This window comes from Muscardinus avellanarius, assembly GCF_963383645.1.
Source record: "Muscardinus avellanarius genome assembly, chromosome: 2".
Classification (NCBI taxonomy): Eukaryota; Metazoa; Chordata; class Mammalia; order Rodentia; family Gliridae; genus Muscardinus; species Muscardinus avellanarius.
The window spans coordinates 193,621,937-193,694,025 of NC_137787.1; the positions used below are offsets into that span (position 1 = coordinate 193,621,937).

Below are 72,089 nucleotides of genomic sequence, written 5' to 3' on the forward strand. Positions count from 1 at the left end.
CTGAGCCGACTCCATATAAAGGAGGTGACACAGAACACCTGACATTAACACCTGAAACCCATAAATGTCACCATTGCAGTGGGCAGAAGAAACCCCAGAGTAACTGCAACCCAGTTTTGATGATCTACAGGTAGAAGAATAGTAGGGTGATAGTAGACATAGTTTTCAAAGTTAGTATCAAAGGGTAATAAATACACAAGAGAGAACAGAATAACCATATAGAAGAGGCTATTCAATTTTGATGCATACCTGGTAAAATTGTGATGCATACCTAGTAAATATTTACCTCCATAATAAGATACTACTAAGAAAGAGAAAATAGACATAAGAAACATACAGGCTGAAAAAAAACTATTATAAGCAACAAAGATATAAAATAAAGTAGCTGGGTGTGGTGGCGCACGCTTGTAATCCCCGCGCTTGTAATCCCCGCGCTTGGGAGGCCGAGACAGGAGAGAAAGAGAGAGAGAGTGAGCGAGCGCACACCTGAAAGAAATGAAGGAACAAGTAAACAAAGAATCTGACACTTTGAACGGGACTCAGGAAGAAGCCTGAAAGGAAGTAAAAGATGCAATCATTGAAGTGAAGTTATCAATAAAACAAACAGTAGGCTAGACCAAATAGAAAATTGAAACTCACTCTTAGAAGAGGATTACTCCAAAAATGAAGGCATAAAATATAACTTAGAAAAAACAATTTGAAAGCATAAATTGGACGTTGAAGTGCTATGGGCCAATCTTAAAAGAGCTAACTTAAAAACAATAGGCATAGAAGAGAGATAGAAGCTGAAATTAAATGAATCAACAATCTTTTAAAGAAGTAATGTCAGAAAAGTTTTCAAACAGAAAGAGGTCAAAACACAGGAAACATAGTATGCTCTCTAGACAAGATCAGAGAAAAGGTTCACCACACCACATAATATTCAAACTGACTAATGTAGAGACCAAGGAGAGAATCTTTTAAAAAAATTTTTGTACTAGGAATGGAATCCAGGGGCATATTACATCTGAGCTATACCCCCAGCCCTATTTTTTATTCTTTATTTTGAAACAGGGTCTCACTAAGGCCAGCCTCAGCTGGCCTCAAACTGCAGTTCTCCCATCTAAGCCCCTTATGTACTGAGATTACAAGTGTGCACCCCATGCCCGGCTTCAAGGAGAGAATCTTAGTGGTGATGGAAGGAAAAAAAAACCCAAGTGATACTCAGAGGCAAAACAATTAGAATTACTCCAGACATCCCAAACCAAGTCATCAAAACCAGGAGGGCCTGTAGCAACATATTCCAAACTGACAGAAAACAACTTGTAGCCAAAAGTTTCTTACCCAGCAAAATATCTCTCATTTGATGAGGAAATAAAAATCTTCTATGATAAACAGAAGCTGAAAGAATTTATGTCATACAAACCAGCACTAGAGAAATGGTATCAATTACAAAGAAGGAATAATAAATGACAGAACCAAAGACAAAATAAGCTTCATCAAACAAACAACAAAGCAAAGAAGAACACTATCTCAAACAGAAGTTAACACTCAATGTTAGGAATTAAAAATCATCTCTCAATAACCACGCTGAATATAAATGGCCTCAACTCTTCAGTAAAAAGACATAAGGTGGAAAAATAGATTAAAACCAGAATTCATCTATATGCTGCCTACAAGAAACACACCTTACAAGTAAAGATACTCACAAACTAATGGTGAAGTGCTGGAGAAAGGTAATCCATGTCAATGGAACTCGAAGACAAGCAGGATATCAGACAAATTAGACTTCAAGGCCAAGCTTCTCAAAAAAGACAAAGCAGGTCATATTTTACTGGTAAAAGGAACAATACAGCAAGAGGAAATAACAATAGTTAATATTTATGCCCCAAACCTGGGTGCAGCCACTTTTATAAAACTTTTTGTGACATTAAGTCAGACACAGATCCCAATACAATAATAGTGGGAGATTTCAATACCCCTCTCATGTAGCTAGACTAATCTCGACAAAAGGTCAGTAAAAATGCCTTAGACCTAAAGAACACCATAAACCAAATGGACCTATTAGACACATACAGAATATTCCACCCAATTACAGCCGAGTTTATATTTTTCTCAGCTGCTCACAGAATCTTCTCCAAAATAGACCACAACCTACACTAGCAAATTCAAATAAAAAATGTGACATAATCCCTGGCATCTTTTCAGTCCACAATGAAATGAAACTATAAATCAACTCTAAGACTCAGAGTAACCACATAAACACAGGAAGACAGAAAACCACATTGCTGAATGAGGAATATGTCATAGAAGAAATAAGGAGAGAAATTAAGAAATTCCTAGAAACAAAAATAGAGACACAATATATAAAAACCTCTGAGGCACTTGAAAACAGTATTAAGATAAAAATTCATAGCACTGAGTATTCACATAAGAACAGAAAATCACCAAATAAATAGCCTAATGACACACTTTAAAGCCCTTGAAAAATGGGAACAGTCTAACCCCAAAGCCAGTAGAAGATGGGAAATTATTAAAATCAGAGCAGAAATCAATGAAGTCGAAAAAAAATATGGAAAATCAACAAAACCAAAAGCTGGTTTCTCGAAAAAAAGAAAAAAAAAAGATAAATCACTAGCTAACTTAACCAAAAGAAAGAGAGAATGCAAATCACTAAAATAAGAGATGAAAAAGGAGATAGTACCACTGATAGTATGGAAATACAGAGGATTATCAGAAAGTACTTTGAAAAATTATATACTCCAACGAAATGGAAAATTTAGAAGAAATTGACAAATTTCATTTCCAAAAGAGACTTGAAAAAAATTGTTGGAAATTTTGCTTATAAAAATAAATTTCAAAAAAAAAAGAGATTAATCCAGCCAAGTGTAGTGGTGCATGCTAATAATCCCAGCATTTGGGAGGCTAAGACAGGAAGATCCAGGTTTACGGCCAGCCTCAGCTACTTAGTGAGGCCCTCTGCAACTCAGTGAAACCCTGTTTCAAAATAAAGAATTAAAAAAATGGGCTGGAGGTGTAGCTCAGAGCTAGAATGCCCCTGGGTTCCATCCCCAGTACTGCAAAAAAAAAAAAAAAAGTAATCCATCAATAGACTAATTCACTGATGAGGTTAGAGTCCTGATTCAGTTATTTTACCTCTGAACATTTTTGCATTGCCAACACATGATCTTTTCTGGGATAGTTCAATCCAAGTCATAATTTATGTGATCACTTAATAACTTGGCTCACAAATTTGCCAGTTATTCAGAACACAGTGAGGTTTAGGTTCAGTGGAACTTTTCCAGAAACTCGAGGTTAAGAGTTACTGCATGCTTCTCTTTGAAAAGCAGTAACATTCCTATTGTTTTTGATTTGTTGTTAAACCCTGCTTAGTAATCTCCATTGATGCGATAAAGGTTTAAATATTGGCTTTGCACTTACTAGCTCTGCCACCTTGATGCAAGTTAAAATTGATTTTTCTGTGCTATTGCCTCACTGGGAAAATGATTTGAGAGAATAAATAAGCTCATATATGTGGTGGTTATAGCCTCCTTATAGACTATTTAAATGCTTGCTATTATAATTTCACAAGATGTGTCCTACTGTTCACATTCCTTATAGAGAACCCTTTCAACAGTATCTAAAGGAACTAATTCTTTGTAAATCAAATATATACCCCTCATGTGCTGTTTCTTCAAAAGCACTTCATAAAGTGTTGCTTTTGTTTTCAAAGCACGGCATTAAAATGCCCGCACTGGGCTATTTGTTTTTATTCAGCTATGAGGTATAAACAACAAAAAAGTTTATTTAGATCAGATCTTGAAACCACTCCTTTTCCCCAACCCTGGCCCATCATTAGACCACACCAGTTTCTTTTCTTTTCTTTTTGCAGGTTTTTTATTCTTTATTTTGAAAGGTCTCACTAAGTTGTGGAGGGCCTCAGTAAGTAGCTGAGGATGTCCGGGAACTGTGATCCTCTGATCTCAGCCTCTCGAATGCTGGGATTACAAGCGTGCGCCACCACGCCTGGCTAGACCACACTGGTTTCTAATGAGAGCAGCAGCTACCATTCTTCCCAGCTTGCCTTCTCCCAGACACTGGAGGACCCAGCAGCTGCTCTAGGATCCATTGCATTTTTCAATCAATTTCACTTGTAGTACTTCCACTCACCAGTCATTCATTTAAAAGGAACCACGCTACCTTTTAAGTGTGTCAAGTTAGAACTCTGATCTCAGAACAGCCCTATGAAGTTGGTGAAACTCCCATTCTTTTGGCAGGAACTGAGGCTGTTATGGATGAAGCAGCTTACCTGGGATCACAAAGTGTCTTGGTGTGCTAGAATGGCCATATTAAAATACCTCAGACTGGGTAGATTAAAAAACCAGATATTTATTTCCCTCACACTTCTGGATGTTAGAAGTCCAGGACGTGGTGTTGACATGCTTGGCTTCTTCCTGGGCCTCTTTGACTTGCAGATGACCGTTTTCTTTTCTTCTGTACCTTCATGTGGCTTCTCCTGTGTGTGGGGCATCCCTGGAGTCTCTGTGTCCAAACATCTTCTTATAAAGACTCTGCTTAGGTTGGATTAGGGACTACCCTAAAGGCCTCATTTTCTTTGCTTTTATTCCTTATGGACCCAGGGCCTCATGCATGCTAGCAAATATGCTGCCATTGACCTACACTCCCAGGCTCTTAGTGACTTAATTTTAACCTCTTTTACTTCTTACAGGCCAATCTTCAAGGACAGCCACATTTTGAAATACTAGGAGTTCGGACTTCAGCATATTTCGATTTTGGAGGAGATATCTTAGCCCAAGACACAGTTTTATATAGCTCAGATGAGATCTGAACTAACATCAGCCTGACCTTTAAGGAAATTCTTTCCACAGATGCAAGGTGCACTGGAGGGCTATAGAGTGGAGACTTGGGAGGCCATTTAGGCAATGTTTATGAAGTTATATCTTATGAAGTGAGGGATATAACAGTCAACAGAATGGCTCTTGGTTTAAGGAAGTTCATTCCCTATTATGCCAAGAACACAAAAATTATATAGGCAAGTATATTGCCTTAATTAAAATACAACTACGAACAATTTGTGACTAACTCAACAAAACATGGCTCCCACATGAACCTTTTTTTTTTTTCAGTAATGGTGATGAAACCCAGGTGTACTGTACCTCCAAGCTACACCCCCAGCCCTATTTTTTGAAACAGGGTCTCACTGAGTTGCGAAGTGCCTCACTAGGTAGCTGAGGCTGTCTGCAAACCACGATCCTCCTGTCTCAGCCTCCCAAATGCTGGGATTACAGGCGTGCGCCACCATGCCTGGCAATATGAACCCAGTTTTGACACAAAATGATTTGCTAAAACTGATAACTGACAATTTGTTATATCGGATTCCTTTAAGAAATTATCTGCTCTCCTAAATCAATCTTTTCACTTGGCTTCACCAATACTGTAGCTCAAGTTTGAGCAACTGTGTATGCTAACATTAGCATGTATTGAGTAGTTACTAGTGCTAAGTGCTTTGCACACATTACCTTTTAATGCTCACTAAAAAAGTCTGCAAGGTTGGCTTTGTGCCCCGTTTATAGAGGAAGACACAAAAACTCTGACAAATGTGATTTCAGCAATGATAATCACTTTACTCAGGAGGATCGAAGCCAGCCTCAGCTATTTAGTGAGGATCTCAGCAACTTGGAGACCCTGTTTCCAAAAAAAAAAAAAAAAAAAAAAAAAAAAAATATATATATATATATATATATATATATATATATATATATATATATATATATGTCTGGGAGTATAGCCCGGTGACAGAAAGCCTCTGGGATCCACCTCCACTACCACCTAAAAAAATAAAAAAATCCCTAGTACCAAAATAAAATATGAAAACAAAAACACCAACAAAGCATCTACCTTGCTGTTGTCGTCTCACGTATACAACAGAACTAAGTATCAAATCTTCAGAAATGAAGGCGCCATTTGAGAAACACACTAAAAAAGCACACCAGAATCGTCACCCTGGCAAGAAGGCCCCCTGCACACAACTGGAACATTCAATGGTGACAGGAAGCGGCCGAGGGGACAGGAGACGACAGGCACGCTGGGGCGGAAGCCGGCCTCACTCCCGGAGCGCTTCCGGCGCCGCGAGTTACGTCACGCCGTAGGCGGGACTTCCGCCCGCGCTTCTCGTGGGAAGGCCGCCGAGAGACCCCATTTCTCGTGTCAGGGACCCGCTCCCCTCGGTTTACACCTTCTGCCCGCCTGTCTACCCCGCGCCCTCTCTCGGTCTTCCATCGCGAGTACAAACGTCCGGGTAAAGCGCCGGAGGAGACGAGGCCCTGCTGGGGCCGCTTCCTTCCGGCGGAAGGCGCGGGCTCCTCTTCCGCCCGGAAGGCCGCGGCTCGGCTGCTTTCGGGCCGGGAGCGCGCGGAGCCCGGGCCATGGGCGTGCAGGGGCTGTGGAAGCTGCTGGAGTGCGCGGGCCGGCAGGTCAGCCCCGAGGCGCTGGAGGGCAAGGTGCTCGCCGTCGGTATCCTGGCGTCGGCCCCGGCCCAGCGTTTCCCGGGGGTCCTTCCCGTCTCCCATCCCTTGGTGTTTCTTTAAAAAGGGGGGTAGTGTGGCCAGGTGTGTGGCGCCTCCTCCTCCTCTCTCTTGCTTTTTAATAGGTTAACTTAGTTTTTTGCGGTACTGGGAGTGGAACCCAGGCGCATTCTACCTCCGAGCTACACCCCAGTCCTATTTTTCATTCTTTATTTTGAAACAGGGTCTCACTGAGTCACAAAGCCCCGCACTAAGTAGCTGAGGCTGGCCGCGAACCCAGATCCTTGTGTCTCAGCCTCCCAAATGCTGGGATCTCACGCGTGCGCCACCACGCCCGGCTTAACTTTTATTTTGTAATTACTGTTTTTGGAATAAATTTACATGGTGCAGAATCGGGAAGCTTTCAAGAAGGAAACAGTGGATTACTTTCCTCCCAGCCCCCGTGGCGGACTCGGCAAGAACGGCAGTGTGTGAATGTTTGGTTTTGTTACTAGAATCAGTTTCATATGCTCTTTTTGAGATTTTGGTATTTTTATTCGTTACGAGTTTTTAAAATATATTTTTTTAAGGAGGCGGTGTTCTGTCTCAAGCTGATAATATCGTACATCGGTTTCTTAAATAGGTTCCAGAGTAATGTAAATGCCCTGGGCATGTGTGGGGAACGCAGAGCCCGAGTTCAGCCAAGAAGCCATTGACTTTTGATTTGATTGAGGAACCGCTATGATCTTAACAATATAACAAGATTATTATTACTTTTTGCCAACTGCATCATCCCCAGATATATCTGTACTGAAGCCCTTCTACCTCCGGGCTACACTCCCAGACCTATTTTATACTTTTTATTTGGAAACAGGGTCTCTGGAGCCAGCTGGCTCCGGAGCCAGCAAGGCTCAGAACCAGCGTGATCCTCCTGTCTCCGCCTCCCAAGCGCGGGGATTACAAGTGTGCGCCCCCACCTCCGGCTTGTGCAGGTTTTTTAAAGCATGAGCCCTGTGGCGCCCTCCAGTGGTATCCCCGTCATTGTATTGTAAAGATTACCTTATAACTCATAGTGAAGGACAGCACAGAGTTTAGTGACAGGAACCATTAGGACCTCACTGCAGCGAAGAACTACTTAAGTTTATGTTGTAGCCCTTCTAAATAATGTGTAAAACTGTTGAGATGAAAACGAAGTTCAGCATTCTAATATTTTAGGATGTCAGTAAGGAAACTGAAATTTACATTATAAATTTGTAGGCAGCTCAAAGAGGCTCATTTTGGGATGTGAAGTCATTTTTATGATGTTATTAGGCTCCCCCCCCCTCCCCCGGTACTGGGAATGGAACCCAATGGCATTCTACCTCCGAGCTACACCTCCAGCCTACTTTTTATTTTGAAACAGCGTCTCACTGAGTTGCAGAGGGCCTCACTAAGTAGCTGAGGCTGTCCGCGAACCGCAATCCTCCGGTCTCAGCTTTCTGAATGCTGGGATTACAAGCGTGCGCCACCACCCCGGCTTTATTCTTTATTTTTTGAAACAGGGTTTCACAGAGTTGCAAAGGGCCTCACTACATAGCTGAGGCTGTCCGTGAACTGCTATCCTCCTGTCTCAGCCTCCTAAATGCTGGGATTATAAGCTTGTGCCACCACGCCTGGTTTAGGCTTTTTTTAGGCTTTTTTTTTTTTTTATTACTAACAATCATGTAACTAGGGAGGTCTGTCAAAGATATGTTAGTTACAATGATTACCTGATATATATCACATAATACTTGATTACTTGCTGTATAAATGATTTTTATTTTTCATCTATGAGAATTCTAATATCTGAAATTTAGATTTTATTGTTTTATTTCTTTATTAATAAAGAGCTTATTCATAATTTTACCCGGTTCACGATTTGTTCTTGGATCTCTAAAATAAAATGTTTGGTCTTTGAACCATCTGGATAGTTAAGTGTCTTGTTTATTTACACAATTTAAATGTTTTGTGTCAAATAATATAAAATTAGTAATTTAAATTTTGTCTCTAATAGACCTGACATTTTAAAAATGCATTTAGTTATATTAGAAAACTCTTACACTCCGCTATGCATACTAGTGGAGATTAATTAAATACTAAGTCACCTAACTCTAGGATGTTGGTTCTTTCGGTCTTAACTCAGATGATATTTGGCTTTGCTGCATATTTTAAGTTTTTAGCACTTCTGGAAATTTACTTTTGCTTTAAAATAAGACAAGTCAAATTATGCAAATATTTTTAGCTTCTCATTTTTTCCCCTAAGATTTTAAAACTGGAATTCTCAACACTAGCTGAGAATTGGCACTACATAAAATAAAAAATAAGAAAAAGGTTCTGGGCATGGGGGCACACCCCTGTAATTCCAGCAATTTAGGAGGCTAAGGCAGGAGAATGGCAAGTTTGTGACCAACCAGACTCTTTTCTCAAAATATAAAGGGTTGATGTAGCTCAGTGGTAAATCACCCCCGGGACAATCCTCAATATTGTACCCCTCAAAAGAAAAGACCCGCCTATTCCTGTAGTTTAGAATTTTAGCCACATGGAGCTCAGTAATCTGTAAGCTTCAAAAGCTTCATATTACGAGATAGCAGGGTTGAGAGGTACTCAACTGTACCTCTCTGAAATTAGGTTTTCTCAATGAAAAGATGAAAGTGATGGCCACACAGAAACTTAATTAATTTGCATGTTAGTGTAGCAAGCAGATACAAGCCAAGCTGAAACATTCACCCAGTGCAGTGCAGAACAGGTTCCCCCTCTCTATGATGGAACTTGGACACCTGACCACTTCTTATGGTCTCTCTTATACCATTTGCCTTCATGGTGAGCTGTAGTAACTAGTTTAAAACTGGCTTCTTTAGAGTTTTTTCTTCACACATTCCCTGGGGTGAGCCTCGAGACACATTCTGGAAACCTCGTGGCTGTGTGCGGTGCTCTGCACACCTCAGCTCCCGCCAGCCCTGTCCTGCCACAGGGCCTTCAACAGAAGGGCTGCTGTCTCTGGGTGTTCTCATGCTCTCATTGGCCCCAGGCCATTCAGGCCTCTGCTGCTTCTTCAGATAGGCCTTCGTAACTGCCAGTCACACCTTTGTTATTTCATGATGCTCTGTTTATTTTTCTTGGCACTTAACCTACAGCCTAACATTATGTATCTAGCATTTTTTTTTTTTTATTGCTTTCCCCATTAGAATGTAAGTTCCTCGGGTAGGGGCCATACCTATTTGGTTCAGGTCTGTATTATTTGGTGCATTCCCCTTGGGTCTTAGGCCTGTACATGGTGGCGACCAAACACAGGAATAAAATAATAGTGCCATTTCTATCAGTTTTTTTACATAGTGTTTGTCTAGTCAGTTGTTGATGGGCCCACATTTTTTTTATGGTAGTAAAAGGCAGTGTACATTCACTTAAATATATAACTGTTCAACTCATTTAATAGCACATATTTATTGTCTGCTCTGTACTAGGCCCTGTGGAAGTGAGTGAGCACAGAAGTGTGGTTTGGACATGCTGTGAGCTCCTGTAGGATCAGACATCCTTTTACTCAGTGCTAAGGTCCCCAGTGCATAAAAAGCTTTCTGTCACATAATGTATTTTTGAATAGGGAAGTATAACTGGAGTTAGACATCAGTGTAGGAGAAAACCAGGCTAAGAGAAGGGAGAAAGCTTACAGGCAGAGGAAGGATGTGTGAGAAGATCCTGGAGGCAGGAAGGAGCCTAGTGGCTTAAAATGTGATAGAAACGACAAAGGCTAGATCATTCAGGTCTTGAGGGCAGAGGAGAGCTTAGGGTATTACTCTAAAGGCAAAGGGAAACTTCTAAGGGCATTTGCCATTATTGGTGGAATCACAAGTACTTTCTAGGTACATTAGAAGGTAGCATTGGTCGTAGCTGGTAATGATTGGGTGAGGAAAGACTTGCGATGCCGCTCAGTTCTGGCTTCGGGGGCCGGAGTGACAGCCCTTGAGGTGGAGCATGGGAGCTGGTGGAGAAGACACTGCGCCCAGCTTTGATCATGTGACGTTAGATGTTTATGTGAAGCCTCAGAGCGGCCCAGTTGGCTGCCAGATCTGAGGTTAGGAGAGGATTCTGGCCAGGCACGTGGACTGGGCCTGGTGTGGAGGCTAGGTAGTGCAGACCGCACGGAACAGGCCCAAGAGATCGTTGAAGAAGGCCCCCTAGTGGTGAGTTAGAGGGCTGGCAGAGACTGAAAGCAGGAAATGCAGTCAGGATGCTTGGGTCCCTCTTGTGGACAAATATAAAATGAGTTTTTTCTTTTTGTACTGGGATTGAACCCAGGGTTGTTCTCTTTCTGAGTTATACCCCCATCCTTTTATTTTATTTTATTTTTCAAACAGGATCTCGCTAAATTGCTAAGACTGTCTTCAGACCTGTAAGCCTCCTGTCTCCCAAATTCTGGAATTACAGGTATAGGCCACCACAACTGGCTTAAAATGTATTTTTAAAGATATATTTGTTAGAAAAGTTTAAATGGAAACCCCGAGAAGAAAACATAAATCACCTTGGGTTTTAGCAGAGAAGACTACTCAATATTATGATGTCTAGTTTTTTTTTTTACATTTAACATACTACATATAAGTGAAATTATACTTTATGTATTTTCATTACCTGTTACACTCCCTTTTGTAATCTTTTGGACCATCTTCCTTGACAAAAAGTGTGTATTGAGGCGTGGTGGCGCACGCTTGTAATCCCCCTTGGGAGGCGGAGACAGGAGGATCGCGCAGGTTCGAAGCCAGCTGTGCTGGCTTAAGTGACCCTGTTTCCAAAAATAAAATAGGTCTGAGAGTGTAGCCCGGAGGGAGAAGGGCTTCCAGGAACCCCAGTACCACCAAAAAAAAAAAAAAAAAAAAAAAAAAGTGTATTGAAACCTCTATTTTTTTTTTTTTTACTTTTTATTTTGAGGTACTGGAGATTGAACCCAGGGGTATTCTACTTCTGAGCCACATCCTCAGCCCTATTTTATTTTTTATTTTGGAACAGTCTCCCAAAGTTGTTGAGAGTCTTGCAAAATTGGAAAGTCTGGCCTCGAATCTGTAATCCTCCTGTCTTAGTCTCACAAGAACAAGGATTTCAGGTGTGTACTGTCATGACCAGCTGCAGCTTTTGTTTTTAGAGGCCCCTTTGATAGTCTAGCAAATCAATATATCATTATTTAGTTTTTTTTAAACCTGTTGCAAATCTTTTAGATTACTATTCATATTTTCATTATTATATACAAACATTCTTGTAAATCTTATTGTAAACCTGTGATGATGCTTGAGGAGAAGTGTCTGGAAATAGAATTCTTTTTTTTTTTTTTTTTTTTGGTGGTACTGGGGTTCCTGGAAGCCCTTCTACCTCCAGGCTACACTCCCAGACCCATTTTTATACTTTTTTATTTGGAAACAGGGTCTCTTAAACCAGCACAGCTGGCTTCGAACTTGTACGATCCTCCTGTCTCCGCCTCCCAAGTGCAGGGATTACAAGCGTGCGCCACCACGCCTGGCTGGAAATGGAATTCTTAGGTAGAGGAGGATGCAAGACTTTAAGGGCTTTGCTATGAATTGCCAAACTGTCCTTCAGAAAATTTGTGCTAGTTTACTAAAATTAGCGATCACTAGTTTCAGTTTTTAAAGAAGCAATTCTTTGCCATTAGAATAAAGAACATGTCTGTCTTTCTATGATTTAAAACTCCAGTATGCAAAGAATAGTAATAGGCTGAAATTAGGTTAGTTGACTTTAGGTAGAGTCTGTCAGAGCCAAGCATTTTAAAATTTCAGAAGAACGGTGATGTATTCTTCGTGTTCAGTGTTTGGTGATATTAGTTATTTTGAAATTAAAAGTTGTGATGGTAGGGGACAAAATTCCAAAAGTTTTTCCTTTAACGGTTCTCTCAGACATTAGCATTTGGTTAAACCAAGCGCTTAAAGGAGTCCGGGATCGCCATGGCAACTCCATAGAAAATGCTCACCTTCTCACGCTGTTTCACCGGCTCTGCAAACTCTTATTTTTCCGAATCCGTCCTATTTTTGTATTTGATGGTGATGCTCCACTGCTGAAGAAACAGACTTTGGTAAGTACTTCTTAATTTGATTTCCTTTTTAGAAATGTTATATACCACCATATATTTTGACACATAATTGATTTTTTAAGTTCAACTACTTTTTAAAATTTACCTTAGCTGGACGTGGTAGCGCACACTTATAATCCCAGTACACCAGAGGCTGAGACAGGAGGATTGCAGGTGTGTGGACAGCCTCAGCATCTTAGTGAGGTCCTCCACAACTTAGACCCTGTTTCAAAATAAAAGAGTAACATCAGGCTCGGGTATAGCTTGGAGGTAGAATGCCCCTGGGTTCCATCCCCAGTGCCATACACACGCGTGCACACACACACACACACACACACACACACACACACAATTATCTTGAACAAATAAGCATTTTTCTTAAAAAAAAGGTTATTTATGAGAGTACATCCTGGGTACAATGACAAATTCAACTTTCAGCTGAAATTACTAGAAGTCTCACAACTGAGAGATTTCCCTTTAGAGCGTCTGCGCAGGTGTCTTATATTTGTTCCCAGTGCTCAGAACATTCTGGAAAACCTACTTAGGACTTGCCTCCCTGACTGTGAGATTGGATTCCTTAGTGTTGGCAAAGGTGAGATTGCAATCCTTAGCGGTAGCTGCCTTCTTCTAAAGGTAGATTGGGTCTTAGGAGTAAGCAGTGGTATGTGGTGCCACCTGGGGACTAACGTGGGCTTTCCAAGAAGGCGACTGGGCAGGGAATGAAACTCTGGGAATGAGTTTCCTTGTTTTTCTGAAAGTGGTTAAAAAATGTTTGTTCCTCCGGGTGTGGTGGCGCATGCTTGTAATCCCTGTGTTTGGGAGGCGGAGACAGGAGGATTGTGAAGGTTTGAAGCTAGCCGCACTGGCTTAAGAGACCCTGTTTCAAAATAAAATATAAAATAGGTCTGGGAGTGTAGCCTGGAGGTAGAAGGCCCCTGGGTTCCATCCCCAGTACCACCAAAAAAAAAAAAAAAAAAAAAAAAAAAAAAGAAAGAAAATGTTTAAATGTTTGTTCAATCCATAAGAGACTGTTCCATATATCCCTAGTTGGACATTTCCTTTAAGATAATTCTGCACATTTACGATTTCTTCTTGGATTTTGATTATTGAGGGGCAGTTAAATACAAGCAGTCCATTTTTTAAGAAAGCAATATCAGAAATTGTTTTTGGCATAGCAGTTCATTTTTGTGTGTGTGTGGTATTGAGGCTTGAACTTGGGCCTTACACTGCCAAGCTAGACTCCCAGCCCTATTTTTATGTTTTATTTTGAAACAAGGTCTCACTTCGTTGCAGAAGGCCTCATGAGGTTCCTGAAGCTGGCCAGGAACCTGTGATTCTCCTGTCTCAGCCTGCCAGTGTGGGATTATAAGCCTGTGCTAACACACCCGGCTAGCAGCTAACTTTTTAGAGTTAACTTTAATGTAATGATTGATTTAGAGAAACATTTACTTAATATAATAAATTTTAGGCTCCTTGGGGGGTATTACAGGACATTTGAAAGAAACAAAGTAAATTAATAGGTTTTCAAATATATTGTACAAGTAATAGATAAAAGCTTTGAATGTCCTTTATATAGAAGAATATGAAGATATTCTTTGATACAACTATTGGGAGGGAACCAGCCATAGTCCAAAAACTCAGACAAAGTGAATTGTATGGGAAAAAAACCCCCACAGAAATGTTTTTAATAGCCAGATACCTTGAATTCAAATCTTATGTCCTGTCTTTTCATAGGCAAAAAGAAGACAGAGGAAGGATTTGGCTTCTGGGGATTCCAGAAAAACTACAGAGAAGCTTCTGAAAACATTTTTGAAAAGACAGGCTATCAAGACTGCCTTCAAAAGCAAAAGGCAAGAGGAAAATCGCAGCAGCTTTAGGGATTATTTGAAAACGATTTTATTTTCGTATCGAATTCCTGTGGTCCTCTTTTCGTAGCTAATATTAGCTCTCAGCAGAGAGAGAGCAAATGAGAGGAGTAAGTAAGATCACGTTGCATACACTTCCATCCGTTCACTCTCCTAATGATGCTGGGATTGAACCTGAGGTATTACAAATGCTTGGCAAACACTCTGCCCCACGCTACACAGCCAGCCTGACTCTTTGCTTTATTTCTTGCCACTGTGGATTGAATCCAGGGCTACTTTTCAGCCCTATTTTTTTTTATTTTTTTAAATTTTCAATTGGTGCCTTGTAGTCAAACATCTTAATGGAGTACAAGATGGTAGAGGCATACATGCACACATCACTCAGCCCGCCCCCAATCCCCACCAATTTCCTTCCCCCTTCCTTCTCTTTTTTTTAGATTTTGAAACAGGGTCTTACAAAGTTGCTGAGGCTGGCCTCGAACCTGTGATCCTCCTGTGTCAGCCTCCCAAGTACTGGGATTAACAGGTGTGCGCCACCATGCCTGGCTTTGACTCTTTCATAAAGCTTTTTATGGAGCCTGTAGTCATGATTCTGAGGAGCCCAGTGCGTTCCCTCCCTTTTTCTAGGCTGTACTTGGCTTCCATAGCAATGGCCCAGGAGGGCCGGGCCAGGCGGGGGAAGCTGTGCCCTCGAGCGGGGTTTGTGCGGCCAATGGGGGAGGATGATTGACTTAAAGTACCTCTTCATTAAAGTTGTATGTGCTTTTTAGAAATGAAGCCCTACCCAGTCTTACACAAGTTCAGAGAGAAGATGACATCTACGTTTTGCCACCTTTACAAGAGGAAGAAAAGCATAGGTAAATATTTAAGTCTTTAAGAATATTAACTTTAATCTTTGCAGTATTCAGTCAGATTTAAAACTTTGTATTATCAACATGATAAAGCATGTGGGAATTTATTAGTGCATTGAAATACACATTCTCTTTATCCTTTGTAATGTTTTTCAAAGACTCAGTTTTTTTCCCTAATCTTTGTGTTTTGGTGACTTGGGGTTCATTGTTCTCCTGTCCTGAAGCACTTCTGCTAACACTGTGCATTTAAAAATTTAGGAAGCCATGAACTTTGCTTTTTCTCCTGCTTGATGTCTTCCACCTGCTTCTCCGCTCAGCATTTTCTCTCTCACCGCCTTGCTAAAGCAGCACGTACGGCGGCATCCTTGCTAAATCCAGCAGATGCTGAGCGGCTCTCAGGGTTTCTGACCCTCAGCCCCACCTGGCTCCCTTCCCTGGCCTGCGGACCTGCTTTCTTGGCACCTCTCTGCCTGTTCCTTCGAAACAGCTGCTCCGTGAACTCCTCTCTCTCTGGTTGGCCACTCGTGCTCAGCAGCTTGGACCAGTAGGTGGAGGACCAGTGTCCTGGATCTGTCTTCATCCTCAGCCCCCATTCCTTTCCCACTGGCTCTCAAGATGGAGTAGCTCTTACGTCTGCCCAGTTCTCCCTCTCCACTGCCAGCACAGTCATCCTTTCCCAGGTTACTGGTGTACTTTCTGAACTTTTTTTTTTTTAACTGGTGATACTGGGGGTAGAACCCAGGGGCTTTCTACCTCTGGGCTATACTCCCAGACCTATTTATTTTATATTTTATTTGAAAACAGGGTCTAAGTTGCTGAGAGCCTCACTAAGTAGCCGAGGCTGGCTTCGAACCTGTGTGATCCTCCTGATTCAGCCTCCCAAGTGCGCGCCACCACTCCCGGCTGAAGTTTCTGCCATTGTACATGATCTCACCCCTTTGACAGTAACCCCACCCCACCGAGCCTGAATTGCTTTGTAATATTGAGTTCATTTTAAACCCAAGTCTGATATTGTGGTTATTTTACTTAAAACGCTTCCTAGATTCTCATATCTTGATAACACTTCACACCCATAATCACACTTTTCTAGTTTCATCCCTTGGTTTCTTCACACTGTCCACACACAAGCTTCCTTTTTCTTGTTTCCAGATAGTTATAGAACTTAGTTATTCTGCCTAGAAAACTTTCTTCCATGAACCTGTCTGTACCTTACAACGGGACACTGCATTTATTCATGGCCAACTCCAACCACTGAGATTGTAGGAAACTGCAGAAAGTCTTCATGGCTCCAAGTCGGAGTGGTGACTGCCTGTCATACCGTCAGCAACCTGCTTCCCTTGTGGTGGAAGTTATGGGGTCCTACCGTAACTGCTTACTTATGTGTGTTCCTATCAGACGGTGAGACCCCAGGAGCCCAGGTCTTGCTGTCTTATTGTTGTGCCTATGACCAGTAGTACCTTGAACTCGTAAAGAAATATTTTTGTAGCTAACTAGTCATTAAAAGTTATAGTGAATATATGCTTGACTTTCAGCTCAGAAGAGGAAGATGAAAAAGAATGGCAAGATAGAATGGTTCAAAAGCAGGCATTACAGGTATTTAAAGTCTTGGAATTTAGAATGTATTTTGTTGTTTGAAAAGGCTGACCTGAAAATGATTACTATTAATTAGGCAGTATAAACTTATTAAGGTCTCTTTTCATTGTGTGTATATTTCTGTGTGCATATATGTGTACATGTGCATATAGATATACAAATATATATTCATATACATACACATGGAATTTTCCATATATTATTTACATCCAGAATAAACCATTTTCTCTAGTCACTGAGAAACTTTCCAATAAATAGTAATATAGACTGTGTAGAATCTAGAAAATATACCACCTATAAATAACTTGTAACATTATATCACATTAGAGATCATTTCTATCCCCCTCCCCAGCCTCATACAGTTGAATACTTGAGGGTATATATTTAGGTATGTTTATATACTGAATGTACATATGTACATATGCTTGTGCTTATGTATGTGAGTGTATTCTAGCTATCCATGGCTATGTAACTTAGTGGTGTGGAAATGGGCATTTTTTAATCTAATTCTGCATGGTCCTGGGGTGGTGAGCTCAGTTAGCCACTTCTTTCTTGGAGTCCCCCCTGCAGTGGCCCTTAGGGGCCAGGACTGCTTTCTAAGCCTCCTCCCTTGCAAGTGTGGTGGTTGACGTTGGCTGTCTTAGACTTCACTGAGGCTGGCCACCACGTAGCATCCATTGGTCCTGGGCCTTTCCCCAGCATACTGTGTTCTGAGGCAGGCATTCCAAAAGAAAGTTCCAGGCAGGAGCTACTTTCCCTTTCTGCCAAGCTTTGGAAGTTGCACGGTGAGAAGCCAGTTCCTAACACCACTGCCTATTTAAGAAGATAATTCAAACTGTCCACGGGCTGGCTTCAGATTGTCAAAGAATCTGTGGACGTGTTTTAAAACTATCACCACACATATTTTAACAAATAATGTTTTTACAAATTGATGTTGTACTATATATACAAGGTTTTTCTTTTTTTGAGATACTAGGGATGGAACATAGGAGCATTCTACCTCTGAGCTGCACCCCCAGCCCTAATTTTCATTCTTTATTTTGAAACAGGGTCTCACTGAGTTGTGGAGGAGCTTGCTAAGTAGCCGAGGCTGGCCACGAACCTGCAATCCTCCTGTCTCAGCCTCCCAAGTACTGGGATTGCATGCATGTGCCACCATGCCCGGTACAAGTTTTTTATTTTATTTTATTTTATTTATTTATTTTTGGTGGTACTGGGGTTCCTGGAAGCCCTTGAACCTCCGGGCTACACTCCCAGACCTATTTTATATTTTTATTTGGAAACAGGGTCTCCTAAGCCAGCGCGCGGCTGGCTTCGAACCTGTGCGATCCTCCTGTTTCTGCCTCCCAAGCGCGGGGATTACAAGCGTGCGCCTCCACGCCCGGCTTGTACAAGTTTTTTAAATGAACATTTTCTCAAGTTTCTTAGTGTAGCAGGATGTCATTTGATTCTCCAATTCATTATATGTAACAGTGAATATAACTAAGTGTTTGAAATGTAAAGTTCATGGCAAGACCTTTTATTTTTTACAGGAAGAGTTCTTTCATAATCCCCACTCGATAGATATTGAGTCTGAGGACTTCAGCAGCCTGCCGCCTGAAGTAAAGCATGAAATCTTGACTGATATGAAAGAATTTACCAAACGAAGAAGAACATTATTTGAAACAATGCCAGAGGTAAAACAAATATACAGTAGTACATTCATGCAAAACTTTTCATGAGAAAGAAAATTGCAAGCAATACTTACACAGTATTTTAGTATCTAGCACACATTACCTGTTCATCCTAGAGATCCCGTGAGGCCTCCTTTAAGTCTGTGCCTGAGCTCAGAGAAGTCTTCTTGATTTTCCTGAGACTAGGTCTCTTTCTCCTTCTCTGTGTTCTCATAGCACCCTGCAGTGTTGCTTCATGTTTTCAGCACCAAAACATGCCTATCTTCTCACCTTTCTATTTTCAGCACGTAGATCAGTATGTCTCCCATAATCAGTGTCCAGTATGTGCTTAGTGATCAATCCTTAGGTTAATTCACAGAAGTTATTTTAAGCCAGAATAAACATTGTCTATAAAAACTAATAGTGTGAGCCGGGCGTGGTGGCGCACACTTGTAATCCCAGCATTTGGGAGGCTAAGACAGGAGGATCACAGTTCACAGCCAGCCTCAGCTACTTAAGCCCTTTGCAACTCAGTGAGACCCTGTTTCAAAATAAAGACTAAAAAATAGAGCTGAGGGTGTAGCTCAGAGGTAGAATGCCCCTGGGTTCCATCCCCAGTACCACTAAAACTAAGTAAATAAATACATACATAAAAAAATTAAAACAAAATACAGCTGAGGGTGTAGATCAGAGTTAGAATGCCCCTAGGTTCCAACCCCAGTACTGCAAAAAAAAAAAAAAAAAAAAAAGCATTATGAGATCTGATCATCCTGGAAAACTATATGTGCTACCTGGAAACTCTTGGTGTGTCTCCTCTGCAACAATCGTAGAGATGCCCCAGGATTTGCATGTGTCCCCCTCTTTCTGGACAGTGGGAACAGGGATTCTTGAACTTGGTCACCTGATGACTTGGTCACAGAAGCCTGGGAAGGGTAGGTGTGTGGAGCATGTCTCCTGATCAGGCTGCCAATGATTACTGAATTTCTGTTGCCTTAATTGCTCTTTTTGTGTGTGTATGTGTGTGTGGTACTGGGGATGGAACCCATGGGCATTTTACCTTTGAGCTACACCCCCAGCCCTATTTTTGTTTTTTTATTCTTTATTTTGAAACAAGGTCTCACTGAGTTGCAAAGGGCCTCACTAAATACCTGAGGCTGTCCGCGGACCGCGATCCTCCTGTTTCAGCCTCCCGAATGCTGGGATTACAAGCGTGCGTCACCATGCCCGGCTGATTGCCTCTTCTTGATCTCTCCCTGCAATCATGGCGTGTGGGGCTGGGAGGCTGTAAGGTCATGTGGAGCGGCAGCTCATTGCTTATCTAATTCTGACAGAATAGAGAAGTCCTGAGTCAGCCAGATTGGGCCTTTGTGTCCCCTAGACCAGGTGAGACGGTGATATGGCTAATAGCAGTGGGGGAGGGGATTAGTAATAATCGCAACAGCAGCAGATGCCAGTGTGGTAAAGCAATCGCTTTTGGTTTCAGTTCTACCGCTTACCAGCCACGTGACTCTGGGGTGGCTATTGAACCTCATTTGTAGAAAGAGAGGATGAAGTGTCTCCTAGGATGGTTGTGAGTTTACACAAATGTGCCAAATGCTTTATAAATGTTAACTGTTATTAATAGCTGTGACGGCTGTGATTATTGTGTGTCTTCCATGGGGCCGTGGAAGATTGTGCAAAGCACTTTACTTGCATATTTACTTGCCTTCTACAGGACTGTCTGTGTGTTGAGCCATAATCAAGATTGTCACTTGATTAAATCATAAGCAGTACTCAGAGTTTCTTTCGATTAATTATTTTTGCTTTAAAGATTATTTTTAAGCTGGGCGTGGTGGCGCACACTTGTAATCCCAGCATTCGGGAGGCTGAGACCTGAGGATCGCGGTTCTCCGACAGCCTCAGCTACTTAGTGAGGCCCTCTGCAGCTCAGTAAGACCCGGTTTCAAAATAAAGAATAAAAAATAGGGCAGGGGTGTAGCTTGGAGGTCGAATGCCCCTGGGTTCCATCCTCAGACCTGCAAAAAAGAAAGAAAAAAAAGATTATTTTTAAGAAGGCATTTATAAGATTTCCTAGTAATTAGCTTTTATTCTTATCATATGACACTACCACCTATGAAAAAAACAATTATTTGTCTCCTTTTGGGGAAAGTGGTGGAAATGTGGTATTATTATCTGTATCAAACGTTAAAAATAACTTTGTTACTTTTGACTTTAGGAGTCCAATGACTTTTCACAGTATCAACTCAAAGGATTGCTCAAAAAAAACTATTTAAACCAGCACATAGAGAACGTTCAAAAGGAAATGAACCAGCAACACTCAGGGCAAATCCAGAGGCAGTACGAAGAGGAAGGAGGCTTTTTGAAGGAGGTGGAGTCAAGGAGGGTGGTCTCTGAAGACACTTCACATTACATCTTGATAAAAGGTACCAGGTACTATTTTATTTGACAGTTAAAAAGCAAAATAATAGCCAGTACATAGGAGGCTGAGACAGGAGGATCGTAGGTTTGAGGACAGCTTCAGCAAATAGTGAGACTCATCAATCCATTGAGACCCTGTTTAAAAAAATAAAATAGGGCTGGAGGTGCTGCTCGGAGGGAGAATGTCTCTGGATTCAATCCCCAGTACAACAAACAAACAAACAAACAAACAAAATGTTCTGCCTCTGAATTCAGGAAACTACCAGCCCTAGATAATGTTAATGAAGTCCTGCTTATATCATGCAATTATACATAGTCATTAATGGATTAACTGCTACAGTGCCAACCAGTTTAAAAAAATATGAGTTGTCTAGTCAACTAATGAACTAATTCACTAATTTATCAACTAACTATTCTTTGCTGTTTAAGTAAAATGTCTGACTTCACTTACGGTAACCAGTATTCTCCTGTTCACCTTACCAGAAGTGTGTGGTCATGATGTAGAACCATAGTGATAAATGTTTGCATTTTCCTTAAGGTATTCAAGCCAAGAAAGCTGTTGAAGTGGATCCAGGGTCTCTTCCTTCTTCCAGCAAAATGCACAGCATGTCCCGTGACACAAAGTCATCTTCCTGTGAAAACCTGAAGCCCAAGGCAGAGCCCGAGGCAGAGCAGGAGGCTGGCCCTCCTTCCCCCAGAACTTTGCTAGCTATGCAGGCAGCCATGCTGGAGAGCAGCTCGGAGGAGGAGCTGGAGGGTGGAGGGCAGAGCTGGCGGCGCCAGCAGAGTGCAGACCAAGGCTCCATCTCCCCCAGGACGCTCGCCGCCATCCAGAGAGCTCTGGAAGACAATGGGGACGATTCACAGACTGGGGGCTTAGGAGTGAAGACGCTACTTACGCACAGTCCCTGCGAGGCCCATGGAGAAGGGCGTAAGGAGAGAGCTGGAGGAGAGCCGGCTCCCTCAGCCAGGTGTGGAGAGGAGCCCAGAGCCAGCACCACTAGTGACCCAGCGCTGGAGGACGCAGCCCAGTCTCTGAGCCCCGCTGCTCCTGCAGGCAGAGAAGCTCCTCTTACAGAAGGGCAGATGTCCCCTATTCACCCAGCGGATGGAGCCCCTGGGACGGCCGAAGGGTCTGCGGCCAAGGGTGGAAGCGGTCCGCCCATGTGGGCTCTCCCAGGGCTTCCGCACAGCGGTGCAGCTGGCCCGGCCAGGGCAAGGGAACCGACACAGGCCGCCTCAGTGAGCAGGACGGCCTCAGCCAAAGAGCTCTGGCCGCAGAACGAACTTTGCCCACCCGAGAGTAAATTTGATTCCTCTGCTCTTTCAAGTGAGGATGAAACAGAAGGGAGGCAAAATCCTGCTTCTGAAGACACTGGCACTGTCGTGGGGCCAGCGAGGAGCACAGGAAGTGTCCCCACAGGGGTGGTGGGTCACCTAGAAGGCGCAGCACCTACGGCCGCGGAGCTCGGGAACCTCCTGACAGCTGCCCCAGGAGCCGAGCCAGCTGCACCCGTAGACCTGGAGCTCGCCTCAGTCGCAGAGTCCTTGCAGCCAGTGCAGGTGGAGTCTGAGGACAGCGACTCTGAGGGTAGGTGCTGTGCTAACCTGGGGCGCTGGGTTGCAGGCCCTCTCTGTGCTTGGAGCCCCGAGCCAGCCCCTGTCCAGTTCCCACTGTTTGCAAATGAGAGAACAGCCAGAAAGGATGGTGACAAGCATAGGACTGCACCCCTGAGGTTTCTCGTTTCACTATTTTTTATTTTTTCAGTACTAGGGGTTGAACCCAGGGGTGATCTACCACTGAGCTACGTGCCAGCCCTTTATATTTTTTATTTTGAGACAGGTTCTCTGGAAGTTACTCAGGCTAACTTCAAGCTTGTGATGCCCTGCCTCGGGAGGCCTTCTGAGTAGCTGGGCGTAGAGGCGAAGGCCACTGTGCCTGGCTGGCATTGCCTCTCAATGGCCCCTGGCGGCACTGCAGGAGACAGGAAGAGAGTGGAGAAGGCTTGGGAGAGGAAGAGCTGTTTCTCCAGAGTTCTTTCCGACATAGTCTTTGGCTTCTTTCTTATTAAGTTACTGTCTGGGATGGACTCCTTGCTCTGTTCATAGTGAAATAGAATAGGAATAAATGTAACCATCTCTATGATTATTTTTATACTTTGAAAATTCTCCTTTTTGAACTTTTAAGACAATATTAGTTAGAACATAGGTGTATGAAGTTTAATATGCAAGTCTTTGAGAGTTTTGTTTCTACTTTCTATAATTTTTAGTACTGGGAATTGAACCCAGGGACATTCTACCTCTGAGCTATACCCTCAGTCCTTTTTATGTTTTATTTTGAAATGTGGTCTCACTAAATTGCCGAGGTTAGCCTTGAACCTACAGTCTTCCTGTCTGAGCCTCCCAGGTTCTGGGAGTACAGAGTATAGGTGTGAGCCACCACGCCTCATGTTGGTTCTTACTTTCAAAGATAGTTTATCTTATTGAAAAGGCTTGTTTTAAAGTTACAGGCATTTGTGATTAAATTAGTTTAATAATTACCTGTTAATTATAGGTTTTCTGCTGTACTCAAATCTTTTATTTGGGGGCACAATGTCTGATTCTTTAGCTAGCTCCGGAGGATCTAGGATAATGTTAACGTTTCAGTTGCAGATGAGGTGGCCTTATTCTTTTGGTACAGGAAGTTTCATTGAAGTGCAGAGTATGACTGGTGATGATGAGCTCCAGGATGAATTGAGTGAAGCTTCCCAACCTCCCTGTGAACAACTCGAGGAGGATTCGAGAGGAGCCGAGGAGGAGGCCACTGGCGACACACACAGCCTTTCCCAGGACCCCCCAGGAAGCCAGGACTCGGAGAGCGACCCCCCACAAGAAGCTGAAAGAGATGCCCTTGATGAATGGCAAGATATTAATTTGGTAATGACCTAACATCATGTTTTAGCTTTCTGCTAAGGAAGCCAAGTTAAGCAGCATTTGAGTTTTAAGGAGTTGCTGGATGAGTATTCATTAGGTGTTTGCGGTGCATCTCATTGCCAGTGCCTCCTTTTTAACATAGGTTACTACTGCCTGGGATGGGCTCCATTTTCTATGTGATTTAGTAAGGGAACTCAAGAGATATTACAGTCTTGCACAGAAATCCAAGTAGAATACTTCCTAAGGAGAAAAACCTTACTGGTCATTTCAGACTAAATGCAGGCTTTTGCTAACACAAGAAGTTAATTGCATTATTAATACTAATGCAATAATACAATGAAAACCACTTTTATAGGAGGAGCTGGATGCGCTGGAGAGCAGCCTCTTAGAACAACAGAATTCACTGAAAGCTCAAAAGCAGCAGCAAGAACGAGTCGCTGCCACTGTCACGGGACAGATGTTCCTGGAAAGCCAGGTTTGTTTACCGTGAGGGGAGGGGGGACGGAGGCAGGCACGCGCTGCTCCCCCTGGCGGCCAGGCCTGTAGCGCACAACCCGGCTGTGCTGTGTCCCGGCTGCAGGAGCTCCTGCGCCTCTTTGGAGTCCCCTACATCGAGGCGCCCATGGAGGCCGAGGCGCAGTGTGCCATCCTGGACCTCACCGACCAGACCTCCGGAACCATCACCGACGACAGTGATGTCTGGCTGTTTGGAGCACGACATGTCTATAAGAACTTTTTTAATAAAAACAAGTTTGTAGAGTATTACCAGTATGTCGACTTTCACAACCAATTAGGTAAGACTACAGATTATGATGACTTCCTGGAATTTACCTTTGAAGTTTGCCTTGTGAGTTATTTTTGTCTAGGGAATTAATGTGATGCGTAACTGGACCTGCTAGGTGCATGCACGCATTCCTGTAGGTGGTCTTTTCTTTACATGGAGAAGTAGGACTTTGAGCACTGACTTAAGTTAACGTCCCAGTTTGTCTAGGCCTTTTCTGCTGGTGCTCTTCTGATCTGGTTAGTTGACTGGTTATTACAGATCTCCAGAGATGGGGATGGGGGAAGCAGACAGGAGTCACCCCCGCATGGGCCTCTGTCGTTTTCAGTACTGATTATTTGTTTTTCTATTCACCTAGCAAATATCAACTGAGTGACTCATGTGTGCCAGTTTTTTTAAATTTTTTTGGTGTGTGTGTGGTACTGGGGATGACCCCAGGGTCATTCTACCTCTGAGCTCTACCCCCAGCCCTATTTGTTAGTCATTATTTTGAAACAGGGTCTCACTAAGTAGCTGAGGCTGTCCTCAAACTGTGGTCCTCCCAAAACAGAGATGAAACAGTCTAGTAGGAGTAACAGATTAAGTAAACACAGAAGTCATGATTTGTCGACGGTGTATGTAAAAACATAGCAGGGAAGAAAGGAGAAATGGGTTGCAGTCACTGAGAATACGTGTGCTGTACCAGACAGAGTTGTCAGGAAAGGCTTTACTCCTCTTAGCCCAGGAGAGAGCCTGCCAGTGGTGTGGACAGAACTCTTCCGAGGAGCAGGGCAGAGGGGCAGGTGCAAAGGCCCCAAGGCAGACTCCAGCTGGTGCGCACCGCAGAAGAAGGATGGCAAGGGTTAACGTAGGAGAGCAGGTAGAGGCCGATGCCAGCAGGGTCTTGAGTGTGCACCCTCTGGGGTGGAGCGTGAGAGGCAGGGCTCCAGGAGGACCCCAGGTCCTCAGCGGCTGGTAGAGGGGACTCACTGCCAGCAAGACCAGGGAGACTTGAGGGAGAGCAGAGCAGGGACACAGGAGGAGTTCAGGAGAGAGGCCATCGGGTGCCCAGGGGAGATATGAGGTTGATAGCTGGATGTATGTGTTTGTGGTTCAGAGAGCCAGACCAGAGAGCTAAGTTTGAAGGGCTACATATAGAGGGAATTTAAAAGTTTAAAAATCCTACAGATGCCATTTAAAATATATTCTATCTCCCTATACAGTTGTCAGGTGTCCTGTGTAATGGGAGAAGGGAAGAGGGAAACACCCTAATGATGTACGTTCACAAACATACCAAAATCAGTCTCTAAGCAGAATGTGAAAAAGAGGGAGGGGGGAAGGAGTGGGGTGGGGATTGGGGCAGGGCCAAATGAGTGAAATATGCATGTATGCCTCTACCATTCTGTACATTAAGATGTGTGGCTACAATGTACCAATAAAAATAAAAAAAAATAAATGCACAGATCAAAAAATATTGTTTTCAAATAATAAAAAAGGGTATCTTTGCATATCTTTGCATGTGTACATGAAATTTATTTAATAAAATGTTTACAAATGCTACATAATAAATATTTATGAAGTAAATAGTAAAAAATTATTTCTCTTGTAGGATTGGACCGGAACAAATTAATCAATCTGGCCTATCTGCTCGGAAGTGATTATACAGATGGAATACCAACCGTAGGTTGTGTTACAGCCATGGAGATTCTCAATGAATTCCCTGGACATGGCCTGGAACCTCTCTTAAAATTCTCGCAAGTTCCTTTTTCATTTCTTTAATTTGGGTGCTCATATAAATATACTTATTAACAAGTAGAACTTTTTTAAGTCATGAAATGTCACAAATCACTGTTCACTGAGAAAACATCAGGAGATGTTGGCTGGGGTTTCTGGAGGTTGTGCCGTATTTACAGTGCAACTTAGTAATTTTGAAGACTCTGAGATGGTAGGAGTTATGAGCATGTCTGTAAGGTTTTTTTCCTTGGGATGGGGATGTAGCTAAATGGCAGAGTGCTTACCTAGCATGTAAGAGGCCCTGGGTTTGATTTCTAGAAACACACACACACACACACACACACACACACACACACACACAAGAAAGAAAAATAAACAATTCAAGCATCATAAAATTTACCCCTTGAAAGTGTACATTTCTGTGGAGTTTAGTATATTTACATACTAGACTGTGATAGCATTGTTTGTTTTTCTGGCACTGGAAATTGAACCCAGGGGCTTTCTACCTCCCAGCTATACTCCTAGCTCTTTTTAATTTTTGTTTTGCAATAGGGTGTCAGTAAGTTGCTGAGGGTCATGCCATGTTGCCAAGGAGAGCCTCGAACTGGGATTGCAGACGTATACCCTCATGCCTGGCTAGTTAATATTTTTTATCTCTCTTCTCATACTTATTGTTGATGAAATTTATAGTAGCTCATAGATCATAGTAGGCAAATAACTCAAAAGACTATAAATAACTATTATACAGATGAAATAAATACATAAAATATTATGTATCCACAAAATATGCATTAAAGGATGTATGTTGGCATTTTGGTGTAATTTAGACTTTTCTGTCAAGCACATTATACTTGTATACGTCATATATACATACTCTAGTGTAAGTGTGTATTACATCTTTCTATAAACATGGACAGGTGCTCTATACTTTTTAGTGACGTTCAGCAGTTTCTCGCCTTGGTCCAGGGAGCAGTGTGGCCTCCCTGGGCCAGGAGGTTTGGGATGCGGTGAGTGAGCTAGAATGCGTAGGGAGCCAGGGGCACTGAGCCTGTCACCTTGCTTTTTGTTCTCATCTGACTGTGCTCAGCCTCCTTGGTCAGTTTTTAAAGTGGAACTTCTTTGGGCCAGCAGGCTGAGTTCAGTTAGCTGCATTTTGGGGAGATTTCTCTTCTCTTCTCTTCTCTTCTCTTCTCTTCTCTTCTCTTCTCTTCTCTTCTCTCTCTCTCTCTCTCTCTCTCTCTCTCTCTCTCTCTCTCTCTCTCTCTCTGAAAATACTAGGCCCAAGTTCCTAAATAGTCTGAAATAAGCTGGGATAACAGTACTTTTCTCTCCTGGCACAAATCCTTCATTTTTATCATACGGTCACCATTTATGCTCCACTGCCTCCTGCAGCTAATCTGGTTTATGCCACCTTTCCTAACTTTATGTTAAGTGCCTAGTCCTCTTGCTTTGAGGAATCTCTTTGGCTTGATAAGCTCCCAATGTGTTGTGTACATTTTATAATTCTAGCTAGAAATCATGGCTATATGTAAAAGATGAAGATTTGAAAGTAAAGTGGGGAAAAATATAGGTATTCCCCCAGTGCACTCTTGGAGCAGTGCTATAAAAGTTAGGAAGGAAGATTATAATTGTCATTGCATTTTGATACTATCATGAAGACTGCAGTTAGTTTATTCAACACTAGGTGGCACTCCTGCACCAGAGAGGTGGAAAGCAGACTAAGAACAACCACTCCATGAATTGTGACTTGGTTCCTAATACTAGTAAGTGTGAAAAGCAGTGGAACTAAGATACACTTAAGTCTTTTTAAGGTTCCGCTGAGTACAGAGACTGCTGAAGATTAAATTTATGTTTTTAACTTTTATGCTGTTCACTTTTCCTAATAGTATACATTTTTTTTTTTTTTTTGGGTAATGCCTTGCAAATTATACCTCAGTGGCTTCATATAGCAAAGGCCATTGATTTTGCATGAGGTTCGGTCAGGATTCATGGGAGTGTTTTGTTTTTGTTCGAGTGGAACAGCTCAAGGATCTTCTTGCGATGGCTGACTCGTGTTAGCCAGGCAACCTGTCAGCTGGGAGGCTGGACAGATGCACTGTCTGGTCTAGGGCCTCTTCACGAGCTTGGGCTTCCTCACAGCATGGCGGCTCCTTCCAGGAGCCAGGAAAGGGCCGGTGGAGAGCTTCTCCCTCAGGCAGTGCCTCTTCTTGTTTGTGGTATGAGTTGGTCGGTTGGTCCTTGAACATCTTCACTCACTCCCTGGGAAGGAGAGTCAGAAACATACGGCTTCCTTTAGCTTGCCATAACAGCTGAGTGCTAGGATGGAAACACCTGGAAACTGGGTAAACCTTGAAGAAGAAACTGTGTCCTTGTTCAGAACATGCCTAGCACACAAGAATCGCTTTTACTACTTCAGGTGTCTGTTTTACCTTTTTTCTTTCTCCATATACATACATATATTTTTTTGGAAACAGGGTCTCACTAACTTACTGAGAGCCTCATTGAGTTTCTGAGGCTGGCTTTGAACCTGCAATCCTCTTGCCTGGGCCTTCCAAGTACTAGGATTATAAGTGTGCACCGCCACGCACAGCCCACATAATATGTTTACCACACTAACACAGAGTAAACATTCAAGAAATGTTTATTATCACTCTCCTTTGTGACTAATGATACCAAAGGTAATAGTCAGTGTTCTGTGCATACATCTGTGGTTTGTGTTGGAGTTAGAACTTGAATTTCCACTGCAGGACTTTATCTCCAGTTCCTGAACTGTAACGTTGCCTTGTTAACTCTCCAGAGAGTGGTGGCAAGAAGCTCAGAAAAATAAGAAGATAAGACCCAATCCTCATGACACCAAAGTGAAAAAGAAGTTACGGAAGCTGCAGCTGGCACCTGGCTTTCCGAACCCAGCCGTTGCGGAAGCCTACCTCAGGCCTGTGGTGGACGACTCCAGGGGCTCGTTCCTGTGGGGAAAGCCTGATATTGACAAGATCAGAGAATATCCTTTGTCTCTTAACACTAAGGCACACTGAGCCATGGATGTGTTTGGTTTAAAACTTAGGGAACAGGAACTTGGATCATTTCCCCCCAATACCTCATTCATCTAAGACTCTTTTTAGTTCCTTTTCTCTCTCAGTGTTAAAGAGGATCTTCATTTTATATAAGCATTAATACCATTCATAGGCACAACCACATACTTAAGTATTTTTTATTCTGAAAGAATAGCAAAAATGATTTATTTTTTATTTATTTTTTATTTTTTGCAGAGCTGGGGACAGAAGCTAGGTCCTTAACACATGCTAGGCAAGTGCTCTACCACTGAGCTACATCCCAACCCAAGATGATTAATTTTGTCTTTTTTATTACTGGCTTTCCATTCTGTACACTTAAATAATTGTTTTTATGGGTTCTTAGAGAGTTAAAGTAGAATTTTTATAATTAGTTTATTTTTTTCTCTCAAAGAAATATATAACATCTAAAACTTGTTTTTATCCTAGGTCAGACTTTTTTCAGTTACAAGTCTTTGATGTCCTACAGTGGGGGTAGATTATCTTCTGTCTTAGGAAGTTGAAAAGAATGTACTGCAAGATGATCATGTCAAAACAATTTATTTGTTATCCTTTTATTTTACCACTCTAATCTTTATAAATATGAAAAATTTTATAAATATGAAAATCTTTGAAGATACATGGAATGTAATCAAAAGGGGTCTTGGGGCCTTTTTATTTATCTCTTGCCTAAATGCCTTTAAAAACATTTATAGTCTTAACTGCCTGCACATTTTGTCAGCGGTATTTCGGCTGGAACAGGACAAAGACGGATGAATCTCTGTTTCCAGTACTAAAGCAGCTGAGTGCCCAGCAGGTAATCCTGGTGGCTCTTCCTGAGCTTAGGCCGAAGGGTGAGCTTAGGCTATGATGAGCAGATGTTAAAGACCACACATTTAACTCTTATTTTGGGGCATCTAGCATACATTTTAAAATGATGACATGTCTTAGATAAAGAATGAAGGAAAATGAGAAGAGGAAAAACTGGACTTTGTTTTTATTTTCCAGTGTCACTCTTAGGGTTAGACTGTGGTGTTCTCTCTTCATTCGGACTTTGAGAGCAACACTAGGCTGATATTTGATTTCTCAGTGAAGTATTTTTGATTAATTTGGAGTTGTTTTTAATTTTTTGAAGTATAGGAAGTATCCAATCCAAAACAGTTCTGATCATTGAAGTTCCTTCGAGTACTTGGACTGTTTTAATTTATAATAGAATCTTTATAAGTAGAAGGTCACTCATTAGAGTATATCACTTAGATTTGTAAGAGAAAAGAGCCCTTTGGTGTGGCTTTCTCTTCCCCTGGAAACGTAACAGCAGCTCGCTTTATTATTCCTACTTGATAAAACAAGTCTTCTCCTACGTCAAAGCAATCCACAAAACACATATGCAGACGAACCATTTTGCAGAAATGAGACCATATCTTTTAAGATAATTAAGTCAATTTCCATTAAGTTTGGTAAATTTTAAAAATAAAAAACAACTTACGTAAACAACATTTCTAAGAGTTTCCTTTTGTTTATCTGATGCCTTTTATCTACTGGACACACTATTAGCCAACCAAGAATGAAAGCTGTTATGTTTTTGTTTTTGTTTTGGTGGCACTGGGAATTGAACTCAAGGACATTCTTCCTCTGAGCTATGCTCCCAGACCTTTTAATTAATTAATTAATTAATTATTTATTTATTTAGTGGTACTGAGGATTGAATTCAGGGGCATTCTACCTCCGAGCTATACCCCTAGGCCTATTTTTTATTCTTTTTTTGAAACAGGGTCTCACTGAGTTGCAAAGGGCCTCAATAAGTAGCTGACGCTGGCCACGAACTGTGATCCTCCTGTCTCGACTTCTCAAATGCTGGGATTACAAGTGTGTGCCACCACGCCTGGATCTGAAAGCTCGCTCTTAGTGACTGGTTACTCCTTAATTTCCAATAAACTTTGTTGTAATACTTTTCCCCCTTCTCTTTATAGAACCTAATATAAGTTTCTTTCTCTGAAATTGAAAAGTTAAGCCAAGGAATTAAAACTACCTATTATCTACCTTGTCTAACACAGATGTTAGCATTTTTTAAAAAAATTCCCACATTTATTTTTTTAATCATACATAAATGTAGCTAATTTCTTCTTTGCTTTTCATTACTTCAGATGACCAGTTTATATTTTATTAGTGAGACTAAAATTAGTTCTGTTTTCTTGTTAATACTTTGGTTTTTCTGGTTTTCATATATAATGTGAAGTTTCCTCTCCCAAGCTTCCATTTCCCCCTCTCCTCTCCCTTCTCTACCCGTCCATGCTCCACTGGCCTCTCCCCTCATGAATGCTCTTTTCTTTCCTGTTATCTCTCTGTATGACCCTTGACTCTGTGCGTCTGGCGGATCTCACTTAGTGTAATGTTCTCTAGTTCTCTCCGTTTCCCTGCAAATGCTGCCGTTTGTTCTCTATGGCCGAGTAAAACTCTGTTGTGTATATACCATATTTTTTGTCCATTCATCTGATGAATAAAATTCTAAAAAATTTAAAAATGTGAAAATATATTACGATAGATGTTAGGTCTAAAGTTTTTCTCATGCGTAACTATTTTTGAGTATTTTCTCCAAAGTGAATTTGCTGAACAAAAGGTGTGAATATTTCTTACAGATCTTAATATATACTGTGAGCTGTCCTCCTAAATTATATGAGAACATTTTTCACAGAAGGGTACAGTAGTACTTAGAGACAAACCTGCGGAAATTTTATTGCTTTTAAAGAGATGATATATTTGACATAGAAAAAATATTTAGTATTCTTTGAGTAGCTAAGAAGAGATGTATTATTTGCGATGTGGACCGAGAACTTAGTTGTCAGAGTTGATGGAAGCGCTGCTTTAAGTATAGCTTATAAATTACTGAACTTACTGTCAGTAACTCATTGGGAGAGAACTAGCTTATGGGAGAAAATGAATTAGTATTCTTTGAAATAATTTGTCATCCAGTGTACGTGATCAAGGTTGAGCTTATCAGTTTGGTTTAGAAACTTTACCTGTCTGATCCGTTGTTATTTTGTTTTACTTTAGACACAGCTCCGAATCGATTCTTTCTTTAGATTAGCTCAACAAGAAAAACAAGATGCTAAACGCATCAAGAGCCAGAGACTCAGCAGAGCCGTGACTTGTCTGCTGAGGAAGGAACGGGAAGAGACTGCCAGCGAGATCGCAGCAGCCTCCGTTGCTATGGAGAAAGAGTTTGAGATCCTTGACGAGGCAAAAGAAAAAACCCAGAAGAGAGGCCTCACGAAGAAATCAAAGGAGGCATCAAGCCTGAAAAGAAGGAGGCTGTCAGATTGTAGGCGAGAGAATAAGCACGGTGGGTTTTTGGGGGAGGCCTACCTCTCGGAAACATCTGGCACCTCTTCAGGCGAGGATGCTGAACGTTTGCCTCTGACGAGCCAGCAAGGGAGAAAAGCAGCTGGAGAGCCGAGAACCAGCTCTCCCGGTTCCCAAGACTCGGAGAAAGATGCGGGTGTGAGGGACCAGGGTGTGGCCACAAGCAGCTCCAGTGAGGATGATGGGCTGGGCGCACAGGCCTGCTTAGTCACTGCCAGGCCTGTGTTTGGGAAGAAGAAGGGGAAACTGAGGTGTGGAAGGGGAAGAAGGAAAACCTAATCAGAAGTGGGATTCTTTATAATCATGTAGAGCAACATTCTGTAATGAATTTGTGAGGATATAATAAATCAAATGTATTTGTATGGTCTTCGTATTTAGTGTGTGCTTTTACAGAGTAATAGAGGCTAACCCTGACAGTGTTTCAGCAGTCACTTTCTTCTAGTGTTTTCTTTTCTTTTTTTTTTTTTTTTAAGGTGTGCACTTTATTGAACTGGTCTCAAGTCAGTTGTAACAGGTAAGCCCTGGCTGCCTCCAACACCTCAGCCCACTCCCAGGGAGACCAAAAGCCTTCATACATCTCAAGTTGGGGGACAAAAAGTTGGGAGGCCTTGATGGCTGACCATTCAAAATAAAACAAAATAAAAAAGTATTAAGGCGAAGATTAAAAAAATTTGCATTACATAATTTACACAAAAGCAATGCTGTCACCTCCCCTGTGTGGACTCAGGTGAGGACTGGGCCATCCTCCTTGAAGAGGAGTGGGGCGGCTTTTAGGAGGGCGAGGGACTTCCTGTAACAATGCATCTATTATTTGGAATGACTATTAAAAAAAAGAACAATGTACAATCAAAGTCCTGGGCCACATTGTTGAACTTTGGGGATGCTCGCTCCAACTGACTGCTGTCACCTTCACCGTTCCAGTTTTTAAATCCTGAGTCAAAAGTGCCAAAACAAAAAACAAAAACAAAACAAAAAAGGAAACAAATAAAGCCATGCCAATCTGATCTCGTTTTTCTGCGCATTAGGTTTTGTCAAGGAAGGGTGTAATGCAGCTAAGTAACAGTCCGCCTGGAAGCATTGGCGGTGCACGGTGGAGGGGCCGGATTCGTCGTACTCTTACTTGTTGATCCACATCTGCTGGAAGGTGGACAGCGAGGCCAGGGTGGAGCCGCCGATCCACACGGAGTACTTGCGCTCAGGGGGCGCGATGATTGTGATCTCCATCGTGCCAGGGGCCAGGGCTGTGATCTCCTTCTGCATCTGGTCGGCAATACCTGGGTACACGGGGATACCACCAGATAGCACTGTGTTGGCATAGAGGTCCTTGCGGATGTCAACGTCACACTTCATGATGGAATTGAAGGTCGTCTCATGGATGCCACAGGATTCCATGCCCAGGAAAGAAGGTTGGAAGAGCGCCGCGGGGCAGTGGAATCGCTCATTGCCAATGGTGATCACCTGGCCGTCAGGCAGCTCTAGCTCTTCTCCAGGGAGGAGTTGGAGGCTGCGGTGGCCATCTCCTGCTCCAAGTCCAGGGCAACATAGCACAGGTTCTCCTTGATGTCACATACAATTTCCCTCTCTGCTGTGGTGGTGAAGCTGTAGCCACGCTCAGTCAGAATCTTCATGAGGTAGTCTGTCAGGTCCCGACAAGCCAGGTCCAGACGCAGGATGGCATGGGGAAGGGCGTACCCCTCGTAGATGGGCACGGTGTGGGTGACCCCGTCACCAGAGTCCATCACAATGCCAGTGGTACGGCCAGAGGCATACAGGGACAGCACAGCCTGGATGGCCACGTACATGGCTGGAGTGTTAAAGGTCAACATTATCTGGGTCATCTTTTCACGGTTGGCCTTGGGGTTCAGGGGAGCCTCAGTCAGCAGCACCGGGTGCTCCTCAGGGGCCACACGCAGCTCATTGTAGGTGTGGTGCCAGATCTTCTCCATGCCATCCCAGTTGGTGACAATGCCGTGCTTGATGGGGTACTTGAGTGTCAGGATGCCTCTCTTGCTCTGGGCCTCATCACCCACATAGGAGTCCTTCTGGCCCATGACCACCATCACGCCCTGGTGCCGTGGAGGATGGACGGGAAGACGGCCCGGGGGGCATCGTCACCGGCGAAGCCGGCCTTGCACAGGCTGGAGCCGTTGTCAACGATGAGCGCAGTGATATCGTTATCCATGGTGAGCTGGGTGGCGGGTGTGGACCGGTGGCGGAGGAGCGGCGAGGAGACTGTGCTCCCGGGGACTGTGCTCGCAGGGTGGACGTGATCTCGGCCTCTTCTAGTGTTTTCTATCTCCTCGAGTATTTCCTTGTATCCAGTAGCGTTGGCTCTTCAATGTTTCCATTATCGTATGTCTGGCGCTTTCTGACCGTATTAGAAAGAGAGAGAGAGCAAAGAGTTGGTATTGATCGACACCCGCAATATGCATTCTGAACTCTGACTCAGACCTAGAGGAGAAGAAAGAGCAGATGCATTTCATTCCACAACAGAGGCAGTTCCAGCCACCAAATAAATGCCTGCTCCCAACTGCTTGCACTGCCCGGCAGGCTCTGCTTGAAAGGGTAGCAGGAGGGACCCTCACTGCCGGAGTACACTTGAAGAATATGTGTACTGTGGCCATAGCAATTAATTACGAAAGCTAAATGGGTGCATCGCTCTACCTGTGAGCATTGACTGCATGGGCACCTTGGGCCTGTACTGTGTGGCCATTAGGCTGCTTCGGTTGTCAGAAGCTGATTCCTCTGTGAATGGGCTTGGGGCCCAGGGCAGGAGTTGAACTGCTGGAGGTGGGTCCACATTTGGAGTGGCATGGTGGACATGGATGCTTGTTTAGTGGCCTGCTGAGGTTACTGAGGATTGCTCCTAGTGAGACCTTCCATGAGAACTACTCCCAGACCATGGATTGCTGGGACCAGGAGCAATCCAAGGACCATATTGTCAGTCACTCTGAGCCTGGGACCTTCTACCTTCAGAGGTACCTTCTCAAATTTATAATTTTTTTTTTTGCTGGTACTGGGGTTCCTGGAAGCCCTTGTACCTCGGGCTACACTCCCAGACCTATTTTATACTTTTTTATTTTTGGAAACAGGGTCTCTTAAGCCAGCGCAGCTGACTTCGAACCTGCACAATTCTCCTGTCTCCACCTCCCAAGCGCGGGGATTACAAGCGTGCACCACCACGCCCGGCCTCGAATTTATAATTTTATTGGCATCTTCAGTGTTTCTGAAATGGGGGTTTCTTCTGAGCCCCCCAAGATGAAATGGGGGGTTTCCTGAGAAGAAATCTGGAGTTTCATCAAAGATGAAACAGAGTTTCTTGAGAAGAAACTCGGCATTTCCTTACAGGGTTCTTGTCTACAGTGATCGAAGAATGACACCCGCAGACCTCAGGAAGGGGAGTAAATGGTTTATTGGAAGTAGCAGGGAATAAGGAAGATGGCTGAACACCCCAAAGGGGCTGTCGGGTCTCTGATGTCCTGTCCAGCCGCTGCCTTCAGGACATTACTTGGGAGTAGCCCAAGCCTAATGCCTTCAATTACATGCGGCTTTCTTCCAGAGTCCACACGATCTGCCAGAAGGGAATAGGAAAAGTGGCAGAACACCACTCAGGCTGTCGGGGCTCTGATGTCCAGTAGCTGCCTTTAGGTCACTACCCGAGTGTCGCCTGAGCCAAGTGCCGTCAGTTGCAAACTACTTTCTCCCAGAGTCCATGCGATCTGCCAGAAAAGAGGAGCAGGTCACCCCTAGGGGCCCTGGTCAGCCTTGATGTCCAGCAGAGGCCTTCAGGTCACTACCCAAGAGTAGCCTGAGCCACATGCCCTCAGTTGCACTCTGCCTTCTCTCAGGGCTAACACGACCTGCAAGAGAGAGAACAGCTCCCCAAAAGGGGAGGGGGTCCCGAGAGGGAAAAGCCACCATTTTCTGGCCGACTAGGGGCCTTTGCCCGACCATTTGTGAGTCTTCTTTGGTTAGAGTGACTTTGGGAATTCTGGGAAGCAGTTCTCAGGATTTGCATAGGGTATTTGCAAGTCCTTGAAGAATCTCCTTTCAGTAAGGTGTCAGATTTCCTCTGGTGGAGGCTCCTGGGTTTGTTGATTAGTAAACCGATGGCTTTGTGAAGCTCTGGTCCTTCTTATCTCTGAGCCTTTGGAATTTTAGATATTCATCGCCCCTCAGGAAACTCAGGAAATTAACTTTTTCTACCGAGGCCTTTTCCCTATTTGCCTGTTTCCTTTCTATCTCCTCATTTCCATCTTTCCCTAGTTCTTTCAGCCTTCAAACTGAGAAACTTCACCAATTTTCAACATACAAATAGATACCTTTTAACAACCCTTGAACAATTCCTGGCAATTTTAGGCTCTCATATTTTTCAGCCAAACTTCTCAAACCCTCACACAATAGCCATTGACTTTCTTTGCTCCAGATTTCCTCTTGGTTTTCATCGTCTCAGTCTTCTCCAACAGTTTTCTTTTAACGCCAACAATGACTTCCACCCAAAGAAGCTCAAATCTTTTCTTAATGTTTCTTTGCTGTGGAGGTATGTGAGAAAGAACATTTGAGGCAGGAAGAAGGCAACATTAACTTTTCGACATTTTTCAAAGATACTAGTATTTGGGAGTTTTCTGCTAATACTGGTAGGTGGGCTAATGGTAACTGCAAAAAAAATTTTTTTGTTGCCTTTAATAGCTAATTTACATTTGTTTCCAATTGTGTTAACTTGGAGAATCGCTAAGTCACTGTAGCAAAGAGCTTCCCATATACATGATAAAAAATCCAGAGGGTTATTACTGTCTTACTTGGCAGTCTGGCCAGTCTGAGCTGGGGAAGCAACTGTCATAGTGAGGCTGTTCAAAGTCCCAGGCTCAGCCATCCTCTAGGATAAGGTGTCTTCTTGCTTTGATGCTTTTACTGGGAGACCACTACATCAGTATTTCAGCCTGTTAGAAGAAGAAAGAACCAAGATTCAGGACAAGCAGAATGTTTTACTTTAAAGGTAGCTAGAAAAAAATTCTTTCATTTTATTGGCCTGAACTGGGCCTATGGCTGCACTTACCTATATTCAGAAGTTTAATTTCTATCTGGTCTCTGTGCCTAGGAAGAAGGGGAAAATAGGATTGTGAGGAACATATGCTGGAAGTATGATATTTATAGAATAGCTTGATAGTATATCCTTTTTCTTTTAACCTTGTGACTAAAAGGTTTATTTTTGTACAAGGGAGAAACAAGTTTAGACACATTAACTGACTACTGAATTCACCCATCTAGTAAGTAAAATGTCTGACCTGAGCCCAAATCTAATTCAAAATTTTATGGTGTGGGTTCTGCGCTGAGGGCAGGTGGCCCGGCCTGCTCCCGGGAAGGCCCAGTTCAGGGCTGGGGGCAGGAGGCCTGGCCCGCTCCCAGGAGCCGAGCTGGGGGCAGACAGCCCGGTAGGCTCCCAGGAAGGCCCTGTGCCTGGCGGGAGGCCGAGCCCTGGGTTACCGAGGAAACTCAGCACTGCTGTGCTGCACAGGGCCATGATACCCTTAAAACAGCTGATCCTGCTCTGCGTGGTGAGGCTGTGGGACCCCGCTCTTGGAAGGGAGAAAAAATTAATTGCTACCAAGTGCCTGATCCCACAACTCTTCAAACCACACATACTGTCTTCTCTTATTCAAAAAAAAAAAAAAAAAAAAGAAAGAGAAAAAGAAAAAGAAAAAGAAAAGAAAAAATATTGGAGAGGGGTCAAGATGGCTGTGGGACCCCACTCTTGGAAGGGAGAAAAAATTCACTGCTACTGAGTGCCTGATCCCACAACCTCTTCAGACCACACATACTGTCTTCTCTTATTCCAAAAAAAAAAAAAAAAAGAAAGAAAAAAAAGAGAAAAAGAAAAAAAGAAAAGAAAAAAATATTGGAGAGAGGTCAAGATGGCTGCAGCGGCAGCCAGGATTCTGGAGATGCAGACAAAATATATCCAATTGACCTGGAACTTTTGGAAAAATTCCCTGAAAAGGGGGACTGCTCCTTCCTTACATGCTTAAGAATCCTGGACATCATCTGTAAGGAGGGAGTTCAGTGGAGACCTTAGAGGAAGGCGGTGTTGGCAGCGGCGGCTTCAGTGGCAGTAGAAGCTTGTATTTGGGAGAGGCAGAGATCTGATCCAACCCACCTGATCTTCTGAAGAAATTGCCCCAAAGCTGGAATGCTACCCTTCCATATGCTCAGGAATACTGGACAACAAGCAGTGTGGGAAAAGAGTTTGGGAAAGAATTGAGATGGTGGAGGCAGCCACAACGGCAGCGACCAGTACTTGGGAGAGGTAGAGATCTGATGCAACACACCTGGATCTTTTGAAGAAATAACCCCAGAGGCAGAACGTTACCACTGCGCATGCTTGGGAACTTGGAACAACATGCTGTGTGAAGAGGGTGCTTGGATCAAAGCCTGCTGAGGGCTGAGGCTGGTGCCAGGGATAGCAAGGCTGGGATCGGAGCCTGCCATGAGGCAAGGCCAGTGCAGGGGCCTCCGAGGCCGGGATAAGAGCATGCCGAGGGGTTAGGCCGGTGCCAGGGCCAGTGAGGCCAGGATCGGGGCCTACCCTGAGGTAAGGCCAGAGCTGGGGCCTCCGAGGCCGGGATTGGAGCCTGCTGAGGGGTGAGGCCAGTGCCAGGGCCAGCCTGGTCGGGATTGGGGCCCACCGGGAGGCAAGGCTGGTACTGGGGCCTCCGAGGCTGGGACTGGAGCCTGCCGAGGGGTGAGTTTGATGCCAGGGCCACTGAAGACGGGATCGGAGCCTGTCATGAGGCAAGGCTGTTTCTGGGGCCTCCGAGGCCGGGATCGGATCCAGCCGAAGGGTGAGGCTAAGGCCAGGGCCACCGAGGCCAGGATGGGAGCCTGCCATGAGGCAAGGCCAGTGCTAGGGCCTCTGAGCCTGGGATTGAAGCCTGCTGAGGGGTTAGGCCTGTGCCAGGACTAGCAAAGCTGGGATCAGAACCTGCTGTGAGGCTAGGCCGGTGCTGGAGCCTCTGAGGCCGGGATCGAAGCCTACTGAAGGGTCAGGCTGGTGCCGGGGCCAGCTAGGCTGGGATTGGAGCCTGCCATGAGGCAAGGCCGGTGATAGGGCCTCCAAGGCCGGGTTTGGAGCCTACCGAGGGGTTAGGCCTGTGCCGGGACCAGCGAGGCTGTGATTGGAGCCTGCTACGGAGCTAGGCCAGTGCTGGGGCCTATGAGGCCGGGATCGGACCTGCCGAGGGGAGAGGCCGGTGCTGGGGTCTCAGAGGCTGGGATCAGAGCCTCTGAGGGGTTAGGCCGGTGCCGGGGCCAGTGAGGCTGGGATTGGAGCCTGCTGAGGGGTAAGGCTGGTGCCATGGCCAGCAAGGCCAGGATCTGGGCCTGCCACGAGACATGGCTGGTTCTGGAGCCAGTGAGGCCGGGATCAGAGTCTGCCGAGTGGCCATTTCAGTGCCAGGGCCGTCAAGAGTGGGATCGGAACTTGCATTGCAGCATACACAGAGAAATATCACAGAAAATAGAAAACCAGATGCTTTCCCTAATATGTAAAAACTAGGAAGAAATAGTTAACAGGAGGAGATCTAGTTGAAGAAAGGGCCCTATGGAGGAGCAATTAAGGTGACCAATCAGAGGGCATGGGATGGGAGAGGATGGAATCTCTTTAAAACTCATGATGTACATAAACATATGTATCAAAGTTAATCACCAATCAAGCATGGGATTGAGGGAGGGGGAGGGAATGGGATGGGGAGTGGATAAGGGCTAATTGAATGCTGTGTGCTTGTATATCCTCACATGTCTTGTATTCCATTGTGATGTATGACTACAATGCATATATATATATATATATATATATATGAAAAAAACACAAAATTTTATGGTGTTATTTTACTTACAAAATAGGTGGCCTATTGCAAATAATCAGAGCAAATGTTTTATTAATCGACACAACTTGGAATATTGACAACTTATTTAGATGATGATGATCATTTATTTTTTCTAAAAAGTCATCCAGCTCATTAGTCTTTATTTATCTTGAATTTTGCTGTCAAATTCATATGCTGAGTTCTTTATTTAATTTGTTTGTATTTTCAGTTCTTTCTGTCTGACTCACTTTATTTATTTATTTATTTATTTATTTATTTATTTATTTATTGGTGGTACTGGGGTTCCTGGAAGCCCTTCTACTTCTGGGCTACACTCCCAGACCTATTTTTACATTTTTATTTGGAAACAGGGTCTCCTAAGCCAGCGCGCGTGGCTGGCTTCGAACCTGAGCGATCCTCCTGTCTCAGCCTCCCAAGCGCGGGGATTACAAGCGTGTGCCACCACGCCCGGCTGACTCACTTTATTGATGCTAGTTCTCTGGTGTACTTTTCCTTATTTGCTTTCTGGATAATCTTAAAAACAGTTGCTTTAAAGTCCATATCAAACAATTTCAATATCAGGGCTACCTGTGAATTTATTACTATTGTCTATTTCTTGGTATGCTTGGTAAGTTTTGGCTGAATGCCAGACATTATGTATGAAAAAACTGTAGATGTTCTGAGGCTCCTTCTAGAGAGGGTTCCAGGAAGAATACTGACAGGCAGCAAGGGAAGATTAACCTCAAGTCAGGACTAAGGAGACTGAAGTCTGGTTTTAGTCTTTGTAAGACTCCAGGTTCTAGTTTCTCCTCATCCCTAAAAAGTCATTTTCCAGGAGTACCAACTAAAAGTCTGAGATGTTTCTTCTTTTAATGTTTTTTCTTCTTTTCGCCTGGTTATGCCTGAAGAATTACCCTCTTGTCCTAAACAGCATAATTAGAAAATGTTCCAAGTGTAAAGTTGGGGTGTGCGTGTGTGTGCCTGTGCACGTGTGTGTGTGTGTGTGTGTGTGTGTGTGTGTGTGTGTGTGTGTGTTGGCACTGGGAATAGAATCCAGGGGCATTCAACCATCGAGCTACACCCCTAGCCCTTTTATTTTTATTTTGAAACAGGATCTGTCTAAGTTGCTAAGGGCCATGCTACGTTTCTGAGGCTGCCCTGAGACCTGCGATCTACCTGTCTTAGCCACCCAAGTACTGGGATTACAATCATGCGCCACCACGCCTACTTCTATGTCGGTTATTTTGAGATTCTGAGCCCTCAATTCCTGGATGCCTTGCCAGCCCCAAACACGATTCCTTTGTCTCCTGATTTCTGTGAGGTACCCTGGAGCTCAACTGGTATCCTGACGTGCCATCTTCTCTTTGGGTTCTCAGCCTCGACCATAATCAGCAATGCATATAATTTTTGTCTGCCTTGAGAGCTCTCTGATACTGTCTAATGTGTGTGTGTGTGTGTGTGTGTGTGTGTGAGAGTTTAGAAACCTGCTTTTCTGGTTCTTAGTAGAAGCAGAGGTCTGTTACAAAGTACTTGCTACTGGAGACAGAAGTATTTCTGTCTCTACTTTTCAAACAGTTTTGTGAAACTGAAATAATCTCTGACATCATGTTGATTAAGGTGATGTTTCTATTTCTTAAGAAATCCAGCTCTGAGGAGAACTGTATGATCTTTAAAACCACTCCTTGAAAAAGACATGATTTTTAATTCATCAGATGATTCTTTATATTTCAAAAACAGTCAAAAAGAGTATTTTCTGCCCCCAATTAACTGCCTATGACAAGAGTTTGTATTGCTTAGGATTTTATTTTTATTTATTTATTTTTTGGTGGTACTGGGGGTGGAACCCAGAGGCTTTCTACTTCTGAGCTATACTCCCAGACCTATTTTTTAAGTGTTTTATTTGGAAACAGGGTCTTACTAAGTTGCCGAGAGCCTCACTAAATAGCTGAGGCTGGCTTCGAACCTGTGCAATCCTCCTTTCTCAGCTACCCAAGTGTGGGGATTACAAACTCGCGCCACCATGCCCGGCTTTGTTTAGGGTTTTAGGCCTGCTAGAGTACTTTTGTTTTTTGGTACTGGGGATTGAACCCGGGGGCATTCTTCCTCTGAGTTATACCCCCGGCTCTTTTAAATTTTCTCAATTCGAAGTTGCTGAAGCTGGCCTCAAACCTGTGATGCTCTGTGCCAATCTCCCAACTCCTGAGATTAACAGGTATGCGCCACTCTGCCTGGTTTAGAATATTTTTACTTACAATATATACCCCACAAATTTATATCACATGCCTTTTATAGATGAAGCCAAGAAATGTAGTAAATGGATTAAAATTCCAAGCCAACTATTGATATACATAACTAAAGTAGGGCTTCCTAAAGCCCCTAGTTCTGTCTAGTATGTTAACATGACCTCAGTTCAGCTTTGCATACGTTATGGTAATATAAAATGATTTTTTGGAAGCTATACTCAGATTTCCAAGTTTAGTTTTACACTGTTGCTTGGCTTTGTTGCCTCTGGTAACTTTATATTAAGGAGGATATTTTCAGGATAAGGAGAGTGTCTGTGTGCTCTGCCATGCGCACCACATGTGCAAGCTGGACAGATGAACACACATGCTCAGCCTGCGCCTTCTGTCCAAGTAGGAAGGGATCCGGGTAATTAGATTGCTGGGTGCAGAGCAACACCACAAACTTTTGGTGTGCCAGTTGGTTTCTAAAAACAGTGTTCACATCCGACAGGTGACATAGAAGGTATGTGACCTCCAGTTCATAAGACGTCATAGCCGACGCTGAAAAGTTGGCTCTCTTTCCCCACATAGTATTTGCTCACTTGCAGGGGTGGCTTGTCTCCACCAGCAGCTTTCACTCGTTCATGGGATACTTACATGGAACATTCCTTCTGTTCTTCAGCCACCTGTTATATAAGCAGAGCCATGGAAGCTGCAGCTGTCAGGATTCTAATTCCTCCTGCATGGTCTCCTTGCCAGTGTGTACAGTTAGCCAACTGTACTTCGGTGCCAGCCTTTCAGGTATTACCAGAGGCCTCAGCAGCAAAACCAACGGTGGTGGATACCTTTTAACCTTCTGCAAACTCAGAAAACTCATCTAGGTATGTCCAGGCTTAATATTTAACAAGTATTTGCCTTCACGCAGATATAATAAATGGATGAGAGATTACTCTGGGAGCAAAGTGTGTGTCTTACTATTGTCTGAGCTGTGTGACCTCAGTTTTGTAATTTAGACTTTGGTTTTCCTTTTTTTTAAGTTAGCACAGAAAAAATCATTTGGGTTTTAACTTAGGCTGTAAAGGAAAATGTGGTGGCTGTGAAAGGTGGTTTGGTAACGTTGGAAGAAAGGAGTATTACATTAATATATAGTAGTAGAGTGATTGCTTATTACACGTCACCAAATTGAGAAATAGAAACACTAACTTGTTTTGCAAAGGTTAAATCACAGTTCGTTTAAGCTAATCTTGATGATCTGCTGTATTTGAGAGGCATAACCTACTTTAGTTTCTTCAGTATTAAATGTTTGCTGGGGTGACATGGACTCTTTAAGGTAGAGGCTGCTCAAAAGACCACCTGGCAGTTGGGCTGTTTGACACAGCAGACATGGCAATGACACACTGATGGGAATGAGTGAACTTTGCAGCCCTTGCTAGGAAGCTTTTAGATTGATACTACATTTTTCACTGTGCTGAACAAAACCCATTTCCTTCCAATGTTTTAATCACCACTTAAATTTAGAATTTCTTGCTAGTCAATATGATGATGATGCCTTTGCTTTTGACAGCTGAGATAGTCTCTTGTGACTAATGTTCTTTCTCTAGTAGCTTTTAGAATTTCTGACTCTCCAGCCTTTGTTCCAATTCTGACTCATGCTAGAAGGTATTAGATGGTCTTTCTTAAATCATGCTTTGTTAATACATGATGCTTTAATATTTTCTCAGCTATATAAAATTTATGAAGTTAAATTTTATTAGGTAGGTATAAGTAAACTCAATATACATTTTGAATTCATTATTATCATTTGATATTTAAACATATTATTTGCCTAGTTTTCAAGAAATGATCAAGAAAACATCGATATATAGCCATCCATTAATTCATCACTTAATGGATCCAGAAGTTCAAGAAGGTAAATAATTTTGTTTCTTCTTGTATTTTAACCAATTCTAAGATAATTAATAGAATATAAAATATTACTTTCAAAGTGTTCATTAATTTATTAGGGGTCTAGGACTTCCATTAGTTGCATATTATGTTTTGGCTTGTGTTTGCTAACCTGAAAATATCTCCAATAATGTTTAACCTCGACTACTATGACACAGTCCTGGTGATATGTTTGAGATAATTTTGGCAGGCAATAAATTAATATTAACATATGGACTTTCTATGTATTTAGATTTTTTATCTTTTTAAGTATATATTATTATATAGAGTTTTTCTTTATCTGTTAAGATGAATTTTTTTACTAAGTGTCATACACAAAGTACATGATTATTATGTCTAAGTTACTTCATTTCAGATAAGCTTATAAGAGAGTTCAAACTAGTTTTATGCAAAAACTGAAAGGTTTTATTAATGCTTGGATGAAAGATGATTTTAGGATATAAAACATCTCTAATGTGTTTATGGACTGTCCCCCTACTAATTAGAGGCAAATGCATAATGTAAATTGACCTGTAAGTGTATGAAAAATTTAAGTTTTAATTCTACTACCAGTATAATTATTTGATATTGACCCACCATTTTTTACAGTTTTAAATATAAAGCATAATGTGGATTTCATAATATAACTATCACTATTGTCTTCAGATAAAAAGTGCAGACCAATGTTCTTGGCATAGACTAAAAGAATTACCATGTTTTTGTAGAGTAATTCTAATGCCGATCTAATTATCTTTCTTTCTTTCTCCCTCTCCCTGGGTATCCATATACATCGTAGATGCTTTCTAAGAACTGTATCCTGTCTTTTTCGCCTTTTGCCACACCAGGTGGCTTCTACCTGGGTGAGCTTTTCTTCAAGCTGAGAGTTGGGTGCCTGCCCAGGGCTGGCAGCCTATCTGCCTTAAACAGCAAGGGTTTTATTGTAGCGATTCTTGCAAACCTAAACATTTCAGTTGTAATCACTTAGAGAATCCAGCCATTTAGATCATTTGAATGAAGATGCAATTTGTGTGTGGCTTATGAATAAAATTACACCATCGTCATTACCATTAGTAACAATTCTTGGTTTCAACTGCGTTCATGATAATTTGGCCAATTACAAAGGAAGTGGAAGAAGTTCAAGGTAAGGTTGAAGCAGAACTAGTATTAGAATATTTTACAACATGAACAAACACACCCCATAATCATCTACATAGACTATTAAAGCTTTAAAATTATGCTCAAAAGCACAGCCCTAAGGGGATTAAGCTTGTGCTGCTGGAGCAGAACCAGGTGGCATTTCACTGGCAAGACTTCCGCCAAGGAGAGAAACACTCGGTTCTCAGCTACCGAGGATGCTGATCTGTCCTGTCCCAGCTCTTTTATACTTAGTACCTTCTTCTTGGAAAGGCTGGAGCAAACTCATAGTTCAGCTTTCATATTTCAACACTGGCATGAAGATTCAAGCATTATAAGATGTGCTTTATTATACACAATTACAATCAGGACTAGCATGGGTATTAGAATTTCCTTTTGTATGTATTTCTAAAGCTATGTTATAATGTAAGTTGTGTAAAACCTAATCCACATTAACAATTCCAAATATCCTATGTTTGACCACCTCATGCCAACAGCTCCTCGCCCCTCTCTAACTGTTGGCACAGTAGCAAAGTGTTATAAAATAGTGATCTTCTGAGTATCTGCAGCCCTCAGGCAGGCTCCTTTTTACCCAAGATTCAGTGATTCCTGTGCACTCCGAACTCTCACTGTCACTGCTTATTTGACATCATATAAACTGCCTCGTATTAGGTTAGGTCTTTCAGAAGTAATGTCCAATGAGATTCAATGAGTGAAGGAGCCTGTTGTGGTGACACATGCCTATAATCAGTACTGGGAGGCTGAGACAGGAGGACCTCAGGTTTCAAGACAGCTTCAGCAATGTAATAAGACTCTCAGCAGCCTAGGGAGATCTTGTTTAAAAAAAAAAAAGAAAGAAAAAAGGCTGAGGTATATCTTAGAGAGAGAATGCCCTGGGTTTCATCTCCAGTAAGCACACACACACACACACACACACACACACACACACACACACACACACACAGGATTTGTTTGTGGAAGATAAAGAGGAGGCAGGGATAACTTTAAGATCACAATATCACAATATAGGTCCTATGCCTTGGAGTAGAGAGAGGGATATACTGGGTAGAGAGAGATTTAAGCTGCAACAGAAGTCTAAGAAGTGTCAGGTAGGTAATGGGTAGTCCCTGAGCAAAAGGACCACTAGAGAATGGTCTCTGTGGAATGGGCTGGCTTAGTAGGCACCCCGGGGAAGCCTGGTCTCTGAGGAGCCAGAGGCACAGCAGCTGGTATTGTTGACATCTGAGCTCCCTGCAGCAGGCTCTCTTGATCTGAGTGGCACACCTCCAGGGCCAGCACATCATGCCACAGATCAATATGCATTTAAAGTGGTTTTCCCTTGCAGATCGGCCTTTTGACCTTATTTGCTATTCTGTGCATGCCTCAAAACATGGGATCATTCCAGTCTTCTCCCTCTCCTTCCCATCCTTTGTCATAACATCCCACTGTTTTACCTCCTTATTAAGTTTCCCTGTCCTTCATCCCCCCTCTCCAGCACCAGCTGCTTTGATTCTTGTCTAGAATATTTCTTATGTGGAGTGTTGTTAACTGCCTTTAAGAGGTGGTCTCTCTTGGCACTTTTTTTTAACCCTCTCTCATTCTTTTTTCACACTGTGGCTTGCATGAACATTTTACACTTCAAACCTTGTCATCTTTGTCTTCTACTTAAAATTCTTTAGTGCCTCATTATTTCCTATAGGATAAAAATAAAAAGTCCTTAGCATGGCAGGTAGTGTTGTGTCTCATGCTGCTACCCCCACTTTTCTTAAATTCTAGTTCTCAGATTCTTACAAGTTGTAAAATTGGTCAAAAGACTGTTGGCTGGAGGGCTTTTGCACATATTCAGTCTAATGTCTGGTGTGCCTTTCACTCTCTTATTGACTGGCAAACTCATAATTATGAAGGCTCAGATTGTATTTTGCTGAGCTATCTGAGATGTGGAGCTTTCTATTTTGGGATTGTCTAGTTAAGCCTGTTATAACACTTACGTGTTGGTCTCTTTTTATAGTCATAGTGCCCAGATGCTCGATAAACGAGAGACTGAGTGAATTATCTGCAGTGGGGGCCTACTTGCTCTCCTTAAATTTGCTCATAAATATGTGATGATCTGGTATTTCTGGCCATCAGCTGGTCGCTGCCCTTCAGGACCTGGTATAACATTCTAGGTATCATGTGAAAATCTCCCAGGAGGATTTTCCAAAATGTTTACAGAGTCGGATTAATGAGTATGGTTTTTGATTATGACATATGGATTTTATGAATACAGAAAGAAGAAAGTTTATCAGAGGAATATTTTCTCTGTTTAAGAAATCTAACAAATTACAGTCTGAGATAGTATATTTGATATGTTACTTGGGATACTGTAGCACATAAAATTACTAATGTGCGAATCACTCATTAATACACTTTAAATGTTTAAATAGTAACCCATATATATATATATATATATATATATATATATATATATATATATCTGTTACTTAAATAAGATTAATTTTCCACATGTTGAATAAAAATAGCTCTCAGATTTACTAGTCTGCTTCAGCTATCTTCAAAACTCAGGTTTGAATGTCAAGTTTGCGTGCCAGTTGCTGGTCCCAAAGGAGGCCGGTACAGCTGCACAACGCACACACCCACCCTTGGTCCTGGACTCCCACTACCTGCCTTCCTTCAGACTCTTGTGGTCCTTCATCTACATCATGCAAAGGCCTCCTAATTATCTTCTAATATCAGTAGTCCTTCAGCTACTGTGCCGGGTGTAGTTTTTATAAAAATCATGTCTGATCATGTCAGTCCCTGCCCTAAAGGTCTTTATTGGCTGCTCTTCACCTTCCAGAACAAAGGTGAACAATCAGCTCCAGTCTGGTCTCAACCCACTTCTTCAGGCTTATCTTCTACAATGATCCAAGGTGCACCTCCATCTTGATTTGTGCACAAATGTCTCCTCCTAGAGGATGCTTCTGATTCTCCCAACCCAGGGGGCTTCTGTCACACTTTAGAGATATTTCTTTTATAACATTTACTAACCTTTAGTGATATTCGTTTAAAACAGTGTCCTTCCCTTCTGTGACCCAAGTAGTAAACTTTGAGTACAACAGACTTATGTTCTTTCTTGTTTTCTACTTGCGTCCTGAGCAGTCTCCATAAAAGATGGATTTTCCTTCTTTTGTAAAGACATAAAATGTTTACTTGATTAGAGTTCCAGGCTCTGTACATTCTTGAATCTAAGCAGACTAATAGACAGAAAATACCTGTGGAATCATCTTAAGAATCTGTTTCAACATAAGGGCCCAACATCTTGATATTGCCGAGGCTTTCAGGATTGTATCTTTCAGATTAGTCCAGGGCCATTTACTGATCTGAAAATATCTTTAACATCTTATTTTTTAAATCTGTAAGCATTTCTAAGAAGCACACGACACTCATCTTTGAGCAGAAGGCTTGTTTGAATGACAGTCTCTTTCATTTAGGAGAGCGGTTTTTACTTGAGATTTTGCTAACACGTCTTCCTGACAGCCTTCGAATGGAAGCTTGAATTCACTTGTCATAGCTACTAAAGAGTGCTGCCTTTTTCTTCTTTTCTTTTTTTGGTGTATTTCTGTGCTCTAACCCTTCCATTTATTATTGTGCTTATTGACCTTAGTGGCGTAAAAGAGAATATAGACAGAGCCTCTATTTTTTGAAGGCTTTCTGCAATCCAGCACTAAAGTCATTTGTTGCTGAATTTTTTCTCAGGAGAATAATAATCATAATGTGGCAGAATCTTGCTAATTTTCACTTCATACTTGAAATCCTTTTAGTTCTCAGGAGAATAAGAGCACCTGGTAGATTTTAAATCAGTAAAGATTTAATAGCAGGAAAATAGTGTTAAGACTTTTTTTGTATGAAAAAGCACTAAACTAGATAAGCCCAAGATAGAAACATAATTGTAATACTATGTCTTGATTACATTTTATTTATAACTTTTTTTGAGGTATTGGGGTTGGAACCCAGGGGCATTCTATCTCCAAGCTATACCCCCAGCCCTATTTTTTATTTTTTATTTTGAAACAAGGTCTCACTAAGTTGTAAAGGTCTCACTAAGTAGCTGAGGCTGTCTACAAACCGCGATCCTCCTGTCTCAGCCCCTCAAATGCTGGGATTACAAGCATGCGCCACGACGCCCAGCTTATTTCTAACCTTCTAACATTTACGTTTCAATATTAAATTCATCAAGAAAAGAATATGTCAAGATTAGAGCAGACAACTTTTATCTAAAGGTACAGATGTTGGTAAGCTTCAGCTTTCCCCAGAGAAAAGCCAAGATCCAAACATTGTTTGTATAATGTTATCTAGTTCTGATTATTTTTCTTGGGGCCCAAATGCTAGAAAATGAGGAGAGAATTTATGTGGGAAAACTATTCTTCAGAAAAGTACGTCAGAATTCCATTGTATGATAATGTTATTAATTTTTGGAAAAAATTGCTCTTCGTATCTTAACTAAAAACCAACCACGTTTTTGCTAATTCATTAATCTTTTCAGCACTGAATTCCATATTCAATAAACAACAAAGCATTCAGTTTAAGGAATGTGCCTTGTGGTGAGGCATAGATTTTTCCCGTCTGCTACAGCAATAAGCCTCCTCTAGGGACCCTTTGTAACATGTGGCTCTTCCCATTAGATTTCAGTTGAGAGATTCTTGTTATCAACCTTGATATAAGGGGTGTTATTACTAGAACCAGTAAATATGTAATTCTATTTAAATAAATAATCAAAATAGTATTAAAACTATTACTTGAAAACCTTTATTTTTTATTTTTATTTTTATTTTTTGTGGTACTGGGGGTGGAACCCAGAGGCTTTCTACCTCCGGGCTATACTCCCAGACCTATTTTATATTTTATTTGGAAACAGGGTCTCACTAAGTTGCTGAGAGCCTCACTAAGTAGCTGAGGCTGGCTTCGAACCTGCACGACCCTCCTGTCTCAGCCTCCCAAGCGCGGGGATTACAAGCGTGCACCACCACGCCCAGCTGAAAACCTTTAAATAGAAGTCCATACTAAAAAAAGAGCAATTGGTGTTTTAAGGTGGAAATAATTGTATGTGTGTTTCTTTAAAAACTGCCACATATTATATCTAAAAACATGATTTTTGCTATCTTTAAGATATTGTATTTTTAAGTTATACTGATTATTTACAAAGCAACCATTTCATTGATATGGCCCATAAAAAAGATTGTATTTCTCTTTCATCATTTTATGTGTGTGTGTGTGTGTGTGTGTGTGTGTGTGTGTGTGTGTGTGTTGATACTGAGGATTGAACCCAGGGTCATTCTACTACTGAGCTCTACCCTCAGCTCTATTTTTTTTATTTTGAAACAGTGTTTTACTAAATTGCAGAGGGCCTCACAAACTCACAAAAATGTTGCTGAGTCTGGCCTTGAACCTGCAATCCTCTTGTGTCAGCCTTCCAAGTATTGAAATTACAGGTGTGCGTTACCATTTCGAGCATACCAAATTGTTTTAAGCAGCCAAGGTTAGCATATTTTGGTTTTATGGTAAAAATTATGCTAGTTTTTATGGAGGTTACTTCCTGTGGGGTGCCTATAGCAGTCATGCAGTATTTAAATGCAAAGCCGAATATTAATACAGAACATTATCAATTTCATTTTATCCAACCTGACGTTTTATATATGATACAAAGTCATCATTGGTGTACAATAGGTTTGAATTACCATATATGATGAATAGAGTTGTGCTTTTTTGGAGTCTATATACAATTAATAGTGGTTACAGTTGTTTTATAAAAATCTCTTTCAAGGTCCTTTGTCTTGGGAGTATAATTTTCAATTCTAATATTATAATCACATAGATTTAAAAAATGTCCTTTTTTTTTTATAAAGGTAAAGATGTGGTCCTTACCAAAAACAAATAACTGGCTCTGTTTATTCAGAATGACAGAGTCAGAAGCCAAGAAATCATCTGTTATCACTGGCTTGTTAGACAGCAACGCTAATCTGGCCAGCTAACCTTTAAAAGAAGGCGCCAAGTTAGAGATGTCAAGTTGTACTAGTGAATATTCACTGACAGAGTTTCTATATCAAAGGCTGTAACTTTAGGAGCTGCTCCTGGGATTTGGTGTACTCTAACTTCTATTAATCCCTGGCACCTCAGGTGACTTGTCAAAGGAAGGCTGCATTTAGAAGGAGCAGGCGAGGAGGCCCAGGAGGACGCGCTGAGTTAAAGGTCAAGACAGCAATTAATGTTCCATCCTTTTCCCTGAAGAACTTCCCCAGCAAACATTCTCCTTACCCACACCTTCGATCTTAGCAAGCTAAATGCATAGACGAAATGAAAGTTAAAGTTCAAATAAAACATATTACCAATATTATTTGGTTCTTGGAGCGCTTCTGAATGTGCATGCATGCAGTCGTTTAAGAAGTACAGTGGAATATATTAGAAGAGATAGCTTTTGCTGAAGAATATCAATTTTTCATCACTACTGATGGTTGGTGGGGAAAGTTGGGGGTGACTGTCCCCTTCTTGTGGTCTGTAGTTAAGTTGAAGTTCATTTGATGAATGTATGGTTCTCTCTAGATCCTAAGCGGGGTACATGGGCATGTGCACATTTGCACACACACACACACACAAACACACACACACACACACACACACACACACACACACACACTTAATTGCTGCTATTTTCTAGGCCTTTAAAGTTGTGAAATCTCTTGTGTTCCCTCGTGTCTTTTCTCTTTTTGAGGGACCTATTCATCTTCCCAAACTGCCCTTGTCTGGCTGTTTCAAGACTTCTCAATTCCCAATTGCTTCTGTTTCTTTGTGTTCCTCTAAAGGGGGGCTGTTCTACTGCAGATGGGGCTAACAATACGATCTGAGTAACATCAAATGGAACAGAGCCACCGCCACTCTCATTTTAGAAATAGTATTTAGTGGGGCTTTGCTTGCTGTGATTGTTGTGATAATTGTTTTATACTTTTGCCTCATGTTAAGTTGTGGCCAATGAAGTCTATACTTATATTGATTGTACCCCTCCCTTTCCCCGCCAAATAGTGCTGCTAAGCTCAGCCTGAATGTGGTCTTTATTACACCTTCATTACATTTCACCTTATTAAATCTAATCCACTCTTATAGCCCATCAAGATATTTTGAATTACATCACATTTTCAGCGTACTTGCTGTCTCATCAAATTTATATCATTTGGAAATTTGACTGTACTCTTAATGTCATCAACTAGTGAGACCACTGACAAAGATGTTCAGGGTGAAGCTGAGGACACATTACTCAGGAGGAAGAGCTATGTAAGTGGGCACCGAAGCCAAGTGCTTTGGGGGTTCTTTGGGAAAACAGACCTGAAACCAATCCAGTACTTTTTGATGAGGCTGTATGAGATACCTCATGTATTATTGAGGTTCAGATAAAACATGTCTATGCATTCCAAGTGCTCCCAAGGGTTCTGAGCACGTCCGAGTCGCCAGCAACTGTATTTCCATCAGCCGGCACTGGGCCCGTGCATGCCAGGCTGTCAGCACAGTGTTGTTGAAAGAGTTATGGTAGCCAGGGAACAAAGGTTTTTCTGGTTTACATTCTTAAAGCAAACCTTTATGCCTCATCTCTTTCTGTGTGAGGAAACTGCTTTTCTGCTTTTGTTGTTGTTGTTGTTTTGACTACATTGCTTCCTCCTTGTGCTCATAGTTGGTCTTTATTTTTCATCTTCTCTTTGGAGAGAACGAGGCCTGGATTCACGAGTGCTGAGGTAGGAAAAGCATTTGGTAGGGCTCCAGCCGGTGTTGTGAGAGCAGACAAGATGTGGAGGATCAATGGATTTTCAGGACCGCTGTGAGAAATAAATAGCCCTCTATCAATGAAAAACCATGTGTTAAAGGTGGCAGAATCTTTGATTGCAAAATTAAATGAACTAAACTAATATTGTTGCAAATATTATTGAAATAGTTTTACAAAATTAAGTGAAATATTATTATAATGTGTTTATCATGGTCTCTCCTGATATTTATATACTCAGCCTTCATTTAAGAAGCTATTCTTGCGTAATCTCAGCTGTAGCGCTTACTAAATTGTCGAGTTTTCAAGTCTGTACCTATAATCCAACATTTGATCAATGGTGCTCTTGTTTTATATAAGTTTCATGATCAAAAGCATACATCTACAATAATATATATATACATATATATGTGTATATATATGTATATATATGTGTATATATATATATATGTATATATATATATATATATATATATATATATATATATATATAATTTTTTTTTTTGGTGGTACTGGGGTTCCTGGAAGCCCTTCTACCTCCGGGCTACACTCCCAGACCTATTTTTACATTTTTATTTGGAAACAGGGTCTCCTAAGCCAGCGTGCGTGGCTGGTTTCAAACCTGCGTGACCCTCCTGTCTCTGCCTCCCAAGCGCGGGGATTACAAGCGTGCGCCACCACGCCCGGCTACAATAATAATTTTTGATTCTCATGTAACAAGCAATGTGCTAAGCACATATGATGTTTTTCTCCCAACACTGTTTGATAGAGCTTCTTCAATCTTCTACATTTTACATAACTAGTTTATAAATTCTCAGAGACAATTAGTTCTTAAAAACAGTTGTACCATAGTACTTTTGATACTCTAGGAAAGAGATGTTGGGAAAACCACACATACACACACACAAAAAAAACCCCAAAAAACCAAAACCCCAAACAAATAATACACACACATACACAAAAATTATGGCTTTCTTATTATGTATCTTATGAGACTGGTCAAGCAAATATAGCTCTCTGAGTCTTAGTTTTGTTATCAATGAAAGTGAAAATAATGTTACCTCACAAAGCCATTGCAAAATTATATAAAGTATTATTATAATGTACTTAACATGATCTGTCTTAATATTTATATACTGGATAATTGGTACTTCATGTTGCTTAACTTTATGTAATGTAGATGCTAAGATGCCATGAGTGTCCCCAAAATAATACTGAAAGATTATTAATACATACATACAAGGTTATTAATACATACATACATATTAATAATACATACAAGGGTGTATCACTGGGTGTTATTAAATACCTTTTGCCTAAGCTGGGTGTGGTGGCACACGCTTGTAATCCCAGCATTCGGGAGACTGAGATGGAAGGGAGGATCGCGGTTCATGGACAACCTCAGCTACTTAGTGAGGCCCTCTGCAAATTAGTGAGACCCTGTTTCAGAATAAAGAATAAAAAATAGGGCAAAGGGTATAGCTTGGAGGTTGAATGCCCCTGGGTTCCATCCCCAGAACCACAAAAACAAACAAACAAACAAACAAACAAACAAAAAAAACGTTTTGCCTGGATAAAAGCAAGTGTTAAGAAATACCTGGAGTTGCACTGTGTTGGGACTATGAACAGTTGAGCTCTAAGGGCCCCTCACCAGTCTTTCCCTAGTTCTAGATGGATTGATTGGTGGTCGTTGAAGCATACTGCTTTAAATACTAAGGTCAAGTATTTTGTGCTTTATTTAGTATTGCAGACAATGGATGGTGTGATATGAACTTCTGTAAAAATCAGAAGAATCATGATAACCTGCTGTTTGAATAGGGAGCTTATAGTATGAGGTATTTTGAAACAATTTACCTACTTTTAAAAATTTTATCTAAAATGGATGAATATTCAAAAGTAGTTTAAAGTAAGAAATGCTGAATTTCTATGAGGTCCTCCTTCTCTTTCCTAGGATAACTAAGGCACCCATTGCCTTTCTCTTTTCATGTCAGAAACCAGTGGAGACCAGGATGACAAGGAGGTGGTCACAGAGATCATGGCGAGGTGTTTTATTCCAACTCTGGTAACAGGCATCTCCTGGGAAGCCTTTCATTTTGTTGGCCACGAGATTCGGATTACTGAAGCTATGGATTGTTATGGTGCCGTCGTTTGGCCTTCGGTATAATTTTCTACAAAACGTGCTACATTCCAATTGTTTTCAAGTTGGTTTTTCTCTTTGGTAGGGCTCCTTGGAAGAAGGAAGCAGATTGCAGAGTTCTACTTTGTGACCTCAAGCAACACTAAACATTTAGAGATCATGCAATTGGGAAATTGCTTTCCACCAATTAATTCTATTTCTCACTTTATCAAAATTTGTGGGCTACATAAAAATGTTGCTTACTCCTTCAGTTTTTTTTATGACTGTAAGAATTTAGAACAGTAAACCTTTTTATTTCTCATTTTACTGGCTCCATTTGGATTTGAAAATTATAATGACATCTGTATGAGTCCCACATGCAGAATATCCTCAAAGGCCCCTACTTCTTTCCCATCTGTCTTATGAAAGGCAGCAGACCCATGACTGCTGCCTTTCCAGCCTCAAACACTACTTGGAAATGACTAATATTAGAAATTGCTTCCTTTAAAAATGATCAAACTTGAGGAATTGACCTCTGTATTTCTAGTTATTTCTGTCTTTTCCCCTAACAATCTCCAAAGACTCTTTTTAGTTAAAACATTGAACCTGCCAGAGCATGTACTTCTGATGATAATTTCCTGGAAGAAGGTATATGAGCACAAATACACTAATTCTCACATATGAACACATAGATACTCCAACATCAGTAACACATTTACCTAATAGAGTTTAATTTTGCTCCCTGTTTTACTTTCCAAACACCATTTTTTTCTTTTTAATTTTCATAGGCCCTTGTTCTATGCTATTTCCTGGAAACAAATGAAAAGCAGTATAATATGGTTGACAGAAATGTGATTGAAATTGGAGCTGGAACAGGGCTAGTCTCCATTGTGGCCAGTTTACTTGGTAAGTAGGTATTTTTGATCAAATAGGGACATAAGATAATTTAAAGATCAAGTATAATTAGTTACTTTTACTATTCAATGTACTATGATCTGGGCCTATTTGTAACACCTTAGTTGTTTAAATGGTTTCATCAAGAAACTATACTGTTGTTAGAGTCTTTCTACTGGCTTCCAAATCTTCTGTTCAAGTTGTGTTAATTCTCCCCACAAAGTCCTAAGTCACAAGAGCCTTCCATGAAGTATGCCAAATGGGAGATGCTTTTAAACATCCTAGTTTCTTGAAATGTGTGAAATACTAGGCTAGATAGTCTATTGTTACTGGGTTTGATGTACTTTAGATATAAGTGCTATTTCAGTGTTCATAGGTAGCTGTAGATTCCTTTTGGGTTTTGAAATTCTATGCTTTTATGAAAATCAAAACAAACACCTGATAGAATAGAAAAGAAGTATTAGAAAGAGTTTGTCCTTGGATTTATTTTCTCAGTTCATTTCCATTCTTCTTATGACCCCTAGTTCTCTTGCCAGCATCTTTCCCACCTAAATATGTGATAGTCTCCATGTATGCCGGAGCCTGTTTTCAATTCAGTCTTTCTTTGTTGTTGTTATCTTAATTTAGCTGCCTTCTCTGATGTGTACTATCCAAATCTGTCTTGATTTTCTTGATCTTCAGAAATGCACACCTGCCACTCTAAAATCTCAAGAGGAATTTGAGATTTAGCAATTTACAACTCTCTAAACACTGGAGATATATAGGACCCTTGATGGTCTCCCAAATAGTTTTTAAAAATTGTTTTGTCCTGACACTGCTTTCCAAAGTCACTATTCCATTTTGTATGAACAGATTCAGGGCTATTTGATTTATACTGAAAGCCTCCAGGATTTGTGTTTTTGGAAGTCATTTGTTTCATTAAAAAGCATTGTTCCCTTTAGTGTTTTTTTCTAACTTGAAACAAACATCAAAGACGGAAGCTTTGTTTATTCAGTGTTTGGAAAGTGGTGGTGTTTATCTCTCTAGTCACAAAGACCTTAAATAAAATAGTTGAATAGCTTACTCTTAATGTGGGCAAGGTATATTCCTTACCTTGGGATTTAAAAAAAAGTTTTGTTATAAATAATGGATCTAACCTACCCACATTAGAATGTAAAGGTTCACATTTCTGTGATATGCATATTTCCCTTTCAATTAATATTTTGCAATCAACGTTAAGAGAAACTTGATGTTGTGCCTAAGGAATGGGTTCTAATTTGTTCTGAGCCAAACCAGACTTCTCTTCCAATTCAATTTTCCCACTCCTTATAGTAGCCTGTGCTTGTCTGATGATGTGGAGTTAGCCAGCCCTACCTTTATTTATCGATTATTTTCAGACCCTGCTATTGCTCCAAATTCACTTCAAAGACAAAATTTTCTACAGATTTATTCCCCCCAGATTTCTGCCTGAAAATGACTACTGCTACTTAGAAATCTGAAATGGTTTCTTCTTTAGCTAAGTTTTCTGTCCTGTGTTCTTTGATTTTGGCTTTATAACCATGGTATACCTATTGTGGCTAGTTTTTGTTTTTTGTTTTTGGTACTGGGAATTCAACCCAAAGACATTCTACTTAGCTATACTCCCAGATCTATTTTATTTGAAGTAGGGTCTTGCTAAGTCACTGAGGCTGGCTTCAAACCTGTGATCCTTCTGTCTCAGCCTCTCAAGTACTAGGATTACAGGTGTGTGCCACCATACCTGGTGTGGCTAGGATTAATTATCTCTTGGTGAGAAGATTCTCACTTATGATAAGGTCAAATTGAAATCTTGTGTATAAACATGAATGTCATGGTACTTTCCGTGGAACACATTGGAAAGTACTTTTTCTCCATCTACTTCTCACCTGAGCATCTCCTGTGCAGGTGTTAGATGCCCAGTGTTATTTGCACTCATTTGACCGCACATGACTAAGGCTCAGAATTCTTGTATGGAAGTACTTGCTTATCTTTTATCAATGACTTTGGATTGTTATGATGAGGGTGTCAAATATTTAGATTTCTCTTTCAGTTATTTTTCTCCTAGATAAATAGAAAACAAGAACACATTAGAAAAACCAAACAGAACAGGAGAAAAGTACAATGGTGTGCAAAAGTACCATGAAATTTTGTTTTTTAAGAGGAGCTAGATAGCTCGTTAGCATCCATTTTGGAAGGCATTGTCTTTCCATATGTGCTGGCCAGTCTTTCTTTGGGGCTAGCATTTATGCAGAATCTCAGAGTGGATGTCAGCTTGAAACCTGATTGTCTAACCTTTTTTCACCAGGATTACATTTTCTATCAACCTTTGTTTCACAGGTGCTCGAGTGACTGCCACAGATTTACCTGAATTACTTGGAAACCTACAATATAATATTTCCCGAAACACCAAAATGAAGTGCAAGCATTTGCCACAGGTCAAAGAGCTCTCCTGGGGAGTCGCTTTAGATAAAAACTTCCCCAGGTCTTCCAATACTTTTGACTATATCCTGGCAGCAGATGTTGTCTATGCTCACCCTTTCCTGGAAGAACTTCTTGCAACCTTTGACCATCTGTGCAAAGAAACTACCATTATCCTCTGGGCCATGAAATTCAGACTGGAGAAAGAAAATAAATTTGTAGATAGATTTAAAGAGTTTTTTGACCTGGAGGAAATTTCTAGTTTTCCTACCCTGAATATTAAGTTATACAAAGCTATGAAGAAGAATCGAAGGAGTGCATAATATCCTCCAATGAGGGCATGGAAGTGCTAAGGAAATTTCTAATAGATTATTACTTTAAAGACAACCCTGAATAATCTGATGTATCACTGATTTTTCTCAAGGGGAAATACACACACACACACACACACACACACACACACACTTATGGCAATAGAAGATAGCTCTTTAAACTTAAGTTTCCTCTGATATAGATTTTCCTGCCTACAAGAGGTACATCTGTAGGGTTGAGGTAACTCGCTCCCAGTCTGCCATAAGTACACAGGGCCACCTTTTATGACATGGTGAGAGGAACTCCAGCAAAGTCGTTATCTGCTCATCCCTCTGCAGGACCACCTATTGTTAATTTAATAAGTAGTAAGGTTATTATTTTTAATGTATAATGAAAATGATAGTTTTAAATAATGTTCTCTCTAAAATGAACATTATTGCCAATTCTTTTAAACATTACCTGACATGATTCCCTCCTTAGGAATGAAGAATTGACTACAGTGGGATCTGCAAATAAGTCTGCAAATAAGTCTGAAAAGGCTGATCCATAATGTGATGCTGAAGGTTAGACCTCTGTGGTTTCTAACAGGGCCAGCTCACAGGCGGCCCAGCCCTGCTGTACACTGTGGACCTCCCGAGGAAGCTCTGCAATTGGCTAAGCATGTGAAGCTGAGGTTGTGGGAGAGGCCATTTCACTCGGCTAAACAAAAAGATGAATGGAGGAAGCAACATAAGAATAGCTGAATTTGGGAGGCTGAAGCAGGAAGATCGCAGTTCATAGACAGCCTCAGCTACTTACACCCTTTGCAACTCAGTGAGATCACTTTTCAAAATAAAGAATAAAAAATAGGGCTGGGGGTGTAGCTTGGAGATAGAATGTTTTTTTGGTTCCATCCCAAGTACTACACACACAAAAAAAAAGAATAGCTGAGATCTTTCAGGAGTTATCATTTTATTTTTAAAACAAGTAAAGCTACTTGTTCAGAAATGAGTAAAAAAAGACAAACCTTCAAGTTGAAAATACATGAAAAGATTTAGACCTCTAATGTCAATCAGACAAATGACTGGTTTTAGAGTTTGAAGATATTCTGATGAACACAGTTAGACCTAGATATTTGAAATCTTGTGTGATTTTTTTCTTCACATGAGACTTAGGGATTAGAATAAAGTCAGAAGTAATGAAAGTCTGTAAAGAACAAGCAAACAATTAGGGTTTTGTACCATGTAATCATCTGGACCACGTTGGTCAGAAGCTATTCTGTGGTTCCCCAAGGAGGCTGTCACTGTGCCTGGGGTGAAGCATTTCTAGAGTCTGATCTCTTTATTCTGCTGAAAGTTGTCAGTCCACTCAGGGATGAACACAGCTAGGAATATTATTTCCTGGGGCCCTGCTCTGTAAGCCAGAATGCAGATAAACTCCAGGAAAATTTTTAGTGTGTGGGTTTCTTACGATCATCTCTCAATAATTCTCAATATTTACATAGATAATAGTCACTTTCACGGTCTATTACTTACATAAAGTCATTTAATCCATACAACTCTTCTGAGAAGGACAGTGACATCATTATCCCTACTTCACAGATAGAGAGACAACCCAGAGGCCCCAGGCTGTACCGCTGCAGAATAAAGTGCAATTCAAACCCAGCTCTGTGTGAGCCAAAGCCTGTGTTCCTACAACTGCACTGTCTACATATTTAAAACAACAATTTTCCGTACTATTTTCTGCAACTAAAGTCATTTCTTCAAAGGCAAATGCTTGTTCAGAAAGAAAAGCCAATACATTAGGAGAAAAGAGAACTGTTTTTCCTTGAAAATATTCTCTTACTCCTTGGCTGGGTAAGTCAGGGCAGGCTCATGTAGAAGGTGCATTTGAACAGCACCAGCAGGAGAGGAGGTTTGTGTGCTTGAGGCCAAAGGAGCAGCCATGTGGGCTGAAGGCAGGAGCGTGCCAGTCCTCATGAGGAAGCATCAAAGGCAGTGTGCATGATGGAGGAATCAGGGAGGCTGGGGAGATATGAAGGCAGAGGCTCAAGGCTGAGCTCTCTGCAAACTGGCTCTGAGACAGAATGTGGTATTCTGGTGTGCACATCATTGTTTGGCAGCAGTGTGTCAGGATGGAGAGCTATAGGTCAGAAGTAGAGGTCCGGCTATAGTGCAGGCATAGACTCAGGTTTGGAGACCAGCACCAGTCCTTGAGTGGCTCCTCAGGATAATCCCCAGAGCGTGAGGCCTCTAGGCCTTGCTAACCCTATATGGCTTAGTCATTGCATATGGCTGTCCCTGGAAGGCTGTGTGACCTTGGGCAAGGCTACTCTTCAGCTGAGATGATTCCTGGAGATAATAACAGCTGTGGACTGTCTGCCAACAGCATTTCTAGCAACTCAGTCATAAGTCCTTCTAAAGAAGATCTGGGCAGCATGTGAGTGTCCACTTTGACATTATTTTATTATTTTTTTTGCAGTGCTGGGGATGGAACCCAGAGGTATTCTACCTCTGAGCTACACCTCTGGCCCTTTATAGTCTTTATTTTGAAACAGGGTCTCACTAAGTTGCAGAGGGCTTCACTAAGTAGCTGAGGCTGTCCGCAAACCATGATCCTCCTGTCTCAGCCTCCTAAATGCTAGTATTACAAGCATGTACCACCCACTGTGACCTTTTAAACTGGCGATAGAACTCTGGATTTTCTTCTGGTAAAATGGAAAACCACTGGATGGTTTAGAGTAAAGTAGAGAAATGATGTTATTTTTTGTAAGAACTATGGTGATAGTCAGATTTCCATTGCTGTGATTTGAATACCTGAGATAAATAAAGGAGAAAAGGTACATTTTGGTTCATGGTTTTAGCCCAGGAGCTATTGGCCCCATTGCTCTGGGCCTGAAGCAAACATGAGTATCATGGTAGGAGCTCAGGGCTGAGTGAAACCTGAGCAAAGCCATTGGCCTCGTGGTCTGGGAAGCAGAAGGAGATGGGGGCAAGGTTTCTAACATCTTCCTTAAGGACATTGTAATGGTTTGGATTTAGAATGTCCTCCTAGTCCTCATGGGGCATGAAGCAGCCATGTTGGAGCAGGGATTGGTTGCAACCTCAGCAGTGGATCAATCCATTGTGGTGGATTTCTCTGGGTGGTGGCCTGGATCAGTTGGGTGTGCTGGAGAAGGTGGGTCCCTGGGGGTGTGGCCCTGAGGATTATGTATGCTGCCTCCTCCCCTTGCTCTCCCTCTTGCTTCCAGCCTCTTCAATGTGAGTGCACAGCCGGGTGATTTCTCTCTTTTTTTGCTTCCTGCCACCATGCCCTGAGATCTATAGTCCCCGGCCTCACATGGACTGAACCCCCAAATCTCCAAGAAAACCCTGAGAAATAAAAATCTCCCTTTCTCTAAATTGTGTGGTCAGTTCTTTGGATTATATCAGTGAGAATGCTGACTAAGACATGAATGTTCCCAATGACCTACCTTGGAAAGTTCCCACTACCTCTCAACAGCGCATCAAGTTATGAGTCCATTGATGAGGGAGAAACTCTCATGATCCAGCCACTTCCAAAATTTCTACCTTTGAGCACTGATGCCTTGAAGCTACCCTTTCTACATACATATGAGCTCTTGAGGGCCATTTAAGATCAAGAGCATAACAACCACTCTGGCTGATGTTTTGAGATGAAAGCAAAGGTCCAGAGATCAGTTGGGGGCAGTGGCATCCACCCAGGTAGAGAATGGCAGCTGACAGCAGGGAATCTGATGAGGGGTGGAGAAAAGTGACTTAGAGGTGTCTGGAGGCTAGACCTGGCAGATCTTCCTGCATGGAGAGTGAAGGAGAGAAGCAAGACTTATTCTAAAGTGTTCTCTCTGAACCACTGGGCATCAACTTAGAACCATCAGTTTAGAGAAGGTTTCTGAAGCTCCTCCAGGGAGCAAGACAGAATAAAATGAGCTGAGGTCCAAGGGATGAAACATTGGAGATCAGACATAGGAGTATTTTGAGTTTTTTTTTTTAAGGGTTTACCTTCCCCAGTTAATTAGTATATGTTGACTCTGAAAAATATGCATTTAAACCCCAATCTTAAAACTGGCCACTAATATTCCTTCAAGTTCCTCAGAGGCATCAGCGGCTTGAGTGTTGTAGATGCAGTGGCAGAGACCTTGGGGTAATAAGTGAGGAAAATGGCTTCTCTGCTAAAAATGCATTTGAATATCACTATCCTGATATTTTTGGATAGAATGGATAAATTGTCCTTTTAAAGACAGTATGAGGACCAAATCAACCATATGGTTTTATTCTGTTTATAGCAATTGCTTGAAAATTTTAACACCCACCCATACACACCATGTCTCTCATTTTCACTTTATTCTATGTACTTGTCCATTTAAAATATTTTTTGCTGCAGTTTTCCCATACTTTTCTAGGTTTAATTTTATAATTCAATTTCAAATGATGTAGTTTGAGTAAGTTTCTTCCATTTTACAATTTCTTCTTTTATGAATAAAAATTGATTTGTTAACTTCAAAGGAGCTATCCTGGGAGTTTTTGTCCTTTTGTATCTAGCATTTTAACAAGTAGACTATGTTATTAAAAACTTCAGCCCAGAGCTGAGAGGGGTGGTGAACACCTATAATCCCATAACTTGAGAGGCTGAGGCAGGAGGATTGTAAGTACAAGACCAGCCTGGGAAACTTAGAAAGAATCTGTCTCAAAATTAAAAAGGGCTAAAGGTGTGGCTCAGTGGTAGGGTACTCCTGGTTTCAATCCCAAATCCCAAAACCAACCAAATAAACAAACAGCTATAACAATAATACCTCAATCCAAATGCTTGCAGAAACTTTCTAGTTTTGCAATAGACTGTCCATTCAGTAGTCAAGGTTTGGTTATCATAGAATAATTTAATGACCCACAGAAGATAAGCCAGCTTGTAGGTGACACTCTACAGCTTAAAACAACACACAGGTCATCATAAGAATTTTGAGCCCCAGACAGTGTCAACTGACTTCAGGAAATTAAGTATGGCACTAAAAACTTCTGTTTTAGAATTTAATGATATATCTTCTTTACTTTCTACTAGTTTTTATCTACCAGAATTAAAATTTTTTCTTTCTATATTCAAATTCTACTCTTTCTCTTTCTCTCTCTTCCTCTCTCTCAGATAAAGAATGGGTGTTATTTGGTAACTTCCTAGTAGATTTGCAGCCAATAGTGTACAATCATCATTATTTTTAATTTTTATTTGTGCATTGTAGTTATACATCTTAAAGGGATACAAGATGGTGGAGACATGCATGCACATATCACCCAATTAGCCCTTACCCAATTCCCACCCCCATTCCTTCCTCCTAACTCCTTCTCATGTTTGGCTCAGTGATTAACTTTGATGTTTGTTAAAGTACATCATGTGCATTAGAGAATTTCCCTATTCCCCCCTTTGCATTCAAGTTCATCAAAGATTAAGGCCTGTAGTTTTCCTTTCGTGAGCTGTCTTTACTTGGTTTTGCTCTTAATGTGATGTTGGCTTCATAGAATGTTTTTGAGAGAGTCCTGTTTTTTTATTTCATGAAATACATTGAGGAGTATCAGGATTAGCTCTTCTAGAAAAGTTTTATAAAATTCACATGGGAAACCATCTAGTCCTGGGTTTTTCTTTGATGGTAAGCTCTTTGTTGGTGTTTCAATATCTTTTATTGCTATTGGTTGGTTTAAATTTTCTATATCTTCAAGACCCAGTTTAGGCAGGTTATATTTATCTAGAAAGTTGTCAACATCCTCCAGATTTTCCATTTTGTTGGAGTATAGTTTTTCAAAGTAGTTTCTGATAATTTTCTGAATTTCTACACTGTTAGTAGCAATTTCTCTTTTTCATCTCTTCATAATTTGGGTTGAGGCCAGGCGTGGTGGTGCACACTTGTAATCCCCGCGCTTGAGAGGCGGAGACAGGAGGATAGCGCAGGTTCAAAGCCAGCTGCGCTGGCGTAAGAGACCCTGTTTCAAAAATATAAAATAGGTCTGGGAGTGTAGTCCGAAGGTAGAAGGGCTTCTAGGAACCCCAGTACCACCAAAAAAAAATTGGGGTTTGATTCTCTTTTTTTTGGTTAGGTTGGCTAGTGGTTTATCTATCTTGTTAATTTTTTTTTGAGAAACCGCTTTTGGTTTTGTTGATTTTCTGTATTTTTTATTCTCTACTTCATTAATTTCTGCTCTGGTTTTAATAATTTCTTGTCTTCTGCTGGCTTTGGGGCTAGATTGTTCTTGTGTTTCAAGAGCTTTGAGGTGTGTCATTAGGTTATTTATTTGATGATTTTCTGTTTTTCTTAAGTGAACACTCAGTGGTATGAATTTTTTCTTAATATTGCTTTCAAAGTGTTCCAGAGGTTTTCATATGTTTTATCACTATTTTTGCTTGTTTCTAGAAATTTCTTGATTTCACCCCTTACTTCTATGACCCATTCTTCATTCATCAGTATGGTGTTCAGTCTTCACATGTTTATGTGGTTTCTCTGGGTCTTCTTATAGTTGATTTCTAGTTTCATTTCATTATGGTCTGAAAAGACACTGGGAAATATGTCACACTTTTTGAATTTGCTAGTGTTCTCTTTATGGACCAGGATGTGATCTGTTTTGGAGAAGGTTCTATGAGCTGCTAAGAAAAACGTGAACTCTGCTGTAGTTAGGTGGGATATTCTATATGTGTCTAACAGGTCCATTTGATTGATGGTGTTCTTTAGGTATGAGGCTTCTTTCCTGACCTTTTTGTCTAGAAGAGAGGTCTAATGGTGTGAGAGAAGTGTTAAATTCTCCCCGTATTATTGTATTAGGATTTATATGTAACTTAATGTCACAAAGAGTTTGTTTTATGAAAGTAGATGCACCTATGTTTGGGGCATAAATGTTGAGTATTGTTATTTCTTCTTGCTGGATTTTTTCTCTTACCAGTAAAAAATGACCTGCTTTGTCTCTCTAATAAACTTAAGTTTGAAGTCTAACTTGTCTGATATCATAGCTGCTATTCTTGCTTGTCTTTGAGTTCCATTGATAGATTACTTTGCTTCAGCCCTTTACTTTAAGTTTGTTACTATCTTTACTTATAAGTTGTGTTTCTTGCAGGAATAATATATATGGATTCTGGTTTCTAATACATTTTGCCACTTTATGTCTTTTTAATGGGGAATTGAGGCCATTTATATTCAGTGTGATTATTGAGAGATGATTTTTAATTCTTAGCATGGTGAGATTTAATTTCTTTTTGAGGTAGTGTTTGTTCTTCTTTGCTTAGTTGTTTGCTGGATGGAAATTCTTGTTTCTCTGGTTCTGGTGTATATTACTTATTTCTTCTTTCCAGTTAATCTCTTTGAGAATTTTCTATAGTGTTGGTTTGGAAGACATAAATTCCTTCAGCTTCTGTTTGTCGTGGAAAATTTTTATTTCCTGTCTAATTTGAGAGAGAGTTTTGCTGGGTAGGAATTTTTTGACTTAAAGTTGTTTTCTTTCAGAGGTTGGAATATGCTAGTTCAGGCCATTCTGGCTTTCATGATTTGGTTTGGGAAGTCTGGAGAGATTCTAATTGGTTTGCCTCTAAATGTCACTTGGTCTTTTGTTTTTTTTTTTTTTTTTGCCTTTAAAATCCTCTTGGCTTCTACATTGGTTAATTTGACTATTATGTGGAATGGGGAACCTTTTCTCTGATCTTGTCTAAAGGGGGATCTATAAGTTTCCTGTACCTGTGTATCAACCTCTTGTTCTATGTTTGGAAAATGTTCTGATATTACTTCTTTGAAAGATTGTTGATCCCTTTGGTTTTACTTTCTTTTCCATCCTCTATGCCAATTATTCTTAGGTTAGCTCTTTTAAAATGGGCCCATATTTCTTCAATGTCCGATTCATGCTGTTGAATTGTTTTTTCTAAGTTCTATACTATGCATTCATTTTTGGAGCAATCATTTTCTAGGAGTGAGATTTTATTCTCTATGTGGTCTAATCAATTGTTTATAGTTTGAGTTGATGTCTTAACTTCAATGATTGCATCCTTTATTTCTTTCAGATTCTCTAAATTTTTTTGGGAATCCTCTATTATTTCTAAAGTTACATTCCTGATTTGACCTGCTGGCAACCTCTGCAATTCTGTGTTGTCAAGTTCTGTTATTGTGGTGTTGTGGAAGCTCATTGCTTCCTTGTTATTCCTCCTTCTTATGATTTCAAAAGTTTATATCTGTTGCTTTTGATAGATTTCTCTCAGTCTCTAGGTGTCAGCTGGTGTATCCAAGGGCAAGTTGTATTGTATTCAACAGTGATAGTTGAGTGAGTAGAGAGGTAAAGCTGTAAATGAAAGAATAGAGTAAAGCTTCAGATAGGATCAAATAGAATGAGATTATGAGTTTAAGTAGTATATATTAGAGATTAAAGATAGTGAAAATGAAGTAGTATTCTAGTATCCAATATAGAGTTTCTGGTATAGCGATATGAAGTGGATTTAATACAAGACAAGGAAGAAAGAAGAATAGAGAGAAAAAAAGAAATAAGTAAATAGAAGAGAATAGGTATGCACAAGGGAAGAAGCTTGGGAGAGGGTTTGGAAAGAGAGTTAAAAAAGAAACCAAGCATACACACTCACACAGAAAAAAACAAACAAAAACCCAAAACAACCTCAACAACAAAATAATGCAATTGTACAAATAAATGACTCTTCAGCATACTGGGCCTCTGCAGTTTCTCTTTGTACAAACACTGAGTGCCAGCAGCACCTTTCCTGCTGTAAGCCTGGTTCTCTGAGTCTTTCTCAGTCATGTAGATGGTCGGTATACATGGGGCAGGATCTAGTGTTAAGTGCACGTCACCCTCCATGCTTTTCACAGATTTGGAGTCTCAGTCTATCCCTGCCTTGGTAGGTGGTATATGCCTCTGAGACCAAACTCAATGTAAGAGTCTTTGTTCTCCACAGCTAGGGCTGGTCTGGTCTGACTTCTCCCTGTTCACCATGATGATTGGGTTGTCTGTGGTGATCCTGGAGATCCTACTAGTACGGTTTAGTGTTAAGCCTAGGTCTTCCCTTACACTTTCCACTGATCTGAGCCTGAGTCTGTCTGAGCCTATGCTATGTCCAACAGCAGATTCTACCCCTACCCTCTCCAGGTTGAACCACAAAATCTCAGACCCTGGGAGTTTACTGTGGCTGGACAAGTCCCTGGGGGCACTGCGCTGGGCATTCTCTTGTGGGAACTGTAGCTTCACTTGTGTTATGAGTGAAGCTCTGGATCTCTGGAGGGCGCGGTAAGCTCAACTGCCACTTCTACAAGTTGTAGACCCATACTCTTTTTTGCTGGGTTGAAGTGCAAAGTCTCAGACCCAGGGAGGTTTTTTTTTGTTTTTTGTTTTTGGTGGTACTGGGGTTGCTGGAAACCTTTTACCTCTGGTCTACACTCCTAGACACCTATTTTTTATAGTTTGATTTGGAAACAGGGTCTCTTAAACCAGCAAGGCTGGCTTCAAACCTGTGTGATCCTCCTGTCTCCGCCTCCCAAGTGTGGGGATTACAAGCATGTGCCACCACGCCCGCAGACCCAGGGAGTTTATCATGTCTGCAAGAGACCCTGGGGGTGCAGTGCTGGGCTTTCTCCTGCAGAATGGCAGCTTCACTTACGTTTTTTGTGTGTGGTGGTCTGAATTTCTGGAGGGTGTGGTGAGCTCAGCTGCCACTGCTGCAAATTGTAGCTGGTGTTTGCGCAGGAGGAACTGATGACTTACAATTCTGATGATCTGCAGCTGCTTCCTTCAGGTCCTTGGATATTTTCCTGATCATCCCTGGATTCAGGTGTAGTGAGGCAAGATGGCGCCGCTGCAGCAGTCTCGGCTGTGAGGTGGGTGGGTTTCTTTTCTGGTGTTGAGCTCCCACTCTCCATCCCTGGAGGGTGTGATGAGCTCGGCCTTCACTCCTGGAAGTTGTAGCTTGTGTTTGTGCAGGAAGTGCTGGTGGCTTACAACTCCGATGGTCTGCAGCTGCTCCCTTCAGGTCCTTGGTTGTTTTTCATCTCTGGAGTCCGGTGCAGTGAGGGAAGATGGCACCGCTGTGGTGCCTGCCACCACCACAAGGTAGGTGGGTTTCTTTTCTGCTTTTTAATTGGTCTTCTAATCTTCTTTATCCCTGACCCTTGTATATACTGTTTTTATTTCTCTACCAATAGTATTTTCTGGCTTTGTAAGATGTTAATTTTGAGGCAATGGAGATCAGGTGTCAGCAGGACTGGTATGTGTTGCTTCCCTCGGTTGGCATCTTCCCGGAAATCTCTACATTCATTATTGAGAAAGTAAAAAATACTAAGAAAGCATAATAAGCAGGGTGTGTTGGTGCACACTTGAAATCCCAGCATTCGGGAGGCTGAGACCTGAGTATCGTGGTTCAAGGACAGCCTCAGCTACTTAGTGAGGCCAGTGAGACGAGTTTCAAAATAAAGAATAAAAAATAGGGCTGGGGGTGTATCTTGGAGGTAGAATGCCCCTGAGTTCCATCCCCGGACTCACACACACACAAAAAGATTATAGAATGGACTATTCCTATTTTCTGTAAGGCTTCAAATTCAAGGAAGTTGGTGTTCTCTGAAAATACCCTGTCTAGTTGGTTTTAATTAGTATACTTTACGGACAAACTCTAAATAGTCTCCAAATAATCTTCGGAAGTTAGACATGTCCACTGAGTAGAATTTTGACTCAAGAAGATATTTGCATGTACTAACTTTAGTAACAAACCAAGGATCTCGGGTTCTAGATATAAAATAATTTCACCTTAAGGAAGTTGTACAAGTAAGCTTATTGGCAAGCCTAAGAGAAAATTAACACATGACACTATTTGCTACTTCATTTTAATTTGGTTTTAATTGAAATTTGTATGTAGAATAAAAAATTATCAAATGTGCATTTTTAACTAATAATAGGAAAATTGAGTGGAGTATGTAAATACATTTGCAAAAGTGTTTGGATATATAGACAATGCAAAATTTAAAAACTACAGGCCTGCCTTTTTATTGAGCTTTTATGTGTGTGGATTCATTTCTCTCTTTTTTTATGAAGCTTGGAAGTGGCTCCTAAGTGAGCTCCATCCCCAGCTCTGAGTTTGTGATGTGAAATTAAGTCTAGCACATTACCTACAAACCCAATGTCAATATTTGCTTTGCTTCCAAGTTCCATACAAAGTTAAAGACAGTGATCTGTATAATTACATGGTAGCATTAATAGGATTGGGTGTCTTAAGTGGCCTTAGTTAGCATCAATTAGTTCTGAGGTTATCTTAACTCCATTTACTAAGGATTCATGAGGGGCCATTAGCATTCACTCAGATGGTGTATAGCTGTGTAGTATTTAGATTGCTGAGTCTACATTATCCACTGCTTATTCTATTGAAATAACCCCTGGCCTCTATCATAAACAGGGCTTTTATTGGGCAAGCTCACAGGCAGGGATTTTTCATCTCAATTCTTCCAATTTGTTTCTAAGGCAATTGTCTTTCTGTGAAATCCAGTCAAGTTTTAGAACTGGCACTCACCATTAAGGAATTGTAAGGAATCACCAAAATAAAAACAGATGTCCAGGTCAAGTTTGTGATAAATAACACTAATAGAAAAAAGAAAGAAAAATATTGAGCATCTGTTGCCAATTAATGCCAATTTGCCATACCAAAAATATTGTTTGGTTTTTCAAAGAAATACACAGGCAAAATAAGATTAAAACATGCCACTCAAAACATCTCAATAGCCAGGTGTTATTTCATGATGTCAAAAAATACAAAACGTAGGCTTTTGGAATATCATTTATTTGGCAATATTAAATTCTGTAGTTTAGATTTTCAAATTTTCTTTATTTTCTTTGTTCAGAGTCTGTAATGCCTAGACTGGGCTTTTCTTGTGTGTGTGTGTGTGTGTGTGTGTGTGTGTGTGTGTGTGTGTGTGTGTTGTGTTGATTTAATTTGGGGTTTCTTATCTAGTGCTATGATTTAATTTGGGTTTCTTATCTCTTTCTGTGTTTCCTTTGTTGCTGGAGTATAAATCATAATGACAAAGGTTGTCTCTTTGTAACAAACCATCATAAATAAGCTCAAAGGACAGGCCATAAAAATGTGAGGAATTCCTAAAAAATATGACTAATGTTTCCATCCACCTGGTGTTCAGGGTAAAAGTACAGTTTGCAACTAGTAAATTATTAATGCTCCTCTGCCAAAGATTTCCTCCTTCCTTGGGCAGTCAATTTAATAACTAGATGGATGGCAAACATGATAAACACATTTTATATTCACATATTTGAAAGAGGATGAGAGGAGTAGTTCTGCATGGGATTTTTGGGGTGAAAGGAAAAAAAGTATTAGAGCTCCTGAGCACAGGTTTTAGATTTTTTTAAAGACATAATTCAAGGAGACTTGAAGGCAGTCTTTCAAGAGTGCAAAATCATTAACACAACTCCCTGTTACTATCCTTAGTTTCTTTTTTTATTTTTGAAATGGAACCCAGAGACATTTTAACTCTGAGCTACACACCAGCCCTATTTTTTATTCTTTTTTTTGAAACAGGGTCTCACTGAGTTGCAAAGGGCCTCACTAAGTAGTAGCTGAGGCTGTCTGTGAACCATGATCCTCCTGTCTCAGCCTCCCGAATGCTGGGATTACAAGTGTGCACCACTACGCCCAGG

General features: G+C 41.4%; 2 protein-coding genes and 1 pseudogene across 3 annotated transcripts; 2 read left to right on the forward strand and 1 right to left on the reverse strand.

Moving 5' to 3' along the window:
- Nucleotides 1-6,425: 6,425 nt before the first annotated feature.
- On the forward strand, nucleotides 6,426-33,060 carry LOC308258883 (DNA excision repair protein ERCC-5-like; the record flags this gene model as incomplete). Its single annotated transcript, XM_080689501.1, has 15 exons — nucleotides 6,426-6,513; nucleotides 12,416-12,591; nucleotides 14,323-14,438; nucleotides 15,224-15,310; nucleotides 16,837-16,897; nucleotides 18,430-18,573; nucleotides 20,765-20,972; nucleotides 21,506-22,558; nucleotides 23,648-23,883; nucleotides 24,236-24,355; nucleotides 24,461-24,674; nucleotides 26,250-26,398; nucleotides 29,176-29,374; nucleotides 30,138-30,238; nucleotides 32,473-33,060. The coding sequence occupies 15 exons, from the start codon at nucleotides 6,426-6,428 to the stop codon at nucleotides 33,058-33,060; spliced, it is 3,540 nt and encodes a 1,179-aa protein (XP_080545627.1).
- A 406-nt stretch (nucleotides 33,061-33,466) lies between these two features.
- Nucleotides 33,467-34,984, reverse strand: LOC308258884 (actin, cytoplasmic 1-like; annotated as a pseudogene). Its single transcript has 2 exons — nucleotides 33,778-34,984; nucleotides 33,467-33,601 (listed from the first exon to the last, which is right to left on the reverse strand). The product of its transcript is annotated as an actin, cytoplasmic 1-like (transcript).
- Nucleotides 34,985-44,686: 9,702 nt separating this feature from the next.
- On the forward strand, nucleotides 44,687-59,453 carry LOC308259391 (protein-lysine methyltransferase METTL21E-like; the record flags this gene model as incomplete). Its single annotated transcript, XM_080690363.1, has 4 exons — nucleotides 44,687-44,774; nucleotides 55,697-55,863; nucleotides 56,610-56,727; nucleotides 59,050-59,453. Exons 1-4 carry the CDS (start codon nucleotides 44,705-44,707, stop codon nucleotides 59,451-59,453), a joined length of 759 nt encoding a protein of 252 aa, XP_080546489.1. The 5' UTR covers nucleotides 44,687-44,704.
- Nucleotides 59,454-72,089: the final 12,636 nt, after the last annotated feature.